The following is a 72089-nucleotide window of genomic DNA, read 5'->3' as shown; positions in this document are numbered from 1 at the left end:
TTTATATATCATTTTTTATTAAATATAAGTATATGTATATATATCTTTTCTTTTCTTTTTCATTTACTTAAATGGTAAGGAATTTCATTTTAAAAGAATATTTACTTGGGTGTTTTGGGAGTGATTAATTAGTGGATGAATAGATATTATTTTGACATTTAAAATTACATTAGTTATGTATATATATATAGTTTTGGGATATTTGGGCTATATTAGTTATTATTAAATAAAACTATTTTGGGGGATAAATGTTATTTTCTTATCTAGGAGTTTTATTTACTATTCTTACATATTTGAAGCAAAAATGTATTATATTTAGTATTTTCATATAAGTATAATATAATCTCTTTTCATTTATTTGCATTTTATGTTTCCTTTTTTGGATTAAAATGTATATATATATGCTTATATTATTTTCTTTATTCTTTTGGGCCATTTAGGGGTCCATGTTTCAAATGGGCTTTATTTGGGAGTAAATTTTGGTTTAAATATGTTCATTATTGTAATTATGACAAGTAGAGAATCCATTAAGGAAGAAAGGGAAAATTAAATCACAAAAGGAGTTTTTAATTTAATCATTTAAACTAATGGTTTTTTTAGAAATTCCTAATGTAAATAAATAGTGTTTTCTTGACATTTCAACTCATTTCTCAAATCAACACGTTTTAAAACCTTAGTCCGTTCCAACGACGGATTAAGCGAATCTTGTAATTAAAATCGCTTCCATTGTGAATAATGAAGTTTTTGAATCGTTTTCTTAAATGATTTATACAAAATAAATGGACTTGTATGTTTAACCATGTTTTCTTACTAAAGGTTTTTACCTTAACGTTTTCAAACACTTGAGTCGTTCCAACGGCGATTCGGGGTTTTGAAACGTACCAAAATCGTTCCAACGACGATTAAGGTACGAACCATGTAAATAAATTCATTTTGGGGGGAATAAGTTAGTATAGAATTAACACGCAACACGACATGTAAATCACGTTGTAAATAAATCACTTCTTTCTCCCCCCTCTCTTTGTATGTATATCGAACTGATGTAAATGGGTGATTCTTTACTAAAGTGGCTTTTCCATAATATATGCTCAAAACGGTTTCCAAAACGAGAAAGAAAAGGTTTCAAATGAATTTTAAACTTAAAGAAGTATACGATTAGTCCGTTATCGCCTAACATGCTGAGTAGGAGGCCGGTGGTTCATAACCGGGCGATGTCGGGATGCCTAGTAGCCTTTCTCCGGAAAGGAGCTAGCCTTCTCGGCTCGTACCTAAGTTTCCCGAACCCACACCGGTCTCCCGCAAGGGATCGGTGTTCATTTTCCCATTCGTGGGTGGCGACTCTTCCATATCTCCGAGCTCCGGTCCTGCCGAGCAGCTTGATTCCACGATTGGTTGCTTTCGGCGCCAATCACCGCTTACGTCGCCATGAGGTGTCCACCCCCCGGTCCGCCCGGGAGATTAGGCCGCGGCACCTCGTCTAACAAGTGGCGACTCTGCTGGGGAAGCGAGAAATTTGATTCCGGAAGGCGTGTATTAAGCCCTTAACAGGGACGGATCGTATTATTTCTTTTCGTATGCATTCATGTGCATTATTGCAAACCTTTTGGGTAATTTCCGCGAAACCTCTAGCGAGAGTCCATTCGTCGCTCGAAAGAGGCTAGTGTAAGTTCCCCCTTATAGTAAGGCGCCAAAGGGTCCACATCCATTCGTTAGGGGCGAATTTGTGCGGTCCTGTGAGGTCCCGCGATCAGCCGTGTCAGCATATAGTAGCCTTAGAAGTTGCCATAGGATTACCCGTTACTATTTTTGGCGTGATAAATGAATCAGTTCGTGTTTTCAAATCGCCATGATACGTGTCTAAATCCTAAAGTATGTAAAGAAAATGAAATGATGCGTTAATATATACTCTTGAATCGACATACTAATTACCCTAAAACATCGAAACGATTTAAACTAAAGACGACTTAGTCATCTCGTATGAATGAACATGTGCGGCCCGCCTTGTCCCTTTCTGTGCCCCGACGAAGGCACATGTTCAGGAAATGCGTTACGACGTAAGCACGTATTAGTATGCGTCGGTTTGGTGTTAAGGATAGTTACATTTCGATACAAAAGACTATATTAACGGTAGCCGTTATTCACATTCTTTAAATAAATTGGGATAAAACGAGATCATAACGAAACGAAAACGAAGAACATTTCTGTTTCGAACGACCCTGTCGTAACGTGAAAAGTTTCGCACAAGTAGCCCGTCCCTTCCGAATAAAAGACGAGCTTTTACGTTATGCCCCGTGTCGTTCTTAAGAGAAATGGACGTGTCCGCAGAAGTGACTAAGAAAAGAAAAGCAAAAAATGAACTAAACGACCAAAATCATTCCGAATCTACGATATATGTTAATCCCGAGAGTAGTTAAAGAAAATAAACCTATGCCGTTGAATGCGTGCCTCGAACGAGTGTATACCCCGTTTAAAATCACGAAGCCGAATTAAGCCAAACCATATAATTGCGCCATATGGACGAGACTGCGGGCTTTGACTAACGACTCGATCATTTCGACCGTTACCAAAACTGCAAGAAATATGGCCCGATGTACGTGTTTGCTTAAGTCGTGCCTAAAGGAAAGAGAACGATGATATCCTCGCTTTGAATAAGCATACGATTCAACGAAACGTTGATTTTCTATAACCACACTAAGATTATATATCCCGTGGATTGGGAAGAACAACGAACTGTTGCTAGCCGAAAGGTTACCGTGCGCTCAAAATAAGACTCGCCGTCTTTTCACGTAGCTAAAATGAGTAAACGGATCCTCAACGCTAAGAACAAACGCGTTACGCGATGAGTCCGTTCCCTAAAATAAAATCCAAAAGTGATTCCATCACTAAATAAACACGTGGTTACGTCTCTCGATAGATCCAAAAGATCCCGTTGTAATCCAAAAATCGAGACACGAACCCGCGCGAACAAAAGGGAACGAGTCATTGACAATAACGAACGGTTGGACTAGAAGAATAACTCGTACCACGTCTAAAAACTGAGATGCGCTCAAAGGGAGTCAAAACCCGAATTAATGCGTCTCGCGAAAGGACAAAAGACGAGTTATTCCGAAAGGACAATCCAACTTGGTCGATTTCTTAGTCACTGAACATTGATACGTCAAAACGAACTGTATTGTCTGATGACTGATCTACTTTTTCGTAATAATCGACGGCATCACGCGTCCCCTGGACCGCAATGTGAGCCCCAAACCAAAATCCTAGGAAAGAGACTTGGACCATCGAGTGTGTGGAGGAATAAGGGTGGAAGAGAGATGTTGTGATACGTGTAATTAGACTAACGTTTGTTCTTCTTATCTTATATATCCGTAAATAAATAAACGCACACACAACGAATCATACATATAAAATCATGCATACATACTAATGGATACCGTTCGCGCAGACGTCATCATTAAGCGATTGTGGTACCGAGAGAGCAGTCGGCTAGTTAGGCAGTTTGACCAGTTACAAATTGACAGTTCTGAATCGGCAGTTGTGGCTTCGGAATCATCTTCGTCCGAGTATACTCAGTCTTCAGCCAGTATGTCTGCGACCGACGAAAAAGTGGCCGGATTGGAAAACTCTGTGAACAACATTAATGAGCAGTTAGCGGTGATAGCGGCCCAGTTAGCTAAGCTGGCCATGAGAGATGATAAAAATGGCAGTAAACACGCTGAGAATGAGGTGAACGATGGCCCTCGCTTTGGGAATGAGGAGGATTATCAGGATTATATCCGAAAACAGCTGGAAAAAGAGAAAGCTAAGGAAGAGGAATGGAAGCAACACATCACGCAGGAGGTGCAGGACTTGCGCGGAGGAAGTTCCGGAAGTCAGGACTTTTATAACTTGAAGAATTGTTTATCGGCAACGGCTTTGCCTTTGAAATTCCGGCTCCCTGACATGAAAAAGTTTGATGGAACTGGGGATCCCACTGCCCACATGAATCAGTATGTCGCTGTAATAAAGCACATGATCCTTACTGAGGATCAAGTCCTAGGGCTGTTTAACACTTATCTTGAGGGGGCTGCCCTCACATGGTTTCATGCATTACCAATGGTGACGAAGAGGGATTGGAAAGAGTTAGCGAAGTCATTCATCGCTCAGTATAGCTTCAACACCATGCTTGAGGTCACTTTGAAGGAACTTGAGAGCACTAAGCAGCAGACTGGGTTATGAAACAAAAGCCGCTTGAGCAGGATCAGATCCGAATGGTAGTGGGCAACACATTGCCATATATTAAGAATGAGTTGCGGTATATGCCTTTTACCGATTTCAATCAGATGTATAGCTGTGCCTTGACCGTTGAGGGGGATGGAGAGCCGAAGAAAGCATACACTAAATGGACGAAGTCTGGGTATAGTGCCGGAGGGCCAAGTGCGAGTGCAGAATCTGCAGCAGTGAAAGTGCTTGATCTTAATGCTATCGAAAAGAGGCGGTTCGCCAAATTTGATCAGACTTACGCAAAGGTTTTCGAACGTTTGCAGAAGAAAGGACTATTGAAAGCCCTTACCCCTTATAACAAAGCTCCACCTACTCCGCAGATACAGGCTAGAGGGTATTGTGAGTTCCACGGCAGTTATGGGCATACAATTGAGAATTGTGAGAGGCTGAAACACGAAATCCAGGATTTAATCGAGGAGAAAAAGATAGCTAATCCTTCGTCAGCAAACCCTTCCACTAGGCGTAATCCATTGCCTAATCATAGGGTGAGCATGATCGGAGTTGGTTTGACAGAATGCGTAGTGATGGAATCCTTCGAGGAGAAAGTAGAGGAGTTTCTGGATTCCGACGAAAGGAACAATGTAGGAAATGGTCTATATGTGTCCTTCCTTGGCGAGGAATAAGAGGATGAACCGATGGAAGAGGGATTGGATGGTGGAGCACCGTATGATGAAGATAGTGCCGAAGAGACCGGAGAAGGGTCGTCTCGAACTATTGTGCCTAATTTGGGCCTGTTTAGTGGAGGGGGAAATCCCGAGGTGCACTTGCATGAATATATGCGCGATATGTTTGTTGAATCCTTCGGAGTGGATGAGATTGCTCAGTGGTTCCACCATTCTCTGATAGGCGAGCCTTTGGGGTGGTTTCACTCATTACCCGACTCTTGCAAGTATGATTGGGATCAATTGTCAGATCTATTTCTAGAAAAGTATCAAAGGGCTGAGGACAGGGCCGCGGAGCACTTCGCAATGCAGATTGGAACTATCAAGCGTCCGTTGCCGAGGGTTAGCAAATATAATGGCAACAAGGACCCTATGGAGCACCTTCACTTCTACTTATCGGCCATGGCGCCCTTGGGTTTTAAAGAAGGAGAGATCACTAGCTTGTTTTGTAATTCGTTGATGGGTGAACCATTAATGTGGTACATGTCGTTGCCGATGTATGTTAAGACCGATTGGGCGGCAATGACGAAAAGATTTATCAAGGAGTACACAGTATGGATGCTGGCAGAGCAAACCCTGGATTCCCCGTCTTACCAAACACCTGATGCGGTGTTAGCGATGCCTAGGTATGGTGGATACCAGGATCCTGTTGAGCATGCGAGGTTATTCCGCAATCATATGTATGACGCTGGATTCCCGCAGTGTGAATTACATGAACATTTTCCGGAAACCTTAATGGGAGAAGCCTTGTTGTGGCATCAAGGCCTATCGGAGGAGGAAATGGGTCATTGGGTACCACTTAGGAGTGCCTTTGTGGCAAGATACGAGATGTATGTTCCATGGACGGGATCCCTGGAAGATTTGGATAGGATCAGGCAATTCCCCGAGGAACCATTTGTGGACTATGCTAGGAGGTGGAGGCACCGTTATGAGCAGTGTAACGAAACAATGAGCAATAAGGTGCAGCTTATGTGCATATAACGAGGTGCTATTCCGTTGGCAGCAAGAAGGATGAGCAGAGTGTCCCTCCGAGATTACGACGATTTGATAGGCTGGGCGTTGTATGGATCAGCAGATCCCTTTTATTTGAATCCAAACGTTCCTCACGTCATGGATTTAATGATTGTGGACATTTGGGAGAGTTCTTCAGACGAGGAAGATGCCAATCAGAGGATTCCTATTAACATTTGGGACGAATCGGACGATGAACCGGAAATTGCCGTAATGACAAGATCAGGTCGGGTGGCCGAGGGAAAGGCACCTATGGTAGAGACTGAGATAGGGGAAAGGTCGGCTCCTAAGCCCGACGACCAAGTTCTCGAGCAGTTGAAGAAGACGCAAGCTAAATCCACGGTGTGGGAAGTTTTATGCCATTCCAAGTACCATCGTGAAAACCTGATGAAAGAGCTGCAGAATTTGGTTATTTCCACCGATACTGAGCCGGCAGCGCTAGTATGGGCAATTATGGCTCGAAAGAAAACTGAAATCACATTTACCGACGAGGATCTCCCAGAAGAGGGGAAGGCTCACAATAAGCCTCTGTACATCCGGGCAGAAATCAACGGGAAGAAGACTAGCTGTGTGATGGTCGATGATGGATCGGCTATTAATGTTTGTCCGTTGAAACTCTTGTCGAAGTTGGGAGTTGAGAGGGGAGACTTGACAGCCTCTAAAACTGTGATTAGAGCATATGATGACAGCCGTAGGCATATTGAAGGAGTCTTCAAGGCCAAGTTGAAAGTGGGGCCGCATGAAGAAGAAACTGAGTTCACAGTGCTGGATATCCCGGTAACCTTTGCCGTATTATTGGGACGCCCATGGTTCCATAAGTTGGGAGGTGTGCCCTCCACGCTCCATCAAATGATCAAATTCCCCTTCGGGGAAGAGATAGTGACAATCAGAGCTGAGAAGTTGAGCTCGGTGGCAGCATTGGGAATCGAGCCACAACTTTTCTCCGGGTTCCAAGTTTTCGGGATTTACGAGTCAAGCATGACCACCGATGTGGTGAAGATGATGAAGGGAGGTTTCATCCCAGGAATGGGCTTAGGAGCACACCATCAGGGGTTGCCAGAATTTACGGACTTTAAGAGTCAGAAAACCCGGAGGGGTTTGGGATATGAACAGGGAGGTCCGTCCAATGCAAGTAGTGAAGGAAAGGTGGGCCTGAGGAAGTACTTCGTGAATGAGGGGTATGGAAAAGTTTATTCAGGAACCCCCGAGTCATGGACTAGCACAGAAGGGAAGATCCTGCCGGGGTTCGAAATCTTTGATGATGTTGCCGACTGGGGCAAAGGAAAGGCGAGCTGCTTTGTCGAGGAGATTATGGTGCTAGACTTGAATGCCGAGGAGCAAGTCATCACCATTGAAGCAACTGCGGGAGCGGTGGACGAGCCTAGTACCTCCAAAGTTCATGAGAAGCCCGAGAACCTCGATGATGAAAATTGTATTACTGCTTTGTTTGAATCAGACGATGTAATCGCCAATACTATCAATGAAATGAATTCTGATTTTGCTTACTTGCTTGATGTTGATCGTGATTATTTCTTGCATTCTCATTCATATAACATGCCTACATTTGAAATCAATACAATAGAAATGTCAACTTTCAATCTTGGCACGGGTGAAAATCCTAAACTTATACAAATTGCTCAAGAATTAACTATTGAAGAGAGGAAAGAATTCGAGAGAATAATTAAAAAATACGAACTAGTGTTTGCTTGGACATACGAAGACATGCCAGGAATTGATCAATCAATCGTAACTCACTGCATTCCAACATATCCCGAGGCGAGGCCCGTAAAACAGAAGCTCCGACGCATGAGACCGGAATGGGCAGATAAGATCAGAGAGGAAGTGAAGAAGCAGTTAGAAGCAGGGTTCATCGAAGTAATCGACTATCCCCCTTGGGTCGCAAATGTGGTGCCCATCGCAAAGAAGGACGGCAAAGTAAGAATGTGCGTCGATTATCGAGACCTTAACAAAGCGTGCCCAAAAGATGAATTTGCATTGCCTCATATTGACGTGTTGATCGATAGTGCAGCATCGAGCGTCTTACACATGAATGTAGACGGTTTCATGGGCTACATGCAAGTCCAGATGGCCGAGAAGCATAAAGCAAAAACCTCGTTCACAACTGAGTGGGGAACATATTACTACAGGGTGATGCCGTTTGGTTTGAAAAATGCCGGGGCAACTTACCAGCGAATGGCTACAGCACTGTTCCATGATATGATACACAAGGAGGTAGAAGTTTATGTGGATGACATGATGGTCAAATCGGAGACAAGAGAGGGGCATTTCACCGCACTTAAAAAGTTTTTGGCCCGAATTGCGGAATTCAAGCTGAGGTTGAACCCGAAGAAGTGCTTCTTTGGCGTCTCATCGGGGAAAATCTTAGGCTATATAATCGGAAATAAGGGAATTGAAGTAGATCCTGACAAAGTGAAAGCCATACGGGAAATGCCGGCACCGAAGAACGAGAAGGAAGTGAGAGGGTTTCTGGGGCAGATTCAGTATATCAGTCGGTTCATAGCAAGACTCACCGCAATCTGCGAGCCCATCTTTAAGTTGCTACAGAAAGATCAACCCACGATTTGGAATGATAAGTGTCAACAAGCCTTAGAGAAGGTCCGGGACAACTTGTCTAACCCACCAATGCTGAGACCGCCTAAACTGGGAAAACCGCTGCTCCTCTATGTGGCAATTGAGGAGCGATCCATTGGGGCAATGCTGGCCCAAGAGGGAGACACCGGTGTTGAGCACGCGGTGTATTATCTGAGTAAGAAGTTCCTGGAGTACGAGCTCAGGTACAACATGATCGAAAAGATGTGTGTGGCAGTAGTATGGCTAACAAAGAAACTACGGCACTATTTTCAATCATATAAAGTGATTATTATTTCTCGGATGGACCCCGTAAAGTATCTGTACCGAACTCCGTCTTTGACAGGGAAACTAGCCCGATGGTTACTACTTTTATCCGAGTTTGACATTGAATATGTAACGAAGAAGGTTATCAAAGGGAGGGCCGTGGCAGAGTTTCTGGCCAACCAACCTCTGAATATAGAAGAGGAAGAGATAAGCTATGATTTCCCCGATGAACACTTGAACGCAATAGAAGTTATACCGTGGAAAATGTTCTTTGATGGAGCAGTTAATTCGAATGGAGCCAGAGTTGGAGTACTACTTATTTCACCAGAGGGAGAAAGAATCCCGATGGCCAAGAAGTTGTCATTCCCTCTTACCAATAATATGGCCGAATATGAAGCGTGCATTTATGGCTTAGAGTCATTAGCAGCACTGGGAGCATCATATGTCAAAATTTGGGGTGACTCAAAGTTGATCATCGAACAGGCACAAGGAAACTGGGAAGTAAGGGAAGAACGGCTACGTCCATATCTAGATCAGCTAGAAGGGTTGGCACAAAGATTCAAGGAATGTCGTTTCTATCATATTCCTCGAGCACAGAACCAGGCAGCGGATGCTTTGGCCACTTTGGTGTCAGTTTGGGACAACCCCCGGAACCTTGCCTCGAAACCGTTGGTATTGAGGAGATCTCACAAACCATGCTACGAGGACGTAATGCTGTTAGGGGCAGATGAAAAACCGTGGTATTTCGATATCGTGAACTTCATGAAGCATGGAACATATCCGGCAGAGTCAGAATCGAGGGATCAAGCTGTGATTAGAAGGTTAGCTCGGCAGTTCGTCATCCACAATGACTTACTTTACAAAAGGCACATCGATGGGTTACAACTAAGGTGCTTGGATGCGGGAGAAGCCCGCGAGGTAATGGAATCGGTACACTCGGGAATTTGTGGGGCCCATATGGGAGGAGCGGTGTTAGCCAAGAAAATCATCAGACAAGGCTTCTATTGGCTCACCATGGAAAGAGATTGTAGCGAGTATGCGAAGAAATGCCACGATTGTCAAATCCACGGCGATTGTAGTCATCTTCCAGCCATGGAATTACATGTGTTAGCACCTATTTGGCCATTCGCGACTTGGGGCATTGACATCATTGGTGAGGTAAGGCCTAATGCTTCAAACGGGCACAAGTTTATTGCAGTCGCCATCGATTACTTCACCAAATGGGTAGAGGCAGAGTCGTTTAGCAAATTGGGATCCAAGCAGATGAGAAAGTTCATTGAGAAACACTTGGTCACCAGGTTCGGAGTGCCTCATCACATGATCACGGATAATGGGGTCCAGTTTCAGGGGGAAGTAAGAAGTCTCTTCCGAGAATATGGCATTGAACATCACAGATCTTATCCGTACCGTCCATAAGCTAATGGGACAGTAGAAATAGCTAATAAGAATCTTAAGAGGATTCTCGTAAAAACGGTGGAATCACATCGGAATTGGCATGAGCAGCTCCCACTCGTATTATGGGCTTATCGCACGACAGTCAGAACCTCGACTGGGGCAACGCCGTTCTCCTTGGTATACGGAACAGAAGCAGTCCTGCCGATTGAGATCGAAAAGCGATCGTTGAGAATCGCAGTGGAAGCAGAAATCCCCGAGACGGAATGGGTGAAGAAGCGATGTGAGCGGTTGGCATTGGTGGACGAGAAAAGGATGGAAGCCCTTTACTATGTACAATTATATCAAAGAAGGATGGCTCGAGCTTTCAATAAAAAGGTCAAGACCAGTCCTATCAAAGAAGGAGATTTGGTGCTGAAACAGATTCGTGTGACGCACACCGACCCTAGGGGCAAGTTTAAACCTAGCTGGGAAGGGCCATTCGTCGTGAAGAAGATACTAAGCAAAGGCGGTAAAGTTAACTACCATGGACGGCATGGAATTCTCCGAACCTACCAACCTGGATAGGCTTAAGAAATACTTTTCGTAAAAAAAAAAGAGAAAAAGAAAGAAAAATTCTCGATAGGTTGAAAACCCGTAAAGGGCGACCTATGCAACAATAAGGGAAATCCCAATGGGTGAAAACCCGAAAGGGCATTCATTTAAAAATTCCGGGATAGTAAAAGGAGAGGAGAAAAATCGCCGGGATCCGAAAACCGAAAGGCGGGTCCTGGTAACAATAGTTATAACTTGAGCAGTTACAAAAACAATGTATAAGAGGCTAAGTATTTCTGTTGTTTGTAAATAAATAAAGGCATGAATATATTTGACGAGAACGATTGGAATCATCATAATCTACTGAATGTATGGTAATATGAATCATGAGTTATACATTTCCTATCTTACTGTTCAAAAAAAAAAAAAACCTACCTACTATCCACCCCACTCCCTATACATCAGCTATACATCGGGGTAACTCTAATGAAAACCACGAAGCAATACATAATGAGCCTAATATGGAGGGAAGTCCCAGTAGGCCTCAAACTCCCTCAAGTGAGATGCCCGCTCCGCAGATAGTGTCTCCTCGGTAGCTCGGAGTCTCTCATCGGCAACTCGTGCTCTCTCCTCGGCAACTCGTGCTCTCTCCTCGGCAGCTAGGCGTCCAATCGTCTCATCACGTGCTCTCTCCTCAATGGCAAGGCAACCCTCGGTCTCCCTCCGCATCACCCCCGACTAGTGGTCGTTCCGCTCTTGGTACACCTGGCCAACCCTGGCGTGAGCCTCTCGCCCTAACTCACTCTGTCTCCGCTCATGGGCATGAAGATCGCTCTAAAAAAAAGAAAAACAAATGGAAAAATAAATAAGAAGCAGCATAGGCAAGAACAGAAATCATACATACATGCATGCATTCCACTACACTAAAATAAAATAAAGGTACATACCAGGTGATCGGCGCAACGCAAGCTGAGGCGGTCTCGGAGGTAACCGGACAGTCCCACATAATCTATACAGGTCTCTCTCGTAGTCAGAGAAGCGTCTGAAGGATCAAATGGGACCCTCGAGGTAAAGATAGAAGGAGCCACCTCGACCCCCGCGTAAGCTGCCCCGGACTCATCGTAACAAACCGTGGCAAAATCTCGCCCGTAGTCCGGTACGGGCACGCCTAGGGAAGACCTCTCCGGTCGGGCGGCACTGGAGGACTCACCGACATAGTAGGGTGGCTCGTCTACGGATGTCTGAGCTCGAGTACTGTCAAAGAAGTCCGACAAATGAGCACTCCTCCAGGACCCCTCCTGCAAATAAAAACACAATAAATACCGCTAACCATCTCATGAATAAAAGGTAAAAAGCGGAATCACTTACCGGGACCTCCTCCTGACCAAAGACTGCCGCGACAGCCTCCCTCAAAAATACGTCTGCCACCGGATCCACCTCCATCGCTACCGCCGGGGCATCCCTCGCGCTCAACAGAGTCGATAGGTAGGGATCACGGCCCCCGGCATGAACCCACACCTCTCTACCGACAAACCGACGGGTCAAGTCCTGACGGATGACCGATATGGGCATGGTCCGCACCGCGAATATGGAAACGGGAATCTCGCCCGGTGTCCAGTGTGCGTCACTAACCCCGGTGATGCCTCGGTCCCCCAAATAGCATGCCCGCACGTAGGGGCCGGTGAGCACGCACTGCTGCTCCTGGATCACAGATACATACATGTAATCGGGACCGAAGTCGAGGTCGTCCCACCTGAACTTAATCTAAAAAAAAAAAAAAAACACAAAGAGAAAGTCAGAACGGTTCAAACAAGAATCTAGCACGACTAGACGACATCTACCTGTCCCAGGGTCCGTGAGTCAATCCAATCTAGGAGCCGCGCCACCGTCCGTCTCCTCTCAACGCCTAGGTCAAAATCTCTCCATCGGGTCATGAGAGGGAGCCTCGGTACTCGTGGCCGAGGCCGAGACTGACTGGGAAGAATCCGCCTCTCATACGCCCAAACCTGCGGTAAAAACAAAGATTATAAGTGTGAAAAGCGCGAAGAAGATAAAATGGGCGAGTCAAGGGCGCGTCACGTACCAGCAGGGCAAAGGTGTAACCACCGAAGTCCTTGCGCTTCCGGCAAGTCAGATCCAAAAATTTATATAGAAAGGCTAGACCTGCCCCCGCCCAATCATAGGAAGCCGCCGTATCCAAATCACTGAGTGCCTGAATAAGACCCGCGTGTACCTTTCCGCCCTTGGTACGAAAAATCGTCTCGCTCAGAGTATACACTAAGAAACTACGAACTGCCAAGTCAGTATCGTCCGTCTCGCAAAAATCCCGGCTCAAAAGGCTCGCAGTAGAAATAAACTTCGCCGGAGTAGATCTGGCGCCTGGACAAACTCCCGGCCCAATCAAAGCAGCAAGCCTAGCGAGGTCAACCCGCGGTCGCATCAGGTCAAAATGAAAGGGAACTGGAGTGCTGCTCCCCCGCAGCCCCGTCAACAAAGAGAAATCTCTGGGCGAGATGGTCATCTCCCCAAAGGAAAGATGGAAGGTGTGGGTCGAGTCAACCCACCGCTCGTATAAGGCACGTAGGCCAAAACGATCACACACCCCGTTGGTGCGGGGCAGCGCTGAAATAAAGGGCTCGAAGCCCAACTCCCGCACACAGGCTCTCGTCGTGGCGCCTAGCCTAGCATACCACGAATGAATCTCGGCCGTAGTCCCGAAAATCTCGATGAACTAGAAAGAACAAGACAGGAAAATTTAAATACGATTCCTAAAGCGTAGGATTGATGAAAACGCGTTAAGACTAGGTATTCTTTCATTATCTAACCTAGAGACATCTGGTCAATTAGGGCCAACTTTCTATAAAAGTCTCTCCTTTAGGGTCGCTCATGTAAGGTTTAGTTAATTCTTTAATCCACTCCCGTCCGTATTGACAAGGAGCATAGGTTAAGTTTACTATTCACGTGCATTAGTTAAGTTTTCACTATTCACATTTTTTTTACTATTCACGTGCGCTATTCACGTTTTTACTATTCACGTGCATTAGTTAAGTTTTTACTATTCACGTGCACTATTCACGTTTTTACTATTCACGTGCATTAGTTAAGTTTTACTATTCACGTGCATTAGTTAAGTTGTCACTATTCACGTTTTTACTATTCACGTTTTTACTATTCACGTTATTTTTACTGTTAGCATGCAAGAATTTGTAGGGTTACTACTCACATGCATATAACGCGCGTTCGTACACAGAAACAAACAAGTGTTACTTGTAAGTAAAGAAATTCATGTTTTCTAGCTAAAGTCCTCTAAGGCAATCTAAAAGTTAGCATGCAAATCATGTTCGGATAGGAATACTAAAGCCTAGCATTTGAATCAAACAAAAGTGAGAAATCACTTACCTCGTTGCAGCGTGTCCGGCTCAGATGCGTCTCAGGGTCGTGGAAAGGGTCCACTCTATCCAGGTTCACGTAAACCTCATCCATGCCTCTCGTGGCATCGCATTCATCCAAATCCATCCCGAGGATAATCCAAATCAAAGTCTAGAGAGAGAAAGAAGAGAGAGAAGGTGTGGGGTTGAAATGAAACCCCACCACCTTATATAGGAAGAGGGAATGGCATTCCCGTAAATACCGAAAAGGTACGATTTGACATAAAGGTAAAAAGTAAATAATTATTTACCAGATGCACAGACCTCCGATTTGCAGTCCGTTTCAGCCTGCATTTCTCCCAGACAGCAACCAATACTGTCAAGATATGAACTCCAGACAACAGCCAATTTTTACAGAACAGTGACACCAGTCAAAATACAGACAACAGTCAACAAAAAAATAATCATTAGTCTATATCATTCCAGACCAAAACACGTTCCCATTAAACCTCCGAGACACTAGCTCCAGACGATGGTGTTTTAAAAGAATTCAGAATCGTTAGAAAGAACTTTTCTGCCCTTGAGCCATCTTACCTACGGTTCACAACCGAGGTAGCTGTTTAGCCATCTTACCTACGGTTCGCGACCGATGTAGCTCTTTAGCCATCTTACCTACGGTTCACGACCGAGGTAGCTTTTTAGCCATCTTACCTACGGTTCACAACCGAGGTAGCTCTTTAGCCATCTTACCTACGGTTCACGACCGAGGTAGCTTTTTAGCCATCTTACCTACGGTTCACGACCGAGGTAACTTTTTAGCCATCTTACCTACGGTTCACGATCGATGTAGCTTTTTAGCCATCTTACCTACGGTTCACGACCGATGTAGCTTTTTAGCCATCTTACCTACGGTTCACGACCGAGGTAGCTTTTTAGCCATCTTACCTACGGTTCACGACCGAGGTAGCTTTTTAGCCATCTTACCTACGGTCCACGACCGAGGTTGCTTTTGAGCCATTCTTACCCATAGTCAATGTACGCTAGATTCCGAGAGAAAAACATCCACCGACGGCCGATTCAGAGGCAAGGCTGGAAAGAATCGACAAACAACACCGGAGCGCGTAGTGCGAAGGTCAGGTATTCTCCCTCCTACTCTTTACGTGTCTTTTACTTTTTATATGTTTTACATTGCATGTGTGGGTTAGCAAAAAACGTTTTCAAAACACACACATCACTGTCAAAATAGCAAAGTAGGGGCAATTGTAGACACCGAGTCGGAGGACCTGTGACGAAAACCTGAAAACAAGACGGTTGAAGCGATTGATTCCGGAAGTTTTGAAAAACAAAAAATATATAAAGAATGATAAGTACATAATAAGGAAGAAAGAGTTATGGAGGGTCGCTGTTGCCAATGGGGTGGCTCGCGAATGCTTAGCGGCATGGTGCGAGCGCTTAGCGGCATACGACGCGCGGTCGATGACAGTCGGACGCCCGCTCGTCGGCGCGGGGCGCGCGCTCGACGTCCGTCGGATGCACGCATCCAACCACAAGTGGCACGCGCTCGACGTCCGAGCGATGCACGGGCCCGGTGGCGCGGAGCGCGCTCTCGTCGGCCATGGGGCGTGTGCGCCCGGCAGCGCGGAACGCGCGTTCGACGGCCGCGACGCGTGGGCGCCCGACGGAACGCACGCTCGACGACCGCAGGTCGTGCGCGCCCGACGGCGCGAGACGCGCCCCGGCGGCCGTTGGGCGAGCACCCACCGACGTCGGGCGAACGCCCAACGGCGGTTGGGCGCGCGCGCCCAACCTTGCGTTGGGCGCTCGCCCAACAAATGTTGGGCGGCCGCCCAACATGCCTTGGGCGGCCACCCAACCCCCTTAGGCGACGCCCGATTCTTTTCGGGCGTCGCCCATTCCGCCGGGGATCCGTTTGCCTATAAAAGGCACGGATCCCCATGCATTTGAGAGGAGGTGGATTCTTTGGAGCTTTCTCACTCTAAACATTTTTAGAGAGAGAAAGTCAAATTTTTGGAGAAAATATTTTTTTTTCCAAAAAAATCCAAATTTTCCCAAAGTTAAATTTTTACTAAAAAACACAAAAAACCGGAAAATCACGACTCGTGGAATCAATCGGCTTCGACTGTCAGATACCGAATTTAAGGTATTATCCGAGGACTAGACTCTTTTATTTTATTTAATTTATTTCCTTCTTCTATTTATTTTATGTTATAGTTTTTATTTATTTAGTTATTCATTTATTTTATCACGTTTTATTTAATTTAGCGTATTTATTTAATTTTTGTCTCGTGTTGAATAAAATTTGGTTTTGTTTTAAAATAAAAAACCTCGTTTTGATATCCCAATACGAACCGTGATCCGATAAAAAGGTAGTTCGGGTATTAAAGACGTTGTAATTATAAGTTTTTAATTTAAAGAAATCTCCAAATAATGTTTTAAAATAAAAACGTCGTTTTAGGAACTTCCGTTATTGACTATGACCCATTTTGGGTAGTTCGGAAATCCAAAACGATTGAATTAAACTTAATTTAAAGCTTTTGAATAAATCTGGAAACAATTGGAGTGCTGCTGTAATTTGCCATTTCTGTCACTAATTGCTGTTTACTGACGGATTTTCCGTCGGTAAATCTGCTGGAATGTAAAAAATATTGTTTTGGTCCCTGTTTCTTAACTTTTAAGCTTTTGGTCCTTTGTATATATATGTATATTTATGTAATATATATTTTCATACTATTTTTAGACATTTGGTATATATAATTATTTGGGATGTTTATATATCATTTTTTATTAAATATAAGTATATGTATATATATTTTTTCTTTTCTTTTTCCTTTACTTAAATGGTAAGGAATTTCATTTTAAAAGAATATTTACTTGGGTGTTTTGGGAGTGATTAATTAGTGGATGAATAGATATTATTTTGACATTTAAAATTACATTAGTTATGTATATATATAGTTTTGGGATATTTGGGCTATATTAGTTATTATTAAATAAAACTATTTTGGGGGATAAATGTTATTTTCTTATCTAGGAGTTTTATTTACTATTCTTACATATTTGAAGCAAAAATGTATTATATTTAGTATTTTCATATAAGTATAATATAATCTCTTTTCATTTATTTGCATTTTATGTTTCCTTTTTTGGATTAAAATGTATATATATGTGTTTATATTATTTTCTTTATTCTTTTGGGCCATTTAGGGGTCCATGTTTCAAATGGGCTTTATTTGGGAGTAAATTTTGGTTTAAATATGTTCATTATTGTAATTATGACAAGTAGAGAATCCATTAAGGAAGAAAGGGAAAATTAAATCACAAAAAGAGTTTTTAATTTAATCATTTAAACTAATGGTTTTTTAGAAATTCCTAATGTAAATAAATAGTGTTTTCTTGACATTTCAACTCATTTCTCAAATCAACACGTTTTAAAACCTTAGTCCGTTCCAACGACGGATTAAGCGAATCTTGTAATTAAAATCACTTCCATTGTGAATAATGAAGTTTTTGAATCGTTTTCTTAAATGATTTATACAAAATAAATGGACTTGTATGTTTAACCATGTTTTCTTACTAAAGGTTTTTACCTTAACGTTTTCAAACACTTGAGTCGTTCCAACGGCGATTCGGGTGAACTTCATCAAGCGGGGTTTTGAAACGTACCAAAATCGTTCCAACGACGATTAAGGTACGAACCATGTAAATAAATTCATTTTGGAGGGAATAAGTTAGTATAGAATTAACACGCAACACGACATGTAAATCACGTTGTAAATAAAATCACTTCTTTCTCCCCCCTCTCTTTGTATGTATATCGAACTGATGTAAATGGGTGATTCTTTACTAAAGTGGCTTTCCATAATATATGCTCAAAACGGTTTCCAAAACGAGAAAGAAAAGGTTTCAAATGAATTTTAAACTTAAAGAAGTATACGATTAGTCCGTTATCGCCTAACATGCTGAGTAGGAGGCCGGTGGTTCATAACCGGGTGATGTCGGGGTGCCTAGTAGCCTTTCTCCGGAAAGGAGCTAGCCTTCTCGGCTCGTACCTAAGTTTCCCGAACCCACACCGGTCTCCCGCAAGGGATCGGTGTTCATTTTCCCATTCGTGGGTGGCGACTCTTCCATATCTCCGAGCTCCAGTCCTGCCGAGCAACTTGATTCCACGATTGGTTGCTTTCGGTGCCAATCACCGCTTATGTCGCCATGAGGTGTCCACCCCCCGGTCCGCCCGGGAGATTAGGCCGCGGCACCTAGTCTAACAGCTATCCTTGGAAACTGGGAGGCGAACTAAAAGACTGAAAAAAGTAAAACATCTAATCATTTGTCACTAGGTACCTATTCCACATGCTCTCCTTTTCTCGATAAAATCGAACGGATAGGAGAGTAATAAATTCAAATTTGAAGCGTGACCGTTTGTCGCCCAGGGGTCTCCTCGGAGGTACGCGCCTTTTGCCAACCACTTGTCCAGGTGGCGTCCATTGGACCGCTCTCATAAAGACGGGTTGGCAACAGGCCGTTTCATTTCCTCTCCCTACTTAAGGAGACCAACCAAATTACGGCCCCTTGTTCGACTTGCTTTCTTTTTTCACGCATATTTCTTTTACTGTTCACCACATGCTCTGTGCTCTTTATTGTTTGGGAACCCTATTTAGACTTGAGCACAGGATGAGAACTCGAGGATTTGGCAAGCAGGTAAAAAATCGAAGGATCAACAAAGAAAGAAAAAGCTAAGGGCAAAATGACGGGAACAAGCACAGTTGCTTTCGTTCCTGACGAAAAATTGGTGAAAAAGCTGTCTCAGTTCAAAGATGCGGCCGTGCAAACATACTATAAGGAACTTGCGCAACTAGAATTCGGGCCTGTGAGAACAGTTTGCTGGGACACCTTGAAAAGGCTCAAACATGCCGAGCGTGTGTGAAGGCTCATGGAAGCAGGCCATTTCGGCTGTTTTTTTGAAATGATGGAGCCGGCCTACAAAGAGCTCACGTTGGAATTCCTGGCTACGTTCAAGCACAATCCAGATATCACAGACCCAGAGGAAGAAGGAAATTTTATTTTCAGGCTAATGACTCACACCCAGCGGCCTTCATTGAACATGTTTAACAGTTTATTGGGTGCCACAGATGACGATGACCTGGAGTCGGAAAGTTACAAGGAGGCGTTCACTCAAACCCCTGATGTGTTTGACCCAACTGCTTTCTGGCAATCTATTTTGAACCATCCGAGGTATGACGGTAGTGTTTCTAAAGCGTTGAATATTAATGACTATGTCGTCCGTTACCTACATAAGCTAGTCTCTGGAACAATTTTTGCCCGCGAAAACCAGGCCACTATTCCCCATGCCGACCTTACGGCTCTGTGGAGCATGACAACCGGGCCCAGAATGAGTTTAGGCTATTGGTTTGGGGAGTACATTAACAACTTTGGAAAGAAGAATTCCTCAGTCATTTGCTGTGGGAGCATCGTTTCTCGAATTGCAGAAGCCATTGGGGTTTTTAAGCTAGAAGACCGCACCCGGCTCACTGTTGTGAACCACCCTGACCAGATTGATTTAAGGAGTTTACAGAGCATGTTGTTTGGGAAACTGGTGAATGGGAAGTGGGTCTGGATGGCAAACTTTGTTGAAGCAAGGAGAGTCAAAAGCCGAAAGAGAAAGAGTGAACCTACTGTCTCTATCTCCTCTGAGTCCGAGCAAGTTGAGCACGAAAAAGACCTTGCCTTTTACATGAAATGTGCAAAGCTCACCAATGATGATATTGTTTGCAAGTTCAATGCCCTGTTTGCGCAAAATGTAGCTAACCGAGACCAGATCCATGCCCTTGAGCATAAAACTGCTATTCTGCAAGGAGAGGTGGATATGCTGAAGCATCTCTGTGTAGAAGAGCATAGGCGGGAAAGTCCTTCGGGTACTTCGATCAAAAGTCCGGTAAGAGCGAAATTTGCTGCCCCTGAAACACATGTCGCTACCTCCTCGAAAGGGGATGGTGCTGCTCCAGCTAAAGATCGAGAGGTTGATTCCTCTCTTTCCCCACTTGTCTAAACCTTCAAACTTGTCGCTATCCAAGCATTCGGTAACACTTATAACCCTTCTTTGCATTTATTTTTACACTCCCATGCTATCATGTTATGGTTCTTTTCTCCCGTTTTTAGTGTAACATTAGGGACAATGTTGATTTTTATTTGGGGGTGGGGTGCGGATAACTGCAATATTTTTGAGCATAACATGATAAAAAGATGAAACATGATGTTGTTGTCGTATGATATGTTTAATAAAATACCCTCTAATAAATCTCGGCGTCCGCTTTAAGCAAATTGTATCCGGTATTTGTTTTCTTGTAATCATCTCCCTTTCTGATCTAATTCCTAACTGATTGTGCTTTTATGATTGCAATTTGAGGTGATAGCTGTGTGTTATTATTTGAGCTCCCTAATCGTGAAGTTCTAAAAACTTTTAAGTTTTAACTCAATCTTCACTTAAGGAATCTCCTGCTCCAATGCAAAAACCCTAAAATGTGAGAACTTGAGCCTACATTAGCATGAAAATGCATTGATTCTTCATGAGAGCGCTAGTGCATATTGTCCTTAGGTAGGTATTGCTTTGGTTGCCTAGTCAAAATGGTAAAATTGTGGAAAAACATAGGAGGAAAAAGGCATTTAAATCCCAAATTCACTCCACAAAAATCCTACCTGTGCTTTGCACACACATTTTTAGGATATCCAACTTGAGCCTTAGCCTATTCTTTCTTAAACACTACGTAAAGGAACCAATTCCCTTCATTGAAATCCCAAAATACCTTGAATTTGTCTCATGCCTCAGAACAAGCTGCTCTTGTTAAAGGAAAATACAATTTTAAGAAATTCTGAGTGTATAAAAATAAAATTGTTGAAATGGTGACATCTGAGGAATGATGATTGAGTGAAGTCTTGTTGTATGCTCAGAACATATGTTCATATCTTGAGCCTGAAATGAAATGTTTGAATTGGTTGTCTCTTGTGTATTTGAAGAATAGTTTGGCCAATGTTGTAAAACAAACTGTGCAGAGTAATAAAGTGAAACAAGATCACTAAATGTTTAGGACGTAGTTAAGTTGAATCTCTTGGCATGTGGACATAATTCTTACACTCAAATAGCCATTCATTTCCATACCCTAGCCTTAGCTTAACGTTACAACCTATGTGTAAGACCTTTAGACTATGTTCAGGAAACTTTTGATCCATCGAGATAGGGCCAATAAGCAATGTCATAACCTAACGATGATTGTACTAAGCTGAGGAGTGATGATCCCTTCCCTTATGGCAACAAAGGCCATTTGAGAGTGAGTGAATCCTCCTGAACTTAGTGAGGCACTTGGAGCAAAGCAGGTGGTTTAAATGATGATTGAGGTTCAATTTGAAGCCTTGAGGAACTTCACAAGAAAGGAATATAAATTTTAACTCTAGCAAAAACCTCATTAGTAATCACGATTTGCTCAAAAAAGTTTTCTGTCTTAATTCTTTCTGTTTGAATCATTTCCCTATAAATCTGTTTCTCCTGTTCCTATTTGTTCTTTAAATATTCCTTCATTATTCATACCTAAAACTATTCCCTTGTGATGTTGTTGCTATCTTTCTGTTTACTTGAGGACAAGCAAGGATTCTATTTGGGGGTATTTGTTAGGCATGAATATGACTGCAATTAAACAGCGTGTTAATAAAAATTTGTGAGTATTTTAGGCAAAATATTCCTAAATAAAATGACTTATAAGTGTTTTATGCAGATTTGTATTGATTAAGCCAAAAGGGCTACTACACAGCCTGTTTTGCAACAAACCTTGAGGAGTAGAGCAACCTTTGATCCAGCGGATCTCCGCTGCGTACCTGATGACGGATAGCGACTGGACAAGTGGCAGGAGCGGTGGCAGTAACAGTAGACGTAGGAAAGGCAGAAAAGCAACAAGATGACAAGATGGATCACCCCTTGAGTGTTCAAGGGTCAAAATACAATTAATCATTTCCTAGTAACGTAGCGGTAGAAAAAACAATCTTTTTATAATATTTTGTGGTACGGCTCGTTTTTCTTCCTTTATATAGATGTAGTGGAGGGAAGGAAAAACGTACCTTTTGACTTTGGATAATCATTTTGAACTAGAATTTTGGCTTCTTTGAGAGAGGCGAAGCTCTCTAAGGAAGATGATGTTGAAACACCTTTCCACATAATTTTGATTTGACAAAATTGTTTAAGTATAATTAAAAACATATTCTAAACACACTAAGTTTAAATGCTTTGATTTATTCTACTAATGTGTTTGTTCAATGTTGAGTTAAATTGTTTATAAGACACAAAGATTAAAAGGCCCAAAGCCCAATACGGAAGTCAAAGCCCAAGTCAAACAGTTTAAGGCAACTCGGCCCGCGTATGTCAAAACGCTGTCGTTATGTACAAAACGCAACTCAGCGGAAGAAGGATCTAGAAGACCTTCGTGGAACAACTTCGGGACGAAGCTGCTGAGTTGATTCGACAAAGAGTACAAGATAGCAGCTGGCTAAGAACAACTTCCAGACAAAGTGTTTCCACTTTGGGTAAAGTTCAGACGACACAGAATGCTGTCTAGTTGACCTTACCATAAATGAAAAGACATTCTGCCGAGCTGACCAAAAGCTGACCGAGAACAGAAGATACTCAAATCTGATTGGCCGAGAGCTCTGAGCAAGACATGATGACAACGACAGGAAGCCGTTTCCCTCCAACGGTTATTTCGAAATTCAAAATGACCGATGCCTCAGACGTCTCTATAAATAGAGCCCTTCAGTTGCTTCATTCTACACAGAACTTAATCAAGCCATTACGCTGACCAAATCTCTACGCAAAGTTCTGCAAGAAAAAGCAAAGCAATCTTACACTAAATTTCATATCTTTTGTGTAAAAGTCTAGAGTGATTATTCAATCATCTAAGGTGTCTTAGCAATCGTTGTTTAGGACAAACACTTATCATTTCTAGAGATTAGAAAGGAGAGGCTGAGTACTCGGTTATAGTACTCAGCGAGAGATTAGGATTGAGTAGAGGTATAGAGGAAGGTACTCTTGTTATACTCAGTTGCTAAGATTGTAAAAGGTTTGATGCTCTACCGTTAAAGAGCTCAGTAGAGAATTCGAAATCTCGGAACGTGTTCCGGGGACAGGACGTAGGCTTGGAGGCCGAACCTGGATAAATCTGCTGAGTAACATATTTCTAACCTTAAACTCCTTTATATATTTATTGCTTGCTTAAACAAAAACTGACCAAGTAAAGAGGTCAAGCTGAGTTGTGCGCATTGAATATCTGAGCTCAGGAATAGACTCTAAGTGCTATCTCCTAACTCAAGTAAAGAAACTGACCTAGTCACTAGTTGACTAAGCCAGTATCTTGCTATTCACTCAGTGCTGCTGTTAAAACCTTTTTCTCACGAAAAAGAAGTCTGCCCTAACTTAAAATTTTTAAATAGTTCCTAACCCCCCATTGGAACTATACTTGTAACGTTATAAGGGACCAACAAGTGGTATCAGAGCTTAAAAGCTCACTGTAAAAGGTTTAACCACCTTGAGCTGATCCCCACTATGGGCGAAAACAGTACTCGATTTCTCCCAGGAAACCAAACAACTCAGATCTTACCTGAGGGGCTGTCCATTACTCGGCCTCCCCTATTCTTCGGGTCTAACTATACCTTCTGGAAGAATAGGATGAAAAATTTCATTTAGGCTACAAATATGAGTGCCTGGCTATCCATAGTCCAAGGTCCATTTGTACCTGTCGAAGTTGTGGCTGGCCTAACAGTTGTTAAAGCTGAGGCTAAATGGACAGAGGATGATCTCAAGAAGCTACAAAATCATGCTTCGGCTATAAATATGCTTCACTGTGCGCTCGATGCTGTAGAATATAATAAAATCTCAGGTTGTGAGTCGGCGCAAGAGATCTGGAAGAAGCTGGAGGTCACCTACGAAGGAACCAATAAAGTAAAGGAGTCTAAGGTGAACCAGCAGATGAGACTGTACGAGCTGTTCGAAATGAACAATGATGAGGGAATATCTGACATGAATGCAAGGTTTACCAACATCATCAATAAGCTCAAGAGACTTGGGAAGATCTTCACTGAGGAAGAACAAGTCAAAAAGATACTCAGGAGTCTTCCTAAAGACTGGCAAGCAAAGAAGACCGCTGTTGAGGAAGCTCAGGACTTAACCACCTACAAATATGACGAACTCATCGGCTCGCTGCTGACCCATGAGATATCAATGAAAAACTTCGAGGTGAAGGAAAAGTCTGAAGACAAGAAGCAGAAGTCTCTTGTCATGAAAGCTGACTCCACTGATGGGAGCTCAACAGATGATGAAGAGATGGCTATGTTCACAAGGAAGATGAAAAAGCTATTCAGGAAGAATGACAAATATTCTAAGAAGCCTTACAGAAAGTTTGATAAGTATAAAGCTGAGTCCAGTGACAGCAAATACAAGAAGGACAACTCAAAGCCTATTACATGCTTTGAATGTCATCAAACTGGCCATATCAAGTCAAGCTGCCCCACGCTGAGGAAAGATAAGAAGAACGGCAAAAAGGCAATGGTGGCAACATGGAGCGACAGTGATGAGTCTTCATCAACAGAAGCTGAGGCTACCGAGTCAGCAAAGATATGCTTCATGGCTGACGAACTTGCTGAGCCGTGCGTCTCTGAGCATGCTGACCCCTCCATTGCATCTGACGATGAGGAGCAATCAAATGAGGTAATATCACTTTCCCAGCTCAGAAACGAAATGGGTAATGCCCTGAGTGACCTCTATACACTTGTCAAAAAGTGTAATAAGAAAATTAGAGCACTCAACATGCGCTGTGACGAGGTTGAAGAGGTCAAGCTAAGTGACCTCAGATTCCTTCTTCAGGACAACTCAACTTTGCATGATAACATGGAGATCATACATAAGTCTGTCTCTGAAGTCCAATCAGATTCAAAGAAACTGAGAAAGGACGTCACAAATATCCAGAACCAACTAAAGGTTCAAAACAAAAGGAATATTCCTCTGAATGCTCAGTACCGAAGTACTGGTCAGCAGAGATGGAATCCCCAGCGGAATGTCCAGTGTGACTTCTGTGGGAAGAAAGGACACACCACAAAGGTGTGCTGGCACGCTCAGCACTGGGGTGCTGACCAGTCAGTGAAAAATCCTAAACGGAAGGTCAGCTGTGACTTCTGTGGAAAGAATGGCCATACTGTCCAAGTATGCCGCCATAAAATAAAATATGATGCTTTACCTGTTGAACCTAACAAGCAAGGACCCAAAAAGAATTGGGTACCTAAAAGTAACTAGTTACAATGCAGGTAAACCTGAGGAGTGCTGAGAAGTCAAAGATGTGGTATATTGACAGCGCATGCTCGAGGCACATGACTGGTGATGAAACTCAGTTCATCACGTTTGAGCGTAAACGAGGAGGAAGCGTAAGTTTTGGAGACAACAAAAAGGGTAAGATAGTAGGATCAGGAACTATCAGAGGTAATCCTACTATTGAGTCAGTCTCCCTAGTCAGCGGACTCAAATATAACTTAGTCAGCGTAGCTCAGCTATGTGACAATGGGAGAAAAGTTATATTTGATGCTACTGGATGTAAAATATACGAGGGAAAAAAAAATGAGTTAATTTTAACTACCCCTCGGATTGACAATGTCTTTATGCTAGACTTAGAGAAAAAGTTTTCAAAAACTGTATGCTTAGTTTCAAAGGAAGAAAATTCCTGGCTATGGCACAGGAGACTTGGTCATGTAAGCATGGACCTCCTGGCCAAATTAGCAAGAAAGCAATTGGTTGAGGGACTGCCTGAACTTAGATTTGAAAAAGATCAATTATGCCACGCTTGCCAAGCTGGAAAACAAACCAAACAATCTTTTCATAGCAAAAACATTGTCTCAACTAAGCGTCCGTTAGAATTACTACACTTGGATCTCTTCGGTCCAGTCCAGCCGCTGAGTCTGGGTGGAAGAAGATTTTCATTAGTCATTGTAGATGACTTCTCTCGGTACACTTGGGTCATCTTGCTGAGTAGCAAGGATGAGACCTTTGAGACATTTTCAAATTTGGTTAGAAAACTTGAAAATGACAAAGACCTAAAATTGGCTCACATCCGAAGTGATAATGGTTGAGAATTCAAAAACCAACAGTTTGTTGAATTCTGTGAAGCCAGCGGCATTGACCATAATTTTTCCGCTCCTAGAACGCCTCAACAAAATGGGGTTGTTGAAAGGAAGAACAGAACCTTGGTTGAAATAGCCAGGACAATGCTGAGTGAGCATAGGCTTCCAAAGTATTTTTGGGGAGAGGCTGTTAACACAGCGTGCTATATTCTTAATAGGGCTCTTGTTAGACCTATACTAAAGAAAACCCCCTACGAACTTTGGAAAGGACGAAAGCCCAACATTGGATACTTTCGTGCCTTTGGCTGTAAATGTTTTATTTTAAACACTAAAGATAGCCTAGCTAAATTTGACTCAAAAGCTGATGAAGCTATCTTTTTAGGCTACTCAACAAACAGCAAAGCATACAAAGTTTTCAATAAACGAACTCAAGTTTTAGAAGAGTCAGTACATGTTGAGTTCGATGAAACTAACCCTGCAGGAAGATATCTGCCGCTGACCGAGGATGATCCACACTCAACACCCGCTGATCAAGATACAGCCGCTGAGTCATTCCCTCAAGGGCTGACCAAAGGTAAAAGTGAACCAAATATTGTTTTCACTGACCAGTCTTCACCTGCAGAGATTGTTGAAACACAGACAGCACAAGACATCAATCTACCCAAAGAGATAAGGATTCCAAGAGGGCACTCAGAGAGTGCAATCCTTGATGCCGCTGAGAATACCCTGATGACAAGAAACCAACTCAGGAGGTACCTCAGCAATGTAGCCTTCGTCTCAGTTCAGGAACCTAAGAACTTCGCTGATGCTGAGGAAGATGAATTCTAGATGAGCGCAATGCAAGAGGAACTTGACCAATTCAGAAGAAACGATGTATGGGAGCTAGTGCCACATCCAAGGAGTCAGAAGACCATTGGAACAAGATGGATCTTTCGCAACAAGCTGGATGAGCAAGGAAACATGGTCAGAAACAAAGCAAGACTTATAGCTCAGGGCTACAGTCAGCAAGAAGGTATTGACTACGGTGAGACCTTTGCCCCAGTGGCAAGGCTAGAGGCTATTAGGATTTTATGTGCATATGCATCTTACATGAACTTTAAACTATTTCAAATGGATGTTAAGAGTGCATTCCTTAATGGAGTTATAAACGGGGAAGTTTATGTTAATCAACCTCCAGGGTTTGAGGACCCTAAATTCCCAAACCATGTTTATAAACTCAAAAAGGCTCTGTACGGCCTCAAGCAAGCACCACGTGCTTGGTATGAGAGGCTGACCAGTTTCCTGCTGACTAGAAACTATGTCAGGGGCAAAGCTGATACAACCTTATTCATTAAGAGAAAGGGTAAAGATACCCTGCTGGCTCAAATATACGTTGATGATATTATTTTCGGTGCTACTAATGAGTCAATGTGCAAGGAATTTAGCAAGCAAATGCAGACTGAGTTTGAAATGTCTATGATGGGAGAACTCAACTTCTTCCTTGGACTTCAAATCAAACAAGGAAAGAATGGCATCTTCATCAGTCAAGCTAAATATGCCAAGGAGATATTGAAGAAATATGATCTTGAAAATTGCAAGCCAATATCCACTCCTATAGGCACTGACACTGTCCTCTGCGCTGACGAGAATGGTAAGTCGGTAGACAGCAAATTGTATCGAGGTATGATAGGCTCTCTACTTTACTTAACAGCAAGTAGACCGGACATTCAGTTCTCAGTATGCTACTGTGCTAGATATCAATCTAACCCTAAGGAATCTCATTACATAGCTGTAAAAAGAATCCTTAGATATTTGCAAAGCTCAGTGAACGCAGGTTTATGGTATCCCAACACTTATGGCTTTACACTCGTTGGATACACTGACGCTGACTATGGTCGAGACAAGCTAGAACGGAAAAGCACCTCTGGAGGATGTCATTTCTTAGGAAGCTGTCTTGTATCCTGGTTCAGCAAGAAGCAGGCATCAGTAGCCTTGTCTACCACTGAAGCTGAGTACATTGCTGTTGGTCACTGTGTTGCTCAAGTCCTATGGATTAAACAACAGCTTGAAGACTATGGTGTTCAAACAAAGACAATTGAGGTCAAATGCGACAACAAAAGTGCAATTGATCTATCAAAGAACCCAATTCAACACAGCAGGATGAAGCATGTCAGCATAAGACATCACTTCATTAGAGACCATGTACTCAAGGGTGAGATAAAGCTGACCTATGTCCCAACGGATGAGCAGCTTGCAGATATCTTCACAAAGCCACTGGCTCGTGAACAGTTCAGCATACTGAGAGAAGCCATTGGTATGTTTAATCCTCTTCAGTAAATTCCTGTTCTAAAATGCAAATGCATGCTGAGTGATTGTTATGCTGAGTACTTAACGCAAAATACATATCAATACTGAGTAAATATGCACACCGAGTAGTAATCTAAAATGCTTAGTATTCTAAACGCTGAGTGTTAGATCCGTTGCATTAAATGCAAAAGCACGCGAATAGCCACCTAGGATGACGTATGCGCCGAATGTGTCATAAAAGCCAGGATCTTTGTCGGTTGACAATCCCAAGGCAAAACTGACACATGGATTCGATAAGATCCACTCTTCACCGCTATAAATAATGGGTAAATCCCCATTTTTTATTTTCTTTACACTTACCGAATTCTTTGGCAAAGCATTCTCTCTCTAGAAACTCTCAAAGCTTCCCAATCTTGTTCTGAAACTATGACTAAAGTTTCCGTTAACATCTCTGGTACCGGTCACCCTAAGACCAGCTCCGATGAACCCTCCAGGCAAACTACTTTGCCTGAAACCACCAAGGTCACTACGCCGAGCAAAGGCAAAGCTGGCCAAGCTACCTCCTCTAAGGGAAAGCCGACCAAGGCCAGAACCTATACCAAGGTATTTGAAGACATTAGCGAATGGAAAGTAGACTTCTCACGATGGGTTTCTGAGGCCTTCGTGACATCCGAGCAACCCTTCTGCGAATGGATATCGAAGAATGGCTGGACAGAACTGTTCTCCATTAGAGATCACACCTATCCTGACCTAGTAAGGGAGTTCTACCACAATCTCCGAGTTGCTGATGATAACCAGGACTATCTGGTAACTGTGGTAAAGGAAAAGACCATTTTCATAAACCCTACCTATCTTGCTAACTTGCTGAAGTTAAAGAATGAGGGAACAAAACTGAGGCGGTCTGGAGATCATGAAGGAACTGGGTACGATACCACCTTCTGTAAACCCTCTGGCCACTCTGGAGAAGTCTCAAGTACCTCAATGGGTCAGCACCAAAAGATGGCTCACTATTTGCTGACCTACTTCATTTATCCCAAGATCAACTGCACCACCTCAGCAATGAATTTTGAGCAATGCTTCATATGGCATATGCTGACATACAAGCCGATCAACATGCCAGTATTCTTGATTGTTGTGTTCCTAAGGAGCACTGGAACTCTCAGGCTGGGATCGCTCATCACCAGAATCCTCTTAGATCATCAAATTGATCTATCTGAGGAAACTAAGGCTAGAGGATCTGAGATAACCGCTGCTTCGCTGAGGGCTTTGAAGTTCAATCAGCCACTAAAGAAAGGAAAAGCTGCTGCTGAACAACAAGCTGAGGAAAGAGCTCCAAAGCAAAGCAAAAGGACAAAGGCTCCAGCTGCCCGCAAGAGGAAAGCTGTTGGGACTCCTTCAAAGAAGGCTGAGCCTCAGGCCAAGAAGCCTAAGTCAGCTGCTGAACCAGGTCAGGAGAGACCTAAGTCAGCTGAGAAAAGGAGAAGGCAAGATGAGCCTGAAATTGAGGAAAGAACAGATGCTGATGAGCAACCTCAAAAGAAGCAGAAGTCTTCTACACTGACTCCTATTGATGCTATCCCTACTGACGTCGTTGTTCCTGGTGATTCTCACTACACACAGTGTCTAGGAACTGAAGCTGAGCATCAAGAAGATGATGTGCATCTGGATGATCAGTTCATTGCACAAGTTGAGGAAGAGTTAGATGGCGATAGTGAAGAAGATGAAGAACAAGAAGAAGCAAGCGGTCAGGATGACGCTGAGGAGACAACTAGTGAGGTTGGAGCTGAGCCAACCAATACTGAGTTGGCTGCTGGAAATGAACAAGAACCTGACCAACCCAACGTTGATCAAGAACAAGAACAAGCTGACCAGCTTAATGCTGATCAAGAAGAAACTTCCTCCTCAGGAGAGTCTATTCAAGCTGATACTCCTCCTCGAAGAAGAAGATTAGTTAAGGCAAGTCAGAAGTCTGACGTCGTCCCTCCTGTTCAGAAACCAACTGTCCATGACTTTGTTATCCAGAAGCCGACCCAAGACCCTTCTAAACTCAAGCTAAAATTTTTCAGAAAACAACCATCTTCTACTCCATCGGCTTCCCTTGAAAAGCAAGCCTCTATTTCTTCACCAAAGGAACACGCTGACTTGAATGCTTCCGCTAACTCTACAAGCCAAGTGGATCCAATTCATGTCAATGCTATTACTACAAGCATTGTGCTGACTCAGGACATTCCTGCTCCAGTCAGCACTGACAGCATTCGGATTACTTCTTCTCCAATCAACACCTCTGCCGATCAATCAGTTCTACCCGAGACTCAAGTGCAGATTGAAAACACACTTCCAGTCACTGACCATGTTATACCCTTGACTCCTCTTCCAACCGGTCATACTGAGGAAGCTAGGCAAGTTCATGAAGGCTCTCTCAGCTACTTACATGCCACCGAGTCTGGAAAAAGAATCATCGACTCGGTGCAAACATTAATCAAAGACCTTCATCAAACCACTCCCCATGCTGCTGGGTCTTCTACTGTTGAGACAACTCAGCTCTCCCAAGTAACTCAGCTTCTCAATGAAGTTAAGGGATTCAAGGATTTTCTGAGTGTCATAGTCTCCATTCAAGCACAGCAACCTAAGCAGGATTCTATCACAAAGCTGGCTGAGCTCCAGCTGACAATTGTTCAACACCTCAACACTCTTCAAGGTCAAGTTCAGACCTTGTCAGCTGCGAACACGCGATATGCTACTTCGGATGAAGTTAAAATGCTCTTTGCTCAGCTTCACACCGAGCAAATCAAGACTAACGAGAAAATGGTCTCCTATTCTCAATGCTCAGTGGAGCAAAATAGAGAGGCTGTTCGATTGTTGAACTTGAACAAACAAGAGATGGACACTGACGCCATGAAACAAAATGAGATACTGTCTGTCACCAGACAAACCTTCAACCATGTACGTCACAGCAATATTCAGCGTCAATACTACGACACATCCTTACTGAAGACATTTCATCAAGTCGTTGCTAGTCTGTCCGAAGCACTTACTTGGATAGGTAAATCTCAAGCTTTCATAGTAAGCATGATCAGCGCTGCTGAACTTAATATACCCGCCGAGGTCTCAGATGATGGAGTTGCTATTTTTGACGGTGTCAATGAAAGCGCCGATAGACTTAAGGCGCTGTCCACGGAACTGACCAGAGCCGTCTTAACCGACGCCTTTAGGATTCCTCCTCCCGATGCTGACAAAACGGGGGAGAAAGAACAAGCTAGAACACAGCATGAGCATAGTCAGTCCAAGCAAAAGAAAAAGAAATAGGAATTAGGCTAGCTCAATTATGCTAAGTTTGTAGTCTCTATGTTTATGCTTTTCTTTTGTTGTATACGCTAACTACTTCTAGTAATATCAATACTTGCATCTTTTTATCCAAAACCTGAGTTATGAGTTATTATCTATGATGCTGAGTATTAAGTCATTATGTATCTTCAATTACATCAGCTATGGTTAATGCTTATAAAACTTATTGATTGAACCTAATGCTGATAACATGTTTGACATTGACTTGTATGTTTATATAACATTGTCTTATAAAACTCATTGAACAACAAATTACTCAGCGCCCTCTGAATGTTAAAACTTCCGCTTAAACACTGAGTAAAATAGAATATGTTCCATAAGCTGACCTATATCTGAAAACTGACCTTAGACTTACTCGATTAAACCTTCAAATGTTTAGAGTAAAACTAAGTCAGTAGCTCAACCCTGACGGGGGAGTTTGCTAAGTTATATTAGGTCAACTATCATGGGGGAGCTCAATACTGAGTTCTTCGCTGAATAGTTTTGCCAACATCAAAATGGGGGAGTTTGTTGAAACACCTTTCCACATAATTTTGATTTGACAAAATTGTTTAAGTATAATTAAAAACATATTCTAAACACACTAAGTTTAAATGCTTTGATTTATTCTACTAATGTGTTTGTTCAATGTTGAGTTAAATTGTTTATAAGACACAAAGATTAAAAGGCCCAAAGCCCAATACGGAAGTCAAAGCCCAAGTCAAACAGTTTAAGGCAACTCGGCCCGCGTATGTCAAAACGCTGTCGTTATGTACAAAACGCAACTCAGCGAAAGAAGGATCTAGAAGACCTTCGTGGAACAACTTCGGGACGAAGCTGCTGAGTTGATTCGACAAAGAGTACAAGACAGCAGCTGGCTAAGAACAACTTCCAGACAAAGTGTTTCCACTTTGGGTAAAGTTCAGACGACACAGAATGCTGTCTAGTTGACCTTACCATAAATGAAAAGACATTCTGCCGAGCTGACCAAAAGCTGACCGAGAACAGAAGATACTCAAATCTGATTGGCCGAGAGCTCTGAGCAAGACAGGATGACAACGACAGGAAGCCGTTTCCCTCCAATGGTTATTTCGAAATTCGAAATGACCGATGCCTCAGACGTCTCTATAAATAGAGCCCTTCAGTTGCTTCATTCTACACAGAACTTAATCAAGCCATTACGCTGACCAAATCTCTACGCAAAGTTCTGCAAGAAAAAGCAAAGCAATCTTACACTAAATTTCATATCTTTTGTGTAAAAGTCTAGAGTGATTATTCAATCATCTAAGGTGTCTTAGCAATCGTTGTTTAGGACAAACACTTATCATTTCTAGAGATTAGAAAGGAGAGGCTGAGTACTCGGTTATAGTACTCAGCGAGAGATTAGGATTGAGTAGAGGTATAGAGGAAGGTACTCTTGTTATACTCAGTTGCTAAGATTGTGAAAGGTTTGATGTTCTACCGTTAAAGAGCTCAGTAGAGAATTCGAAATCTCAGAACGTGTTCCGGGGACAGGACGTAGGCTTGGAGGCCGAACCTGGATAAATCTGCTGAGTAACATATTTCTAACCTTAAACTCCTTTATATATTTATTGCTTGCTTAAACAAAAACTGACCAAGTAAAGAGGTCAAGCTGAGTTGTGCGCATTGAATATCTGAGCTCAGGAATAGACTCTAAGTGCTATCTCCTGACTCAAGTAAAGAAACTGACCTAGTCACTAGTTGACTAAGCCAGTATCTTGCTATTCACTCAGCGCCGCTGTTAAAACCTTTTTCTCACGAAAAAGAAGTCTGCCCTAACTTAAAATTTTTAAATAGTTCCTAACCCCCCTTGGAACTATACTTGTAACGTTATAAGGGACCAACAGATGACTCCATCAATGGAGAACTGTGGAATTAACTCAGGCTGTTCACTCTACACTATGAGTGAGTAGTAATTTTGAATGGGTTTGGCCAGTTAGGGCCGGTTACGTAAGTCGTTTAGTATCTTATTTATGAATGAATGTTGATATATTATGATGTGCTTGATAAATCTTTAACTCCATTGCTAAATGCATGTATGTTAGTGTTAGATGCATGATAGGAAACTGCTTTCATCTTCACGGAACTATTTGTCAAGCATTCAACCCCGAAACAGAGATGTCAGGAGGTTGTATCAAGGGTTTTCTTCATTGAAATGCTGTTTCGATCGTAATACAAGAAAGAACCAACTTTAGAGACGCTTAAGGTTGTAGTACGTCTTAGAATCTTAAGAACACACGAGAGTTGACTTAAGTGAGCATTAAAGCAGAGACCTTGACTTCACTTTACGTCATTCATGAATTAATAGGATGTTTAGAGACTGAAAGTAACCTGTTCCGCTGAGCTTAACCTGTTCTGTCTTTTTATCATCATTAAATACTCCTTCTAATCAACTAAATCATTGACTTTGCTACTGTTTAAACAACATCTCTCAATTTAAAGAATTCACACACCACGAACACCCTGTTCTACAAAATATTTCTTATAAACTTTAGTCCTCAATCCCTGTGGATACGATACTTGACTTATCACTTTATTACTTGTATCTAGTACACTTGCTAGAGTCCATTCAGGAGACAACGCATACAAATGAACCATCTTATTCTCCATTGGCATCTCAAATTGCAAAACAGGTGTCTCATTCAAATCTTTATGATATATAACTAATTCTTTATGCCTCTAATGAGCAAGTTCCCTATTAAAACGTGTGACAAAATCCATCAAGATGTTTTCTTTAATATAATACGTTTAACGAATGCATGTTCACTTTCAACCCTCTAGCTGCTTGACATCCTTGCTGAAAAATGCTTATTAACCTAAGCATGAATCCACTTTCCACGCGATTGGTACATTTTTCTCAACCATTGATTATCTATTTGATTACTTCTTTCCAATTCTGCACACCATCTCTTATCAAATTCTTCTTCACACATTGAATTCCATACGCAAGACTTAAAGAACTCCTAGTCATAAAAGCAATATTTGTTTTTTCAGGAAATGTCTTTAAAATATACCATATACAGTAAAACCTCTATATAGGAATGCACTTGGGACCAAGCTATTTGTATAACAATTGGGAGGTTATTATTAAATAGAGTTTGATTATAGAAGTTATTACCAAGTTGGGACTGAGTTTTTTTATAACAAAATAGAGGTTATTCCTATATAGAGTATTCCTATATAGAGGTTTTATTGTACAATCCTTATGAAATGTGACAAAACTTCAGCAATTTCCTTTGTCTTTCTTGATCTTGGTCGGTGATAATGACATGCGGAGACCATTAGGCATTGCTGCAAGACAAGTGCTCATCAACCATACAAATGAATTAAAAGTCTAATCACTCAAATGCACATATGAAACTCATTGTTTTCCATTTTTAATTATTCATTACTTTTTTTTTTTTTGTAAAGATTGAAAGCCACCAGTGCACTTCATTCAATAGAGCTTCAGCCTTATCAATTATATTGATATAGATAAAGGACAAAACGTTGGGCAATTGGGTTTTTTCATATGCAATTCAACTCCTATCTTCAATAAAGATAGAAATAGAGAAACAGAAAATACCTTGAACATGGATGTTGCTGGAGTTCGCTAATTTATGTTTATGTTGTACTTATCAAGCAAAACTGATCTTTTCATAGGTTAACATGTGTTTATTATAGTTAATTACATAAGTAGAAAAGTGTGGATTTTATAGCTAAGTCGAATAAGAAGATGTTCAATTCTATAGAGTTTGGCGCAAATTTTTCCGTTCAAAGAGTTTGTCGTTAATTTATCTCTCTCACGAAAAAAGGTTGTTTATTTTTAGGAATTAATTAAGGATTACTACGTTAAAAAAAAAATATATTTATTAACTAATATTGAATTAACTAATTTCATAACTATAACATTATAGTGTCACCAAATCTAGTGGTGAAAGTCCAAATAGAATTTGGATATTAAGATCTAATTGAACGGGACTATGTTATTGCATCGGCTCTTATAAGGGTCCCTATCAATCCCCCGCCCTTTCTTAATAAATTTTTGGGATAAGTACAAAAAAAAAAAATGCCCTGTGGTATACGCGTTTTGCGAACTCGAACCTGTGGTATTTTTTTTTTTGCAAACAGAGGTCTATGTTACAAACCGTTAGCAAACAGAGGCTAAATTGACTAACGGTGTTAAAATTCAAAAAGAAAAGAGTTAATTTGGTCCTTATATTTATTTATTTTATAAATTAACCCCCCTAATTATCTAATTATCACAAATAAACCCCAAAATCAAAAATAAAAATAAAAAATACCTTCTTCTTCTTCCATTAATTTCTTCTTCTTCTTCTTCCATTAATTTCTTCTTCTTCTTCTTCTCCTCCTTCCTCTCTCTCTTCTCTTCTCCTTCCTCTCTTTCTTCTATTTTTTTAAGTTCCGAAATCTGGAAATTCTAGATTTCTGGAAATTTCCAGAAATCTGGAATTTCCATGAAGGAAATCTGGAATTTTTAGATTTTCGATTTCGAATCTGGAATCGAAAAAAAAAGAAAAAATAGAAGAAGAGAAGAGAGAGAGGAAGAAGAAGAAGAAGAGGAAGAAGAAGAAGAACCATGGAAGGAGAGAGAAGGAAGAGAGAGAGAAAAATATTTTATTCTCCTTATTAATGGAAGAAGAAGAAGAAAAGAAGAAGAAATTAATGGAAGAAGAAGAAGAAGAAGAAGAAGAAGAAGAATGATTTTTATTTTTGATTTTGGGGTTTATTTGTGATAATTAGATAATTAGGGGTGTTAATTTATAAAATAAATAAATATAAGGACCAAATTAACTCTTTTCTCTTTGAATTTTAACACCGTTAGTCAATTTAGCCTCTATTTGCTAACGGTTTGTAACGCAGACCTCTGTTTGCAAAAAAAAAAAAAAATACCACAGGTTCGAGTTCGCAAAATGCGTATACCACATGTATTTTTTTTATACTTATCCCTAAATTTTTAGTCTAATCTCAGGGAATTGAAAAATCTCAACCATCTTGACTCAAATTATATAACACATCATAAGATGTCATTTGTAAACCACTGTAACTACATTTTTTTTTAATTAATCCCAAAAAATAGCATACCAATATCATAGAAATCGAGGATAAAATGCATGGAAATACTCTCTGGTATCGTTTGGTTCTCGGAATAGAATGACTATTCAGAAGGAATAGATATTGCTTAGGAATAACTATTTCTATGTTTGGTTGGTGTAATAATATAGAATGAAATATATAATTTTGGGTTAATTACAAAAAACTACCTTGTGGTTTGGCCGATTTGCGATGTGGTACCTGTGGTATTTTTTGTTACAAACAGGTACTCGTGGTTGTCACCGTTAGCAAAATCAAGGAAACGGCAGTTTGACTGTTAAATTGTAGGGGTATTTTTGGAAACAATTTTTTTTTGACTTTTTTTTGACTTTTTTGTTGACTTTACTCTCTCTCCTCCTCTCCTTTTTTTTCTTCATCAGTATAGATTTTCTCTCTCTCTCTTCTTTTCTTCTTCTCTCCTCAATATCCATTTCACCATCCACTTCTCCTTCATCTTCCTTCATCTTCTCTTCTTCCCCATTTCTTTTTCTTTTTCTTCTTCTTCTTCCCCATTTCTTCTTCTTCCTTTCTTCCCTTTTTCCCCATTTCTTTTTCTTTTTCTTTTTCTTCTTCTTCCTCATTTCTTCTTCTTCCTTTCTTCTCTTCTTCCCCTTCTTCTTCTTTTTTTTTTGTTTTTAATTTCTGGTAAATTCCAGAATTCTGGAATTTCAGGAATTCTGGAATTTCCAGAATTCTGGAAATTCTGGAATTCTAGAAAATTCCAGAATTCTGGAATTTCAGAATTCTGGAATTTACCAGAAATTAAAAAAAAAAAAGAGGAGAAGAAGAAGAAGAGAGGAGGAAGAAGAAGAAAAGAAAAGAAAGGAAAAGAAGAAAAGAAAGAAGAAGAAAAGAAAAGAAAGGAGAAGAAGAAGAAGAAAGGAGAAGATGGAGAAGACGAAGAACATCGATGGAGAAGAGAGAAGGGGTGAGAGAGAGAGAAAGAAAAAATTAAAAAAAAAAATTAAAAAATCAAATTTCCGAAATTACCCCTGTGCCACGTCAGCTTTTTAACAGAATTCTGACCGTCTCCTTGATTTTGCTAACGGTGACAACCACGAGTACCTGTTTGTAACAAAAAAATACCACAGGTACCACATCGCAAATCGGCCAAACCACAGGGTAGTTTTTTATAATTAACCCTATAATTTTTTATTCAAAAGACAATATTGCCATCAAATATAATTTCTTATTTCTTTTAAAAATTTAATTATTACTATAAATTATTCAAATTTTTAATATATATTATTTTAAAATATATAAAAAACAGAAAAATGGAAAACATGAAAGACAGAAAAAAAACACGAAAAATAGAAAAAACAATAAAAACATGAAAAACAGTAAAAACACGAAAAAATGGATAAAGAGGTGGAAAACAGTAAAAACACAACTAAAAACATTAAAATTGCAAAAACAACAGAAATAAAACGAAATAAAAGTGAAAAATGGTGAAAACGTGAAAAACATATAAACGGGTTAACAATAAAAAAAAACACGCAAAACATGAAAAGGTACAAAAAAATGTAGAGACATGTGGAAAGCTGTGAAAACGCAAAAATAGTAGAAAAATGTAGAAAAAATCCATGAAAACAAGAAAATATAAAAAACACAAAAAAAAACGTGAAAAAATGTGGAAAACACGAAAACGTAAAAAAACATTAAAAACTGTGAAAATTTGTCAAAAACACGAAAAAGTGTCGTCACACCCGACCCTAGACGACCTCAATCGGCATCGGGCGTGAAATAGAAAGATCATAATCAATACTTAGGAGTCTCCAATTTATCCAAATATCATAATATCATATTTATTTATGTATTTTGGCATTCCTCTTCAATATATATTCTAAAGGGATAAGTACAAAAAAAATGTCTGTGGTATACCGGTTTTGCGAACTCGAACCTGTGGTATTTTTTTTTTTTGCAAACAGAGGTATGTGTTACATGTCGTTAGCAAACAGAGGCTAAATTGACTAACAGTGTTAAAATTCAAAGAGAAAAGAGTTAATTTGATACTTATACTTATTTATTTTATAAATTAACCCCCTAATTCTCTAATTATCACAAATAAACCCCAAAATCAAAAATAAAAATAAAAAAATACCATCTTTTCCATCTCTTTTTCATTTTTTATTTTCCTTCTTCTTTCTCTCTCTTCTCTCTCTCTCCTCTCTTCTTCTTCTTCTTCTCTTCTTATTCTTCTTTTTCTCACCTGAAACAAAACATAATTATATCCTTATCCTTCTTTAATAATTTCTCCAGCAATGGAGCTCAGAAATCACAACCAATAATTCATTTTCCGATCAAAACTTCCCGATATCGACATCCCGAATCATCTTCCTTTACATTCCTATTGTTTCCAAAACATTTCTCAATTCAAAGACAATCCCTGCTTAATCAACGGAGCCACCGACGATATCTACACTTACGCCGACGTTGAACTCACTTCCCGTAAAGTCGCCGCTGGATTACACAAATTAGGCGTTAAACAAGGTGAAGTTATAATGCTCCTCCTCCAAAAATCTCCGGAATTTGTCTTTGCGTTTCTCGGAGCATCGTATATCGGAGCTATGTGTACAACCGCGAATCCGTTCTACACTCCGGCGGAGATAAAAAAAAAACAAGCGGTAGCGTCGAAGGCGAAAGTTATAATTGTGTCTGGAAAATCTAGAATTTCAGACGTCCAGAATTTCTAGAAATTTCCAGAATTCTGGAAATTTCCAGAAATTCTGGAAAATTTCTGGAATTTCTGAAATTTTCCAGAATTCTGGAATCAAAATTTTGAAAAAAAAAATAGAAGAAAAGAAGAAGAAGAGGAGAGGAGGAAGAAGAAGAGAAGAAGAAGAGAAAAAGAAGAAGAGGAAAGGAGGAAGAAGAAGAAGAAGAAGAAGAGGGGAGAGAGAGAGGAGAGAGAAAGAAGAAGGAAAATAAAAAAATGAAAAAGAGATGGAAAAGATGGTATTTTTATTTTGGGGTTTATTTGTGATAATTAGAGAATTAGGGGGGTTAATTTATAAAATAAATAAGTATAAGGACCAAATTAACTATTTTCTCTTTGAATTTTAACACCGTTAGTCAATTTAGCCTCTGTTTGTTAACGACATGTAACACATACCTCTGTTTGTAAAAAAAAATACCACAGGTTCGAGTTCGCAAAACCGGTATACCACATGCATTTTTTTGTACTTATCCCTATTCTAAAATAATTCATATTCCTACTACATTAGTCATTCGAGGACCTCAACATATATTTACCAACTCCATTATATTACAATTGAAATACCAAAGTTCTAACCATAATTCTAACAATAAGCAGCCAACTTCCAAACCTCACCTAAACGGTCGGTAACCTTCTCTATATCCTGTACTTTCTCACCTAAAAACATTAAAACATTTAAAAACGTGAGACAAAAATCTCAGTAAGAAACTATCAGCCATAAAAACCAACTTTACGTAACATAGCTACATATATTATGAGGTTGCTATTGGTGATGTTGATGTTGATGTTTATGAAATGACTCTTATAAGAGTGATGGTGATGTTGATGCTAATGATTGAATATTATAATATAAATAATGATTGGAGTGAAAAATTATAGATATAAGTATTATTATTATGATGAAGTAAGATTATATGCTAATGCAAATCACTGATTCAGATTATTTAAAGGTTAAGGAAAATATAATAGGGAAAAGTACAAAAATAAACATTGTGGTTACACCTATTTTCGATCGCAACCCTGTGGTTTAAAAATTTACAAAATGGTACATTGGGGTTCATTCCGTTAGCAAACACATACCAAATTGACTAACGGTGTTAAAAGTCAAAGAGAAAAGAGTTAATTTGGTCCTTATATTTATTTATTTTATAAATTAACATCCCTTATTATCTAATTATCATAAATAACCCTCAAAATTAAAAATAAAAATCAATTATACCATCTTCTCCCTCTTTTTAATTTCTTATTTTTTCTCTCTTCTCTCTCATCTTTTTTAATTTTTCTCTCTCTAAAATCAATTTCGGGTATAATTGAAGAGAGAGAAACTATCAACGAAAGCAATTAAAACGATTACAAAGAAAGTTCCAACTGTGATTCTTGCACCCTTTGGATCTAACAAATGAAGCTTTTGGGAGAACAAATGATGGTAACCCAATTGTGATTAGGCTTTCACTTAATGAAAAATTTGAATTACTAAAGCTCCAATCTAAGATCTTATGGCTTTGAACAAGTCTACCTGTTGATGCTGTGAATCCAACATACATCTCTTCCTCAAGTACATCGGAGAGATCAATTGATACATTTAACAAAGGCTGGCGAGGCCTTTTCATACCCGCTGGAGCCATAGTTACATTAATCACCAAATCTTCATAATCAATCCAAACCTGGTAATTTGCGCCGCTATTCAACTTCAATTTCATGATTGAATTCCCGGAATTAGCATTATCAGGCCAATACCCAGCTTCTTCTGCAAAGCTAGATGTGAGGAAATTCAAATCGATACCCACATGATTATCACTTATATAGTTCCTGATTTTGGAAAACATCGAACTCGATCCCAAACACATGGTTGCTAGAACTTCCACATGATTTCGTGATAGTTTCTCTCTTTTTAATTATACTCCAAATTGATTTTAAAGAGAGAAAAATTAAGAAAGATGAGAGAGAAAAGAGAAAAAAATAAGAAATTAAAAAGATGGAGAAGATGGTATAATTGATTTTTATTTTTAATTTTGGAGTTTATTTATGATAATTAGATAATAAGAGGGTTAATTTATAAAATAAATAAATATAAGGACCAAATTAACTCTTTTTCCTTTGACTTTTAATACCGTTAGTCAATTTGGTATGTGTTTGCTAACGGAATGAACCTCAAGGTACCATTTTGTAAATTTTTAAACCACAGGGTTGCGATCGAAAACAGGTGTAACCACAAGGTTTATTTTTGTACTTTTCCCAATATAATATTCTAGAAATTTAGACACGGACGTGACAAGTGTAATACGGGAAAAGCACGAAAACACAAAAATTGAAAAAAATACAAAAATCACGAAAAGAAAAAAAATGTTAAAAACGGAAAAACATGAAAAAACGCGAAAACTTGAAAGAAAGCAAAAAATACGAAAACGTTAAAAACATAAAAATGTGAAAAATATTTTTAATGTTAAAAACAAGAAAATGTGAAAAAACGTGTTTATAACGTTTTTTCTTATTTTCGTGTTTTTGGCTTTTTATACTTTTTTTGTGTTTTTCTTGTTTTCGCATTTTCTGACGTTTTCATGTTATTCACGTTTTTGTGTTTTTTTGTCTTTTTGCGTATTTGTGTTTTCACGTTTTTTTTTGTTTTTTCCCCATTTTCGCATTTTTGTGTTTTTTCGTGTTTTTCACATTTTGTTACTTTTTCGAGTTATTCACGTTTTTTTTTGCGTTTTCTCACGTTTTCATTTTTTTGTTTGCGTTTTTCGCATTTTCATGTTTACCGCGTTTTTCACGTTTTGTCATATTTTTATGTTTTAGCATTTTTTGCGTCTCGTATTTTTCGTATTTTTTCACGTTTTGTATTTTTCGTGTTTTCTCACTTTTTTGTGTTATTCCTATTTTGTGTTTTTTCGTGTGTTTGCATTTATTCGAATTTTCTTGTTTTTCGCGTTTGTTCACGTTTTTCTTTTTTCTGTTTTGCATATTTTCGTGTTTTGTTACGTTTTTCGTGTTTCATATTTTTCGTATGTTTATATTTTTTTAAAACATAAATTATAGATTTGTCAAAAATTTATAAGATTTGAGAAATTAGCTAGAGAAAATATTAGAAATTTGATGAAAAATAATTTTATAAATTACAAAAATATTGTATAAGAATTAACTATTCAGGAACTAAAATGGAAAATGACTATTCACAAAAACAAGGAATTTCTTACTAAAAAAACAAATAAACAAGAAATTCATTGAAATTTGTTATTCCAACCAAAATATGGGAAGTCTCTTTAGTAATAGATATTCTATTCTGCGTCTATTCTGTTAACCAAACAATTGAAATGAGAGAGGCTTTTCCATCTCTCTACACTTTCCGCCACCGTCACCGTCTCGCTTCCTTCTTTTGTTCAGATTTCCTTAGAGGAGGTATGTTTTAGTCTTTGTTTTTTTAGCTTCAGTTTTATCTTTTCTTCCTAGTTTAAAGTCTATATACTTTCTCGAATCTCTTTTCCGTCAGATCTACACCTGTTAGCTATATTGTTAGTTATATTTTTATGGTTTATTCTTTTTTCGGTCTTAGGAAGAGCGGAAAAGGTTTATCTTGTCCGTAGATCTATAGATCTGCGTGGTTGAAAAAAAAAAAAGAAAGGACTCAGATCCGAATATCCGGAAGAGGCTAGATGATGAAGAATGGATTACAGCTGTTTCCGATGGGATTCGACTTCTGATGAGTATATGATTTTTATTTTGTTGTATTTGTACCTTTTATGGTTTTTTACTGCTCTTTTATTGCTCTTTGTAGTCTTTTTACTACTCTTTGTAGTCTATTTTCTTCCCTTTGTAGTTTTTATACTGGCTGTAGTTTATATGGGTGAGAAGTTTTATATGGGTGAGAAGTTTTATCCTGCTGAATTTATAATTTTGCTGAATTTATAATTTATGATTCAATGGAATGAAATATGGCCTTTAAAAAAAAACAATTGAGATGAGCGAATACTGTTAAATTCGAGAAAATTTATAGCAATCCCTATTTCGACATAATATTAGCTAAGAAAAACGAGTTTTCGATTTAGATTATGATTCATTTGACTCCTTTTTAACAGCACAATGTAGCTCTCAATTCATATAATCTCAAAGCAGAGAGCATTTGCTTCATCAATCTTCATTTTTTTCTCCTTCATGCAGCCTCCATCTGGTCTAGGTATTTATATCTTGTTTTCATTTCACTGTCGATTTTTTATTTTTTTTCCCCTAATTCTTGTTTTTGTATCTTCATTTAAAGTTAAGAATTCAGTTGCGAGCTATTCATAGCTAGTTTCGGCTGAATAATCAACTGTTTGCTACGAATTCAGTTTCGAGCTATTCCTACTAGTGAAATTCTGTTCCCGCATTCGGAATTTTTGAATGTGGCATCAATTTTTCTGGCAACCAAACAAGTATTTTCTTAGATTCATGTCCTATTTTATCCTAATTTTTAATTTCCTTTGCCCTTTTCACTCTCCCAGGCGCTGAAAATGCTACACAACAATGCGAATTGTTCCTTCGTCCTTCCAATTGGTGAGTCCTGTTGTTGAATAATATATTTAAATCTGTATGGCATGATTTTTGAAGTCTTATTTAATCAGAGCCAATTAGAGTAATTTGCTTGAGGGCTAAGTTAGTTGACTGAATCTTAGAGACTCGGTCCTTGTTTTCTTTTTAATTGATAATGCATAGCACATGCTTCAGTGTTACACAAGGGCAATTGCTTCATAGGACACACTACATTTTGACAATTTTGCTACAGAAAAAGGAGTATATTGATGGTAGAATGTCCTTGCTGATTGAGATTTCAGTAGCTAACGTACACTCTTCTTTGCCCAGCATATATAAATATATTATATATGCATATAGTAACTAGTTGACCTACTATCAGGACCAATTATAAAAGGATGAGCTCCAAGGTTACATAATTGTAGACCAACTTCTTCATACATTCTTAAACATTTTAAGAAACATACTTTGAGTTTTAGATCAAAACCGTGAAAACTCCAACTCCCCCCACCTCTTAGTAAGATATAATCTGATCCAACACAACTACAAAGCATGCCTGAGGGTCTGGTAACCTTCCTGCTTGTGAAGTTCGCAAAATTTCTTGAAGAAGAAGGGAAGCTATTGCGGGGAGTTCCGGCAGAAGCTGAGCAAATCAAAGATGAACTAGAGTTCATGGTAACTTTTCTAAGAGTTGCAGAAGCAATGGAGGAGGAGGATCTTCAGCTCAAAATGTTTGCAAAGAAAGTGAGAGACATCGTCTATGACATGGAAGATGCACTAGATGATTTCAAGTTGTCTCTTACTCATGATCATGGGCGTATGTTTTATTCTACTCTTCGAAAAGTAGCTCACCTTTTTATGAGGTTAAAAGTTCAGCATCAAATTGGTGTACAAATGCGAAGCATGAAGGAAAGAGTAACTGATATATCAAAGATGCATCGCAAATACTTGATGAGTAATAATATGATGGAACGAGGCTCGAGTTCTTCTGGTACTAGACAACCATCGAGACGATGGTATTCCTTTCTCATTGAAGAAGCAGATCCTACTGGCATTGATGGCCCCAAAAGACAGCTTATTGAGTGGCTCTTTGACAGCAAATCTGAACGCGAAGTGATATCAGTAGTTGGAATGGGTGGCCTGGGCAAGACTACTCTAGTGAAAAAAGTATATGATGATACAGAAGTGCAGAAACACTTTGAGTTCTGTGCCTGGATTACTCTCTCACAGTCTCTGGTGATGGAAGAATTCCTAAAAGATATTATTCAACAGCTATCCTACGCACTTCGAATATCTGACCCTCAAGGTCTGGATTTGGACCTGATGAACATCACAAATCTGAGGATGGTAATCAATGAATTCCTTAGGGAAAGGAAGTATCTTATCGTCTTAGATAATTTACTTGATGCTGAAGCTTGGAGTGATTTTGGAAGTGCATTGCCGGACAATAGCTGTGGCAGCCGAATATTGCTCACAACACGCAATCAGGTTGTAGCCTCTGCATTGTCTCGTGATAAAGTGTTCCCATTGGATCGCTTATCCGAAGAAGACTCTTCAACTTTGTTTTGCAAGAAAATATTTCGGAACAATACTTGTCCTCGACACTTGGAGAATGTGATGAAAGATATCCTAGTTAGATGCCATGGATTGCCTCTAGCAATTGTGGCAGCGAGTGGTATTCTAGCAGCCGAGGACAGCGGTAGACTAGACAGATGGGAGATGGTTAGACAAAGTCTTCCTACTACTCTAGCAGATGATGCTAATCTAAAAAGTGTGTTGTCACTCAGTTACAATGATTTATCCTATGATCTCAAATTATGTTTGTTATATTTCAGCATATTTCCTAGAGGTAATCCAATTGAGTGTATGAGACTTGTTCGTTTGTGGGCAGCAGAAGGGTTCGTGAAAGCAAAAGAAGGAATGACACTAGAGGAAATCGCTGAAACCTACCTCAGTGAACTCATAAAAAGAAGCTTGGTCCAAGTTGTAGAGACAACTACAGATGGCCGAGTCAAATCCTGCCGCATGCATGAAATTCTGCTGGACATTATAATTCCAAAATCAATAGACCAAGGGTTCGTGGAAATAGCCAAGGAGCAGAACATTAACTGGCCTAGAAAAGTTCGCCGCCTTTCAATACAGAGTGTCATGCCCAACATAGAACAGGGACAAGGACAAGGACTGCGTTCCTTACTCGTATTTGGCAAAATAGAGTCTTCACCTGAATCTTTTTCACTGAAGTTGCCCACTAGGCGTATAAGGCTGCTTAATGTTTTAGATCTGGGAGGCACACCTTTAAAGAAATTTCCTAAGGAAATTGTGAACTTCATCCTTTTGAAATATCTTAGTATGAGGAACACCAAGGTGAGTTCCATCCCAAGCTCTATTGGCAGGCTTCAGAATCTAGAGACCTTTGATCTGAAACATACTCAAGTCACTGAATTACCTTCTGAGATTTTGAAGCTTCAAAAACTCCGCCACTTATTGGTTTATCGGTATGAAATGAAATATGATGATCAAATTCACACCAAGTATGGTTGTAAGCTACCAGCTCAAATAGGGGGTCTGCTTTCTGTAGAAAAGCTTTGCTTCTTAGAGGCAACTCAAGGCAATGATCTTTTCAAGGAATTGGGAAAATTAAAACAGCTGCGAAGGTTAGGCATTGTAAATTTGAGGAAAGAAGATGGGGAGGCTTTGTGTTCTTCCATTGAGATGCTGAGGAACCTTAATGCTTTATCTGTTACTTCATTTGAAAGAAGTCAGATCATTGACATGGAGAACTTATCTTCTACTCCTCGATTCCTTGCACGCCTGTACCTTACCGGACGGTTAGAGAAGTTACCAGATTGGATATCCACACTTGATAGTTTGGTAAAGTTGGTATTAAAATGGAGTAGATTAAACGATGATCCATTGCCATATCTTCAACAATTGGCTAGTCTGGTCCATCTTGAGTTTGTTGATGTTTATAATGGAGACAAATTGTGCTTTCAGGCTCCAGGGTTTCAAAAGCTAAAGTTTTTGGGTCTGAACAAATTAGAGAAAGTGGACACAATAACGATTGAGCAAGGAGCCATGCCTGATCTTGAAAAGCTGATTGTTCAGAGCTGCAAATCATTGCAGAGATTGCCATTAGGAATTGAACACTTGAGCAAGCTGAAAGAAGTGGAGTTTTTCAACATGCCTCTGAAATTCATCATGACACTGCATCCTAATGGAGAAGAGCAAGACTATTTGAAGGTTGAACGTGTACCAGATGTTTACTTCACCTACTGGAATAATGGAAAGTGGGATATGTACTCTTTGTCTGAGATTTTCAAAGAGGGCAGCAACTCTGCTACATCTGGCGCTAGTAAGATTGAGCGCCCTCGCCATATATGGAAATAATTGATGTTCAAACATGGTAAGATGATTTTGTATATTCTATAAAGGAGATTATGCTTTTTTTAGCCTATTTGTTCCAAAGATACAGGTTTACCCTATTATTTTCTCTTATTTTCTGTGAATCCTTATAGGAAGTGAACGAGTGTCAAATTTGAATCTCTTGTTCCACTTTTATGGTTAGGGTTGTCCATGTTAGCTTATAAGTATTTCTTGTTTCAGTCTCCTAATATTTCCTGCTTATGCAGATTTCTGGCTAAATTAAAGACCTTGCTTGATGGATATAAATCTGCTGGAAAGTAAAGCAAAGGCATGCTAGTGGTGAACAACAAGATGATGCAGCTTTTTTTCTCCTACCATTTGGAAGGCTCCAGTATTTTAGAGCCTAGGTAGCTCTCGTTCTCCTTTTTTTTTTTTTTTTTTTTTTTTTACGAATCTAAATCCAATCTTAATTCTTAACTAGATCAAAAATAACCAAATAAATTTGAACTTTTGAGGCAATTTGCAGAGAATAAAACAGTTAGCAACTATATTATTGTAGGATAATATACAAGGTCCTATGGTTATTAGAGAAGAATAGATTTAGACTCCACGTACAAAATAATGTAAACTTAAACGTAACATTTACGAGACAGTATAATCTCAAGCCTCATTAATGAAAATGACTTTTTTATTTGTGCAATTTCATGTTCTGGATATATTCCGATCTCTAATGCTGTAACAACCTATTAAGTGTTGAAATTCCACATGTTTTGTTAATAAAACAAATTCATCTTCTTCCATTAATGAGGTTTTGCGTTACTGAGATTTGAAATTATATAGTGTGGTAAATATTAGGATTAAAATTGTACTAATTCTATTGGCTTTGATTCGATTTTTGAAATAAGGTATATTTTGATTCGATTAATCAATAGTTCAGTTCGGTTAAACGAACCGAATAAAAGAAAAAGAATAAATATTATTTGTATTTTCGTAACAAACACTCAATGTTGTTTTTTTTTAATAAATAAGAGTATTTATTATATTCTATTTAATAAATTTAAACTATAATAAATAGTGGTATAATAGGAAAGTGGTAGTCATTTTGATGATGACATTAATTCATCATGGATAATCATGGTGTTCTCAAAGAAATCAGACTAATAAATAAAAATATGGTAGATGACGATAAACGAACGGGAATTGCAATTTAAAGGATGAGACCATTTAGCGACGCTTTAGCGACAGCAGTCTTACACGGGAATTGCAATTTAAAGGATCGGACCTTTTAGCAACACTTTTGCCACAAGCGGTCTCGCCATGCTTTTTGTAAGTATTGTAATTTTATACTCCTAGGGGCTTAATAAGGAGTATAATTTTTTTTAAGAACACTTTTTATCCAATAAAAAATTATCTTTGAGAACACTTTAGGGTTCTAAACCCATTTGGGAATTTTTCATAGTCTCTTCAATTCAAGTTTAACTTGATGTTTGACGAGTTAGAAGTTAAAATCAACACTTATTCTTTCTCAGTCACATTTGTAGTTAAAAGACGAGTTACGTCTAAAATGTTTTGAATTTCCACCTTAGGATTTTAATCAGCCTACATCTAACAGTGAATGTACAAATTCATATGGTCATTGACCCTACTATTCATGAAAAATGATGAATTTTTACCTATATATTCATACGATGAAGGGAGTAATTAATTTAAGTGTAATATAACATTACATTATTATTAACCACATCAAATTACTAACCAAAATAATGATTATTCTACTCAAAGCGTGAAACGTACATTAACGATAAGCAGAATACAATATTAGTATAAAAAAAAGAATGAAAAGATCAATATATATAAATATCAAACATTGATCTAAGTTTCGATTCCATTTGAAGTGGAAGAAAGATGGGAAAGAAGGTGTTTATCATTCTCAAATTTAGCCATGTCATCCTCCGTCATATTAACCCAAGCCTCGATGCCTTGACCTTGTTTCGTGTCGAGGAAAGTAACAACATTGTCGATAAACACACTCGATGTTGTTACCCATTCAGGCATTCCCCATCCAAAATCAACTTCATATATCGGAAAATGACACCAACTACTGAATGAATACCTTGCCATCCCTCCTTTTAAACATTCCATAAATGCTTCCATTGAAAAATGCAACTCCCCCTTCTTAAGTTCCTCTAGAGTCTCCGCATTCACACCTCTAATCGAATCTTTTATCCTCCTCCCAATTTCGTAACAACATTCACCTTCTCTATCATCATCGGTATCAATCACAGCTGCTGCAATCCACACGAGATTCCCAAAAGACTGCTCGGGAATCGGGGGATTGAGTCGTTGCCTCACATTCACCGAATTAAGGACCATAGACTTAGTATTATTAGTAGCAGCCATGATCCGGCTCGCTATAAAAGCAGATAAAGCCTGCACTCGCGACAACTTTTCACCATTCGTGCTGTATTTATCTCTTAGAGCTGATATTGTTAAAGCATCAAAGACGAATGGCTTAGTGACGACCTTTTCCTTGAATACCCATTGCGAGAGATCAAACCCGGATATGATTTTCGGTGGAAATATAGAGTCCGAAACAAAAGGAGGAGCCTCAACATCATTCCCTCTTGCAACTGCAGCCCAACAGTTTAGGAATGTTAACTCCGAAGAAGCATCTCCAAGCATATGCGGCATAGCGAATGAAAGGGCTAATCCGCCACATTTGAAGTATGTAATTTGAAACAATGATCCATATTGATACACGCCTTTCTCGGGTTGTAAAGGAATGAACTTTTTGCTGTAATTATGGTATTGGTTTCGGTTTTGGAGAATGTCGGAGAGTTGACAATTAGCTTTTGTTTCAATAAAGAGAGCGCCTTGGTCGTTGCAATTTGCATAGGAGTAGTTTTTGATGCGTCCGGCAAGAGGGTAGAATATGGTTAAAGATTTTGATAGAGATTGTTTTAAAAGTTGGGATCTTTGTAAGTTGGGAATGTTGGATTTTGGGTAGAAGAGAATGATGGGTATGGAAACCGGGTATTGGTTTTGATCAATCGATGAGAATTGGAGTTTACGGAGATGTTGAGGTGTCGGAGAAGATGGCTTGATTAATTCCTTGGAAATGAACTCAACTTCAATCCCCATTTTCAACGAACAGACAATAAAAACGTTTGATTTACGTATTGTTAGCTGTTTGCTCGAGTAATTAAAGTGGTTTGTTTAGGCATAATGATATAGTTTTAGATATATATACTGAAACTGAAATGGAATGATTTGAATTTGATCCGGTGGTCAACAAGGGACACCTTGAAATGTTTAAGGTTTGCAAAATAAAATATTGCCAGTATTTACCTGTCAAATATAGTATAGGAAAATTAATTAATATCATATTCGATCGTACTACAACGTGCTGAGAATATATGAAAATTATTAATATTATACATGCAGATGGCTCTAGCAGAGCCCCCAAGGACCTCCTATATAATAATTTAATAGTATTCATATGAAGAAGCTAATAATATAGTCTGCTACAATGGTAGTACAATATAAAGGTGTCTTAACAATAATGAAAATAAATATAAATTTAGTAGTATGGTTATTGGAAGAGAACAAATTTAATCGCGCTCATGCAATCTCAAGCCTCGTTAATGGAATATAACCTCATTAAGGGAACATGCGTTTTGTTACGCCTATATTTTAATTGGGACGATTTTGTGATTAATTTTTCTGGTCTAATTAATTGGACCGAATTGATAAATTATTAAATTTTTGGCCTAATTATTTAATTTAGTTAAATTAATTAGCTTGTGTTAATTAATTGACATTTGGTTAATTATATTAATTGTGTTTTTCTTTTAAAGAAATTATACTAATTGTTTTTATTAGTTAATTTGATTAAAATTGGATTGTTACTCGAGATTAAGTTGGAAGTTGGATGATGTGGTTGAATCCTGAAAATCCACTTGTCAATCTGTAACCGCAAAAAAGTAAGGTTAAAGGAGAACCGTTTGTACGATAAACCCGCTTGATGTCTAAATCAATTCGTGGAGAAGACTCGCTACAGAAAAAGTGGGCTTTAACAACACTTTTCTACCAACACGTTCATAAAGTGTCCCATGGACTCAACTAAAAAAAAACTCAACCGTATTATTTGATTTCTTTTACCCTTTCCTTTTTTTGTCTTTTCTAACAAGATTTAGGTGCCATTCGGTAATTTTCGTAGCTCTCTTCATCATCTTACTTCTGGTTCTGGAGTTTATTCTCTCTTCGCCTATCTTTATATCTCACTTTGTTTTTATTTTTTTGGAGATGGTTGTCGAGGAGATTGTTTAGTGGAAAACTCATAACCCACCCATCCCGATGTGATTCGAACCCATGACCTCAACAGTCATAGGTAAGCCTTCAACCAATAGGCTAAAAGCTTGAGGGTGCTTCTTTTCTTCATGGAACCTAGATCAAATTAAGTTTAAATCTCTCTATATATACTTTTTTTTTTTTTTTGTTTTCTTCTTTTTCAACTGTGGTTTTGAATTTGTTTATTTTATTCCCTTTCTAGGGTTCTACTTTTTCTTCTACTACTACTGTAGATCGATTTCTCCACTTCTAAGGTTGACTAGTTACGTTTTTTGGGGCTTTAAGTTACAGATTTCTTAATGAATTGTTTCCAGTCATGTATTTTCTAGATTTGTATTTTTCTGTTAGGCAAAGCTAATTCGGGGTGGACAAAAAAAAACGATCAAACCGGTAACCGAATCGAAAATCAGTAATCCGAACCGGAAAAAGCGGTTAATCGAACCGGTGGTTTTCTTAATGGTTAAAAAAATTGATAGGTACCGGTTTCGGTTTTGGTTTTGGGTTAGAGTTTCAAAAACCGCGGTTAACGGTTAACCGAACCATTTAATAAATATAAATATTAAAAACATTAATATAATATATAAAATATATAAAATATATTATATAACATACATTATATTATAAGATTAAAAAAAAGTCTTTAACATAGATTATAACATATATTAATATAAATATATAACATAGATATACTGGTTTACTTAAAAAAAATGCTCTCCTTTAAACATAAGTATTTTGACGAAATATTATTTACATTTCTTTATATTTTAAATGTAAACTTGATGGATTTTTTATAGTTCGGTACTTATGTTTGAATTCTGAACTTTTATATAAATTCGTTTTGTTTGAATTTTTGAAATTATGTGTATTTTAATATTGTTTAAAAATTTAGGTTTGGGTAAAAATTATGGTTAACCGTTGATTTTTGGTTAACTAGTGAGAATTGGTTAAAAACCGTTAACCGTAAAACCTAACCGAAATTAATGGTTAACCGGTTGTATGGTTAACTGATTGATATGGACCGGTTTCAGTTTGGATGGTTAAAAAACCGTTGATAACGGTTCGGTTAATTTTTTTTCCTAATAGACAGGTTAACCAAACCGTGCCCACCCCTAAAGATAATGTTAAATCGTAACTCTTGATCAATTATTCAAACTAAAAAGTACATTAAACTATTAAGTAATTCAAACTCCATTTAACATGTATAAAACAATTATCATGTTCCTCTAAAATAAAATATATCTATATATATTATAAAACATTAATGATTGAGCTAAGGTGTCAATTTCTCTTATTTTACTGATAAAAAATATAATATATTAAGTTTAATTATATTATTATATTTATCTATAAAAATATTATTTAAAAAAATATAAAAATAAAATAATAAATTCAATTTAGCTAACACTGTATCATTAATTTTAATTATTAAATTACAAGAAATTTTAATATTCATATGCTCAAGATGAATACTTACATTATATGGATTACATGGATCAAAAACTAATTTTAATCAACACTGGCCGTTAGAGCGAATAGTACTACTATATGAAACCAGTTAGTCAACTTGAGCATATTTTTATTTTTGTGTTTCTTAAACTTTTTTTTTTAGGTAAAATGTTACAAAAGTTAACAAATCAGGAGAATAAAAAAGAAAGTAGTATATTTAAAACATTATTGTGAGTATCATTAAATAAAATGAAATGGAGTATGTAAATGATAATGAGATAACGTGTTAATATTCTTTTATCAAAATTTGAAAATACAAATAAATAAATAGGTAAAGAATTGTGAAATTGAATTCTAGGCAAATCACATAACCAAAAACCCATTGTAACTACTCTAATCCATGCAATCCAACCCATTTTAAAAAAACTAGCCCAACCCATCCAACACATCTCACTCATTTTATACTACTCTTATATGGGTTGGGTTGAAAACCAACTATAAACCATATAACCCATTTTTTTAAATCCCTATATTTGGGTATTTAGGATTGTGGAAAGTGCACTTGAAGAGCAATTTCCTCATCACGTGGGCAAATTATTAGAAGCATCCGGTTTTCCATATCAAATAGAGAACCTCCCATACAAATTTTGACACGTGTAACATGAACCCACACATATTATAAGAGGTCCTACTATTTTAATTATTACGTTGGGTCACAACAAGGTTGTAAAAGACGCTACGCACTAGTCGGGCGGAGAGGGCCCTTACTGATTAATCGGCGATTAATCGGTGATTAATCAGGATTAATCGGATTTGTATTTTTTATATTTATTTATTTTTTATTAAATAAAGTATTATATAAATACCATTAATATATGAATTATACTATGTAAAAATAATAATATAAAATATTTAGGATAGAAAAACATACATATTTTAATATTATTTATATTAATGTCCTTAAAAAAATAACAAATAGATCAATAAAATAATATTTATAACAAAATATGTCAAAATAAAATAAAATTAATATTCTTAAAAATAAATTTAATAGTTTAAGGTTTTTTTTTATTTTTTGTTATTTAATACTTTTTTTAAAATTAAAAAAGTTGACATAAAATTTAAGGACCAATTTTTTCAAAAAAAGCCGCATGGGAGTCGCCTAGGACCGCCTGGGACCGTCTAGACCCGCCTAGGACCGCCTAGGCGGCCAAAAATCGGTTAACCGATTTATGTCGCCCGATTAGTGAAAATTGAGACGGTGTTCTAAAAATCTCCGCCTAGACGGCCGTCTTGGCCGATTTTTAGAACACTGGGTCACAATACACATGTCCAAATATGAATTGGAGGTCCTCCCAATGACATGGAAGACCCGGTGCGTAATATAAAAACTCCATCACATGAGCATTCTTGAACGTGGATTCACGATCTAAACTATTTACCTATCTCGAGCAACTACAATATAAATTTCAAAAAACCAAAAAGTGCATCCGAAATTTGAAACATCGCAATTTTCGCCGGTTCTTTACCGAATTCCACCATTGAGGAATAAAAATAGTCTGAAACCTTCTAATACTCACAACTTCATTCTAAATAGAAGTATGCCTAACCTGTGTATTCCAAAACGCAATGTTTCAACCTTCTCCTTCACTCACACTTTTAGTTGTAGGCATTTCTGTCACAATTATCGAAGATCAACAATAAAAAATATCACTGGGATCAGCAATTATTCGCACAAACTTCTAAGATGGTCACATACCTTGTCATGTCATTAATACACGCAAAAGGTTCACAACCAATCACCTACAAGGATGGCGACTTTTCACATCAACCTTTAGATCATCATCAGATCCTTTGTTTCTCTTTTATACATCGTTAGCTTTTCCGTATATAAGATAGTGCGATTAGCTAGATAGAAAATGCATTCTTTATTTGTGTATAAATATATACAAACTGAACTTTGATTAATTAGAAAATAGATATATAATTTCTCAATTCCTTTTTATTTCAAATCTTATGATTTATAGCGCTTATAACATGAAATGAACTAACATATTTAATAATTCGGTAAAATCTATCTATAAAATCTGCAAAAGGAAATGTCATTTCTTTTACGTATACATGTATTTTTATCTGTCACGAGCTAAAAAGAATTATAGATGGACTAGGTGTATTTAAAAAAATATTAAGTAGGAGATCGGTGGGATCTTCGGATACTTTGGAAGTGCTTAATGTTTATGTTTTAGAAGGTATTAATATTCTAACTTTCTCGGATCAAAACTCAAGCAGTGTTTCTTTCTCGACACGATCTCTTTCCCAAATGTTATTTTTCAATAGGCTATGAATTCAAACGACGACTTCATCCTTGAACATTTTATTTTGACTTTTTAAATTAAATAAAAAAATTTAATTAATTAAACTTTTAAGTATTATTATCAAATAAATTAAAACATATAAACAATTAATTTATTAAATTTTAATTGCTTATTAAGGAACCTTTTGGTTTAACTGTTACTGTTATTGTTTGTTGTTTGCTACTTACTATTGGAATTTAATTACACGTGCTCCCTATCTTTATCCACGTTCGATTGTCATTCAAAAAAGTCAAAAGTTAGAGATTAAAATTATATAAAAAAAAAAAAAAAAAAAAGTAATTTTTATTTCCAATGTTTTTCTTCGTCTTTCATGCTTTTATTTCTCTTTATTGTGTTTGTTAGGTGTTTCTTCTACTCCTAATGAAATTTTGGTATCTCTTGATGCTTCACATATTAATTTTCTTGTCATGTTTTCTTAAAAATTTCTTTCTCTTTCTTTGTCATTTGTTCCTCCTTCCCTCTCCTTTCTATGTGTCATCTCACTCTCCCTCAATTTTTTGTAATTTTCTGTCATATTATTTTGATTTTCTCTCTCTTTGTTTTGTCTCTAATATACTCCTTAATTAGCTTCATTGCATGGTTGATTAATTGGTATTTCTAATGAGCTTCCTTTCTGATATTTCTAGTTATTTAATGCCAAAATAGACAAAGATTAAGCTACATGATTGATTGAATTGAATTGAAAATTTTATTTATAAATTGGAGGACAAAATGAAGAACATATTTGTCCACATCCCCATATCGATTCAAATCCCCATCAGAATCCCCATTTCACATCACTCAATTTCTAAGTAGTATCTTTTTTCAATATAATTTACAATTTTACTGAATTGGCACTTGGGATATAGTTCATTATATTTTTTTAACTTGAACCAAAATCATTTTATTATTAATATAAATTATAATTAAATTATTTTATAGAATATGTAATTATCATAATATAATAATAATTATTCAAAAATTAATATTATTTATATATATATATATATATATATATATATATATATATATAAAATATTTTTAAGAATTCCCATATAAAATTTTCATAGGCATATAGCGGGGATGGGGATAAAGATCCCAGTAGGGTGGGAGAGAGGTCTACATCCTACCTCTCAGGGATTTTTTTTCCCATCTCCAAAGGTAAATGTGAATTCTCCATTATTATTTTTTTTTAATTTATATAAGAATAAACCTACTCACTTCTAAGATTATGACAAACTACAACTCTCAATAAGAGTTTATAATAGAATTTACATATTACCTACTAATAAATTTTGAATTTTGAATGAGTAAGAAATATAACTCCAAACTTGACAAATAAAGATATCAATTCTTTACGGGCCAATTTGGCATTCCTTTTCCAGAGTTTAAAAGCAACTTTCTAAGCTTTCCTAACTAAAAACAATGTTCGGTAAATGTAAAATTATTTTTCTTAACAGTTGGAAAAGCTACGATTTGTATTTTTTTAGAGAAAGTAGTTTTCACAACTTGGCGAAAAAATGTAAATTTTATTTTACAAAAACAACTTTAACTTTCAACATAATATATATATATATATATATATATATATATATATATATATATATATATTATTTACTTTTATAACTTTTATCATGTGATATCAGACGAATATAAACTCAACACATGGCACTTACGAAACCCGAACTAACACCCGAGAAAAGAGAACATGTGGCATCACCATAACTAAACTGGTTAATACGATTCCATATTGGAGAACTCAACTTGGGAAGTCTCAAAAGATACAATCAAGGATCCACATGTTACAGCAATCATATATGATCCCGTGAATCACCGGGTCTAGTGGGTTTGAGGGATATGAAGGTCTGATATTTGGCTACACATTCACCTATCAATAGGTGAGATGTGGCATATCATGCTCCTATACTCACAACCGTCTTTTATAGCTCAATCACAATATAAATAGAGTAACCACAACTCAAGGTATATTACTTCATTCATTCATTAAGCTTACATATTAGCTTTGATTTACTATTGTGTTTATCCTCAAGTCTTACCTTAAATTGACTTAAACATCGAAGCGGGTGTTAGACGAGGTGCCGCGGCCTAATCTCCCGGGCGGACCGGGGGGTGGACACCTCATGGCGACGTAAGCGGTGATTGGCGCCGAAAGCAACCAATCGTGGAATCAAGCTGCTCGGCAGGACCGGAGCTCGGAGATATGGAAAAGTCGCCACCCACGAATGGGAAAATAAACACCGATCCCTTGCGGGAGACCGGTGTGGGTTCGGGAAACTTAGGTACGAGCCGAGAAGGCTAGCTCCTTTCCGGAGAAAGGCTACTAGGCACCCCGACATCGCCCGGTTATGAACCACCGGCCTCCTACTCAGCATGTTAGGCGATAACGAACTAATCGTATATTTCTTTAAGTTTAAAATTCATTTGAAACCTTTTCTTTCTCGTTTTGAAAACCGTTTTGAGCATACATTATTGAAAAGCCATTTTAGTAAAGAATCACCCATTTACATCAGTTCAATATACATAGGAAAGAGAGGGGGAGAAGGAAGAATTGATTTATTTGTAACGTGATTTATGCTTCGTGTCACATACTAATTCTATACTAATTCACTTCCCCAAAACGAGTTTATTTACATGGTTCGTACCTTAATCGTTGTTGGAACGATTTAGGTACGTTTCAAAACCCCGTTTAATGATGTTCACTCGAATCGCCGTTGGAACGACTCGGGCGTTGAAAATGTTGGGATAAAAGCCTTTGATAAGAAAACGTGGTTAAACATACAAGTCAATTTTATTTTGTACAAATCCTTTAAGAAAACGATTCAAAACTTCATTATTTACAATGAAAACGATTTTAATTACAAGGTTCGTTTAATCCGTCGTTGGAACGGACTAAGGTTTTAAAACGTGATGTTTTGGAAATGATCTAAAGATGTCAAGAAAATATTATTTGCACTTTGAGAACCTCTAGAAAAGCTTTTAGTTTAAATAATCAAATTGAAAACTCTTTTTGGTGATTTATTTCCCCCTTTTGACTCAATGGACTCTTTACTTGTCATAATTACAACAATAAACATATTAAATCAAAATTCACTCCAAATAAAGCCTATTTGAAATATGGACCCATAAATGTCCAAAGAATAAAGAAAATAATATAGACATATTATATACATTTTAGCCAAAAAACCCATGAAATATTTATAGAGAAAATAAGGATAAGTGAAAAGATACTATGTAATAAACATATAAGAAATGATAATAAAAATACTAAATATAATACATTTTTACTTTAAACATAATACATTTTTACTTTAAACATGTGAAAATAATAGATAAAGCTCCTAAATAAGAAAATAACATTTATCCCCAAAATAGTTTCACCTAATAATAACTAGTATAACCCGAATAGCCAAAAAACTATATATATATATATATACATAATGTAGTTTAAATATCAAAATAAAACCCATTATCCACAAAATATCTACTAATTAATTACTTCCAAAATACCCAAGTAAATAACATTCTAAAATAAAATCCATTATCATTTAAATGAAGGAAAAAGAAAATATATATATACGTATACTTATATTAGATTAAATCAAAAAATGATATATAAATATCCTAAATAACTATATGTACCAACTATCCAAAAATAGTTTGAAAACATTTATTACATAAATATACATATATGTACAAAGGATTAAAAGCTTAAAAGTTGAGAAAGAGGGACCAAAACAGCATTTTTTACATTCCAGCAGATTTACCGACGGAAAATCCGTCGGTAATCAGCAATTAGTGACAGAAAACGCAAATTACAGCAGCACTCCAATTATTTCCAGATTTATTCAAAAGCTTTAAATTAAGTCTAATTCAATCGTTTTGGATTTCCGAACTACCAAAAATGGATCATAGTCAATAACGGAAGTTCCTAAAACGACGTTTTTATTTTAAAACGTTATTTGGAAATTTCTTTTTTAAGAAACTTATAATTACAACGTCTTTTAATACTCGAACTACCTTTTTATCGGATCACGGTTCGTATTGGGATATCAAAACGAGGTTTTTATTTTAAAACAAAACCAAATTTTATTCAACACGAGACGAAAATTAAATAAATACGCAAAATTAAATAAAACGTGGTAAATAAATAAATAGCTAAATAAATAAAATTATAACATAAAAATAAATAAAGGAAAAGAAATAAATTAAATAAAATAAAACGAGTCTAGTCCTCGGATAATACCTTAAGTTCGGTATTGACGATTGAAATCGGTTGATTCCACGAATCGTGCTTTCCCGGTATTTTTTGTGTTTTTAGTAAAATCTTAACTTTTAGGAAATTCGGAATTTTTAGGAAAAAAAATGTTTTTTCCCAAAAAAAAGTCACTTCTCTCTCTAAAATGTTAGAGTGAGAAATTCCTCTCCCAAAAATCCTCCCCCCAAATGCATGGGGATCCGTGCCTTTTATAGGCATTGGATCCCCGGACGGAATGGGCGACGCCCGAGCAAGATCGGGCGTCGCCCAAAGGGTTTTTGGGCGGCCGCCCAAGCCATGTTGGGCGGCCGCCCAACCTCTGTTGGGCTACCGCCCAACAATTGTTGGGCGATCGCCCAACAGAGTTAGGCGAGCGCCCAACAATCGTTGGGCGCGCGCCCCACCGACGTTGGGCGCTCGCCCGACGATTGTTGGGCGTTCGCCCAACGTCGTTGGGTGCTCGCCCGACGCCTGCCGGGGCGCGTCTCGCGCCGTCGGGCGCACACGCCCCGTGGCTGTCGAGCGCGCGCTCCGCGCCGCCGGACTCGTGCGTCCAACGGACGTCGAGCGCGCGCTACTCGCAGTCGGACGCGTGCGTCCAGCGAACATCGAGCGCGCGCCCCGTGCTGCCGGGCGGGCATCCGACCATCGTTGGACGCGCGTCAGCTGCCGCTAGGCGCTCGCACCGCGCCGCTGAGCACTCGCGAGCCGCCCAATCGACGACCGCGAACCATCGCAACTTCTCCTTCCTTATTATATATTATTTTTTTTGTTTTTAAAACTTCCGGAATCAACCGTTTCAACCTTCTTGTTTACAGGTTTTCGTCACAGGTCCTCCGACTCGATGTCTACAGTTGCCCCTACTTTCCTATTTTGACAGCGATGTGTGTGTTTTGAAAACGTTTTTTGCTAACGCAACACATGCAATGTAAAACATATAAAAGTAAAAGACACGTAAAGAGTAGGAGGAAGAATACCTGACCTTCGCGCTGCGCGTTCCGGTGTCGTTCTCCGATTCTTTCCAGCCTCGCCTCTGAATCGGCCGTCGGTGGATGTTCTTCTCTCGGAATCTAGCGTACGTTGACTGTGGGTAGAACGGCTCAAAAGCAACTTGGTCTACGACCGCGGGAATGATGGCTCAAAAGCGACCCTAGTCTACGACAATGGGTAAAATGGCTCAATAGCAACCCCGGCCTACGACCGTGGGTGGAAATGGCTCAAAAGCGACCCTAGTCTACAACTGTGGGTAAAATGGCTCAAAAGCTACCCCGGTTCACGACCGGGGTAAAATGGCTCAAAAGCGACCCTGGTCCACGACCGCGGGTAAAATGGCTCAAAAGCGACCCCGGTTCACGACCGGGGTAAGAATGGCTCAAAAGCAACCCTGGTCCACGACCGCGGGTAAAATGGCTCAAAAGCGACCCTAGTCTACGACAATGGGTAAGATGGCTCAACAGCAACCCCGGTCTACGACCGTGGGTGAAAATGGCTCAAAAGCAACCCTGATCCACGACCGCGGGTAAAATGGCTCAAAAGCAGAGGTTCTCAATTAACACACTGTTGTCTGTATTTCTTTACTGGAGCTAGTGTCTTGGATGTTTGAATGGTTTGGTAGGAATGTCTTTTTGGTTCGGAATGATTCACATTGTCGATTATTTTTCTGTTGACTGTCGTTTGTATTTTGACTGGTGCCACTGTTCTGTAAAAATTGGTTGTCGTCGGGAGTTCATATCTTGACAGTATTGGTCGCTGTCTGGGAGAAACGCAGGCTGAAACGGACTGCAAATCGGAGGTCTGTGCGCCTGGTAATTAATTATTTACTTTTTACCTTTATGTCACATCGTACTTTTTTCACTATTTACGGGAATGTCATTCCTATTTCCTATATAAGGTGGTGGGGTTCCATTTCAACCCCACACCTTCTCTTTCTTCTCTCTCTCTCTAGATTTTGATTTGGATTTTTCTCGGGATGGATTTGGATGAATGCGATGGCACGAAAGGCATGGAGGAGGTTTACGTGAACCTTGCTAGAGTGGACCCTTTCCATGACCCTACGACGCATCTGAGCCGGACACGCTGCAACGAGGTAAGTACTTTCTCACTTTTTCGTTATTTGGTTCAAATTCTAGGCTTTAGTATCCTTATCCGAACATGATTTGCATGCTAACCTTTAGATTGCCTTAGAGGACTCTAGTTAGAAAACGTGAATTTCTTTACTTACAAGTAACACTTGTTTGCTTTTGAGTAAGAATGTGCGCTATATGCATTGTGAATAGTAAAACTACGACTTTATGCATGCTAACAGTAAAAATAACATGAATAGTGAACGTGAATAGTAAAAAACGTGAATAGTGCACGTGGATAGCGAAAACGTGAATAGTAAAAGCGTGAATGGTGCATGTGAATAGTAAAAACTTAACTAATGCCCGTGAATAGTAAAAACGTGAATAGTGCATGTGAATAGTAAAAACTTAACTAATGCCCGTGAATAATGCACGTGAATAGTAAAAACTTAACTAATGCATGTGAATAGTAAAAACCTTAACTAATGCACGTGAATAGTAAAAACCTTAACTAATGCACGTGAATAGTAAAAACCTAACTAATGCATGTGAATAGTAAAAACTTAACTAATGCACGCGAATAGTAAAAACTTGACTAATGCTCCTTGTCAGTGCGGACGAGAGTGGATTAAAGAATAAAGAATTAACTAAATCCTACATAAATGACCCTAAGGAGAGATTTTACAGAAAATTGGTCCAAATTGACCAGACGTCTCTAGGTTAGATTCTGACCGAAAGAATAACTAGTCTTAACGTGTTTTCATCAAATGCAAGCTTAGGAACCATATTTAAACTTTCCTGTATTGTTCTTTCTAGTTCCTCGAGATTTCCGGGACCACGGCCGAGATCCACGTGTGGTATTCTATGTTAGGCGCCGCGGCGAGAGCCCGTGTGCGTGAGTTGGGCTTTGAGCCCTTTATTTCAGCGCTGCCCCGCACCAATGGGGTGTGCGATCGCTTTGGCCTGCGGGCCCTATGCGAGAGGTGGGTTGATTCGACCCATACCTTCCACCTTTCTTTCGGGGAGATGACCATCTCGCCCCGAGATTTCTCTTTGCTGACAGGGCTGCGGGGGAATAGCACTCCAGTTCCCTTCTGCTTTGATATGATACGTCCGCGGGTCGACCGCGCTAGGCTAGCCGCTTTGATTGGGCCATGAGTTTACCCAGGTGCCAAATCCTCTCCAGCGAAGTTCATTTCTACCGCGAGCCTCTTGAATCGCCGAGATTTTTGTGAGACGGATGACGCTGACTTGGCTGTCCGTAGCTTCCTAGTGTACACTTTGAGTGAGACGATTTTTCGCACCAAGAGCGGGAAGGTACATGCTGGTCTTATTCAGGCTTTTAGCGATTTGGATACGGCGGCGTCTTATGTTTGGGCGGGGGCGGGCCTAGCCTTCCTATATAAGTTTTTGGATTTGACTTGCCGGAAGCGCAAGGACTTCGGTGGTTACACATTCGCTCTTCTGGTATGTGTGTACCCTGGACTCGTCCTTTCTATCTTCTTCATGCTTTCCGTTCGTAACCTTTGTTTTTTACAAGCAGGTTTGGGCGTACGAGAGGCGGATTCTTCCTAGCCAGTCTCGGCATCGGTCACGAGTACCGAGGCTCCCTCTCATGACTCGGTGGAGAGAGTTCGATTTAGGCGCAGAGAAGAGACGGACGGTGGTGCGGCTCCTAGACTGGATTGACTCGCGGACCTTGGGACAGGTAGATATCTTCTAGTCGTGCTAGATTCTTGTTTGATTGGATCTGACTTTTTTTTTGTGTTTTTAGATCAAGTTTAGGTGGGACGACCTTGACTTCGGTCCCGACTATGCGTACGTGACTTTGATCCAGGAGCAGCAGTGCGTGCTCACCGGCCCTTGCGTGCGGGCCTGGTACTCAGGCGATCGGGGCATCACCGGGATTAGAGCGTCACACTGGTCCCCGGGCGAGATCCCCGTTTCCATGTTCGCGGTGCGGACCATGCCCTTGTCGGTTATCCGTCAGGACTTGACCCGTCGGTTCGTGGGTAGAGAGGTGTGGGTTCACGCCGGGGGCCGTGATCTTTACCTATCGACTTTGTTGAGCGCAAGGGATGCCCCAGCGGTGGCGATGGATGTGGATCCCGTGGCAGACGTGTTTTCGCGGGAGGCTGTCGCGGCAGTCTTCGGTCAGGAGGAGGTCCCGGTGAGTGGTTCAGCCTATTTACCTTTATTCACGAGATAGCTAGCGGTATTTATTGTGTTTTCATTTGCAGGAGGGGTCCTAGAGGAGTGCTCATTTGTCAGACTTCTTCGATAGCGCTCGGGCTCAGACATCTGCGAGCGAGCCCCCCTACTATGTCGGCGAGTCCTCCAGCGCTGCCCGGCCGGAGAGATCCTCTTTGGGTGTGCCCGTTCCGGACTACGAGAGAGATTTCGCGACCCTTTGCTATAATGAGTCCGGGGTAGCCTACGCGGGTGTCGAGATGGCTCCTCCCGTCTTCATATCGAGGGTACCATTTGACCCTTCCGATGCTTCTCAGACTACGAGAGAGACTTGTACTGACTACGTGGGGCTGTCCGGTTACCTCAAAGACCGCCTCAGCTTGCGCTGTGCCGACCACCTGGTATATATCCTTGCCTTATTTTAGTGTAGTGGAATGCACGCATGTATGTATGATTTCTGTTCTTGCCTATGCTGCTTCTTTTTTTTTCACATCTGTTTTTCTTCTTTTTTTGTTCCTTTTTTTAGAGCGATCTTCACGCCCATGAGCGGAGACGGAGTGAGTCGGTGCGGGAGGCCGATGCCAGGGTTGGCCAGGTGTACCAAGAGCGGAACGACCACTGGTCGGAGGTGATGCGGAGGGAGACTGAGGGTCGCCTTGCTGTCGAGGAGAGAGCACGAGTCGCCGAGGAGAGACTCCGAGTTGCCGAGGAGGCCTTATCTGCAGAGCGGGCGTCACGCTTGAGGGATTTTGAGGACTACTGGGATATCCCTCCTTATTAGGCTTTATGGCTTTGTAGTAGTTTTTTATTAGGATTACCCCGATGTATATCTGATGTATAGGGAGCGGGGTGGATAGCATGTAGGCTTTTTATTGTGAAAAGTAAGGTAGGAAATGTATAACTCATGATTCATATTACCATGCATTCAGTAGATTATGATGATTCCAATCATTCTCGTCAAATATATTCATGCCTTTATTTATTTACAAACAACAGAAATACTTAGCCTCTTATACATTATTTTTGTAATTGCTCAAGTTATAACTACTGTTACCAGGACCCGCCTTTCGGTTTTCGGATCCCGGCGATTTTTCTCCTCTCCTTTTACTATCCCGGAATTTTCAAATGAGTGCCCTTTCGGGTTTTCACCCACTGGGATGTCCCTTATTGTTACATAGGCTGCCCTTTACGGGTTTTCAACCTATCGGGAATTTTTTTTTTTTTTTTTTTTTTACGAAAAGTATTTCTTAAGCCTATCCAGGTTGGTAGGTTCGGAGAATTCCATGCCGTCCATAGTAGTTAACTTCACCGCTCCTTTGCTTAGTATCTTCTTCACGAAGAATGACCCTTCCCAGTTAGGCTTAAACTTGCCCCTAGGGTCGGTGTGCGTCACACGGATCTGTTTCAGCACCATGTCCCCCTCTTTGATAGGGCTGGCCTTGACTTTTTTGTTGAAGGCTCGGGCCATGCTTCTCTGATATAGCTGCACATAGTAAAGGGCTTCCATCCTTTTCTCGTCAACCAAAGCCAACTGCTCATATCGCTTCTTCACCCATTCCGTCTCGGGAATCTCTGCTTCCACTGTGATTCTCAACGATCACTTTTCAACCTCAATCGGCAGGACTGCTTCTGCTCCGTACATTAAGGAGAACGACGTTGCCCCAGTTGACGTCCTAACCGTCGTGCAATAAGCCCATAAAGCGAGCGGAAGCTGTTCGTGCCAGTTCCGATGCGATTCTACTGTCTTTATGAGAATTCTTTTAAGGTTCTTATTAGCTGCTTCTACTGCCCCATTAGCTTGTGGTCGATAAGGAGAAGACCTGTGATGTTCAATGCCATATTCTCGGAAGAGACTTCTTACTTCCCCCTGAAACTGGACCCCGTTATCCGTAATTATGTGATGAGGTACTCCAAACCTGGTGATCAAGTGTTTCTCAATGAACTTCCTCATCTGCTTGGATCCCAATTTGCTAAACGACTCTGCCTCTACCCACTTGGTGAAGTAATCGATGGCGACTGCAATAAACTTGTGCCCATTCGAAGCATTAGGCCTTACCTCACCAATGATATCAATGCCCCAGGCCGCAAATGGCCAAATAGGTGCTAACACATGTAATTCCATGGCTGGAAGGTGACTACAATCTCCGTGGATTTGACAATCGTGGCATTTCTTTGCATATTCGTTACAATCTCTTTCCATGGTGAGCCAATAGAAGCCTTGTTTGACAATTTTCTTGGCTAACACTGCTCCTCCCATATGGGCCCCGTAAATTCCCGAGTGTACTGATTCCATTGCTTTGCGGGCTTCTTCCGCATCCAAGCACCTCAGTTGTAACCCATCGGTGTGCCTTTTATAAAGCAAATCGTTGTGGATGACGAAATGATGAGCTAACCTTCTAATCACAGCTTGATCTCTAAGTTCTGACTCTGCCGGGTATGTTCCACTCTTCATGAAGTTTACGATATCGAAATACCACGGCTTTTCATCTGCCCCTAATAGCATTACGTCTTCGTAGCATGGTTTGTGAGATCTCCTTAATACCAACGGCTTTGAGGCAAGGTTCCAAGGGTTGTCCCAAACTGACACCAATGTGGCCAACGCGTCTGCCGCCTGGTTCTGTGCTCGAGGGATATGATGAAAACGACATTCCTGGAATCTTTGTGCCAACCCATCTAGCTGGTCTAGGTATGGACGTAGCCTTTCTTCCTTCACTTCCCAGTTTCCTTGTGCCTGTTCGATGATCAGCTTCGAGTCGCCCCAAATTTCAACATATGATGCCCCCAGTGCTGCTAGTGATTCCAACCCATAGATGCACGCTTCATATTCGGCCATATTATTAGTGAGAGGGAAGGATAGCTTCTTTGCCATCGGGATCCTTTCTCCCTCTGGTGAGATAAGTAATACCCCTACTCCGGCTCCATTCGAATTAACTGCTCCATCAAAGAACATTTTCCATGGTATAACTTCTATTGCGTTCAAGTGCTCATCGGGGAAATCATAGTTTATCTCTTCTTCTTCTGCGCTCAGGGGTTGGTTGGCCAGAAATTCTGCTACGGCCCTCCCCTTGATAACCTTCTTCGTTACGTATTCAATATCAAACTCGGACAAAAGCAACAACCATCGGGCTAGCTTCCCTGTTAGAGACGGAGTTCGGTACAGATACTTCACGGGGTCCATCCGGGAAATAATGATCACTTTGTAAGATTGAAAATAGTGCCGTAGTTTCTTTGTTAGCCATACTACTGCTACGCACATCTTTTCGATCATGTTATACTTAAGCTCGTACTCCAGGAACTTCTTACTCAGATAATATACCGCGTGCTCCACGCCCGTGTCCCCTTCCTGGGCCAGCATTGCCCCAATGGATCGCTCCTCGATTGCCACATAGAGGAGCAGCAGTTTTTCCAGTTTAGGCGGTCTCAGAATTGGCGGATTAGACAAGTAATCCCGGACCTTCTCTAAGGCCTGCTGACACTTATCATTCCAAATCGTGGGTTGATCTTTCCTTAACAACTTAAAGATTGGCTCGCAGATTGCGGTGAGTCTCGCTATGAACCGACTGATATACTGAACCTGCCCCAGAAACCCTCTCACTTCTTTCTCATTCTTCGGTGCTGGCATTTCTCTTATGGCCTTCACTTTGTCGGGATCTACTTCAATTCCCTTATTTCCGATTATATAGCCCAAGATTTTCCCCGATGAAACGCCGAAGAAGCACTTCTTCGGGTTTAACCTTAGTTTGAATTCCGCAATTCGGGCCAAAAACTTCTCAAGTGCAACAAAATGCCCTTCTCTTGTCTCCGACTTGATCATCATGTCATCCACATAAACTTCTACCTCCTTGTGTATCATATCATGGAACGGCGTTGTAGCCATTCGCTGGTAAGTTGCCCCAGCATTTTTCAAACCAAACGGCATCACCCTATAACAGTATGTTCCCCACTCAGTTGTGAACGAGGTTTTTGCTTTGTGCTTTTCGGCCATCTGAACTTGCATGTAGCCCATGAAACCATTTACATTCGTGTGTAAGACACTTGATGCTGCGCTGTCGATCAACACATCAATATGAGGCAATGTGAACTCATCTTTCGGGCATGCTTTGTTAAGATCTCTATAATCGACGCACATTCTCACTTTGCCGTCCTTCTTCGCGATGGGCACTACATTTGCGACCCAAGGGGGATAGTCGATTACTTCGATGAACCCTGCTTCTAACTGCTTCTTCACTTCTTCTCTGATCTTATCTGCCCATTCCGATCTCATGCGTCGGAGTTTCTGTTTCACGGGCTTAGCATCGGGGTATGTCGGAATACGGTGAGTTACGATTGATCGATCGATTCCTGGCATGTCTTCGTACATCCAAGCAAACACTATTTCGTATTTTTTAATTATTCTCTCAAATTCTTTCCTCTCTTCAATAGTTAATTCTTGAGCAATTTGTATAAGTTTAGGATTTTCATCCGTGCCAAGATTGAAAGTTGACATTTCTATTGCATTGATTTCAAATGTAGGCATGTTATATGAATGAGAATGCATGGAATGATCACAATCAACATCAAGCAAGTAAGCAAAATCAGAATTCATTTCACTGATAGTGTTGGCGAGTACATCATCTGATTCAAATAAAGCAGTAATACAATTTTCATCATCGAGGTCCTCGGGTTTCTCATGAGCTTTGGAGGTACTAGGCTCATTCACCGCTCCTGCAGTTGCTTCAATAGTGATGACTTGCTCCTCGGCATTCAAGTCTAACATCATAATCTCCTCGACAAAGCAGCTCACTTTTCCACTGCCCCAGTCAGTCACATCATTGAAGATCTCAAACCCCGGCAGAATCTTCCCTTCGGTGCTAGTCCACGACTCAGGGGTCCCTGAATAAACCTTTCCATGCCCTTCATTCACGAAATACTTCCTTAGGCCCACTTTTCCTTCACTACTTGCATTGGACGGACCTCCCTGTTCATATCCTAAACCCCTCCGGGTTTTCTGACTCTTGAAGTCCAGAAATTCTGGCAGCCCTTGATGGTGTGCTCCCAAACCCATACCAGGGATGAAGCCTCCCTTCATCATTTTCACCACATCGGTGGTCATGCTAGACTCGTAGATCCCAGAAACTTAGAATCCGGAGAACAGTTGAGGCTCAATTCCCAATGCTGCCACCGAGCTCAATTTCTCTGCTCTGATCGTCACTATCTCCTCCTCGAAGGGAAACTTGATCATTTGATGGAGCGTGGAGGGCACACCTCCCAACTTGTGGAACCAAGGGCGTCCCAACAATACAGCAAAGGTTACCGGGATATCCAGCACCGTGAATTCAGTTTCTTCCTCATGCGGCCCCACTTTCAACTTGGCCTTAAAGACTCCTTCAATATGCCTACGGCTAGCATCATAAGCCCTAATCACAGTTTCCGAGGCCGTCAAGTCTCCTCTTTCCACTCCCAACTTAGACAAGAGTTTCAACGGGCAGACATTAATAGCCGATCCATCATCGACCATCACACAGCTAGTGTTCTTCCCATTGATTTCCGCTCGGATGTACAAAGGCTTATTGTGAGCCTTCCCCTCTTCTGGGAGATCCTCGTCGGTAAACGTGATTTCAGTTTTCTTTCGAGCCATGATTGCCCCTACTAGTGCTGCCGGTTCGGTATCGGTAGAAATAACCAAATTCTGCAGCTCTTTCATCAGGTTTTCACGGTGGTATTTGGAATGGCATAAAACTTCCCACACTGTGGACTTAGCTTGTGTCTTCTTCAACTGCTCAAGAACTTGGTCATCGGGCTTAGGAGCCGACCCTTCCCCTATCTTAGTCTCAACCATAGGTGCCTTTCCCTCGGCCACTCGACCTGATCTTATCATGACAGCAATTTCTGGCTCATCATCCGATTCATCCCAAATATTGATTGGAATCCTCCGATTAGCATCTTCCTCGTCCGAGGAACTTTCGTAAATATCCACAATCATTAAATCCATAACGTGAGGAACGTTCGGATTCAAATAAAAAGGATCCGTTGATCCATACAAAGCCCAACCTATCAGATCATTGTAATCTCGGAGGGACACTCTGCTCATCCTTCTAGCTGCCAACGGAATAGCTCCTCTCTGTATGCACATAAGCTGCACCTTATCACTCATTGTTTCGTGACACTGCTCATACCGGTGCCTCCACCTCCTAGCATAATCCACAAATGGTTCCTCGGGGAATTGCCTGATCCTATCTAGATCTTCCAGGGATCCCGTCCATGGAACATACATCTCATATCTTGCCACAAAGGCACTCCTGAGCGGTATCCAATGACCCATTTCCTCCTCTGATAGGCCTTGATGCAACAACAAGGCTTCTCCCATTAGGGTTTCCGGGAAATGTTCATGTAATTCACATTGCGGGAATCCGGCGTCGTACATATGGTTGCGGAATAACCTCGCATGCTTAATAGGATCCTGGTATCCACCATACCTAGGCATTTCCAACACTGCCTCGGGCATTTCATAAGAGGGGGAGTCCGGGGTTTGATCCGCCAACATCCATACCGTATACACTTTGATAAACCTCTTCGTTATTGCCGCCCAATCGGTCTTAACATACATCGGAAGTGACATATACCACATCAACGGCTCACCCATCAATGAATTACAGAACAAGCTGGTGATCTCTTCTTCCTTAAAACCCAAGGGCGCCATGGCCGACAAGTAGAAATGAAGGTGTTCCATCGGATCTTTGTTGCCATTATACTTACTGACCCTCGGTAGCGGACGCTTGATAGGTCCGATCTACATCGCAAAGCGCTCTGCAGTCCTGTCCTCAGCTCTTCGATACTTTTCTAGAAATAGATCTGACAATTGATCCCAATCATACTTGCAAGAGTCGGGTAATGAGTGAAACCACCCCAAATGCTCGCCTATCAGCGAATGGTGGAACCACTGAGCAATCTCATCCACCCCGAAGGATTCAACAAACATATCGCGCATATATTCACGCAAGTGCATCTCGGGATTTCCCCCTCCACTAAACAGACCCAAATTAGGCACAATAGTTCGAGACGACCCTTCTCTGATCTCTTCGGCACTATCTTCATCATACGGTGCTCCACCATCCAATCCCTCTCCCATCGGTTCATCCTCTTGTTCCTCGCCAAGGAAGGACACATATAGACCATTTCCTACATTGTTCTTTTCGTCGGAGTCCAACAACTCCTCCACGTTCTCCTCGAAGGATTCCATCACTACACATTCTGTCAGGCCAACTGCGATCATGCTCACCCTATGATTAGGCAATGGATTACGCCTAGTGGAAGGGTTCGCTGACGAAGGATCAGCTATCTTTTTCTCCTCGATTAAATCTTGGATTTCGTGTTTCAGCCTCTCACAATTCTCAATTGTATGCCCATAACTGCTGTGGAACTCGCAGTATCCCCTAGCTTGTACCTGCGGAGTAGGCGGTGCTTTGTTATAAGGAGTGAGGGCTTTCAACAATCCCTTCTTTTGCAATCGTTCGAAAACTTTGGCGTAAGTCTGATCAAACTTGGCGAACCGCCTCTTTTCGATAGCATTAAGATCAAGCACTTTCACTGCAGCGGACTCTGTACTCGCACTTGGCCCTCCGGCACTATATCCAGACTTCGTCCACTTGGTATAGGCTTTCTTTGGTTCTCTATCCCCTCAACTGTCAAAGCACAACTGTACATCTGATTAAAGTCGGTAAAAGGCATATACCGCAGCTCATTCTTGATATACGGCAATGTGTTGCCAACCACCATTCGGATCTGATCTTGCTCAAGCGGCTTCGGTTTCATGACCGCGGCCTTAGCCCTCCATCTTTTCACAAAATCGGAAAAAGATTTCCCAGCCTGTTGCTTAGTGCTC

The 72089-nt window shown here is 39.7% G+C and overlaps 2 protein-coding genes across 4 annotated transcripts; one reads left to right on the top strand and one right to left on the bottom strand.

Moving 5' to 3' along the window:
* The first annotated feature begins 43271 nt into the window (after positions 1–43271).
* LOC136201516 (disease resistance protein RPM1-like) lies at positions 43272–48878 on the top strand. Of its 3 annotated transcripts, XR_010673882.1 has the most exons (6): positions 43272–43854; positions 44159–44210; positions 44569–45957; positions 46081–47589; positions 47816–47956; positions 48729–48878. XR_010673882.1 is itself a non-coding variant. In XM_065992198.1 (5 exons), the coding sequence occupies exons 3-4, from the start codon at positions 44739–44741 to the stop codon at positions 47571–47573; spliced, it is 2712 nt and encodes a 903-aa protein (XP_065848270.1). In that variant the 5' UTR covers positions 43272–43854; positions 44159–44210; positions 44569–44738; the 3' UTR covers positions 47574–47589; positions 47816–48306. The 3 variants fall into 3 exon arrangements, 1 of the variants encoding a protein (XP_065848270.1); XM_065992198.1 differs by lacking the exon at positions 48729–48878 and having other exon boundaries at positions 47816–48306; XR_010673883.1 differs by lacking the exons at positions 44569–45957; positions 46081–47589; positions 48729–48878 and having other exon boundaries at positions 43273–43854; positions 47816–48305.
* A 361-nt stretch (positions 48879–49239) lies between these two features.
* Positions 49240–50816, bottom strand: LOC136201130 (stemmadenine O-acetyltransferase-like). The gene has a single exon (XM_065991716.1). The coding sequence runs from the start codon at positions 50688–50690 to the stop codon at positions 49422–49424; it is 1269 nt and encodes a 422-aa protein (XP_065847788.1). The 5' UTR covers positions 50691–50816; the 3' UTR covers positions 49240–49421.
* Positions 50817–72089: the final 21273 nt, after the last annotated feature.

The sequence above is a fragment of the Euphorbia lathyris genome, chromosome 7, assembly GCF_963576675.1.
Source record: "Euphorbia lathyris chromosome 7, ddEupLath1.1, whole genome shotgun sequence".
In the NCBI taxonomy this organism is placed as follows: Eukaryota; Viridiplantae; Streptophyta; class Magnoliopsida; order Malpighiales; family Euphorbiaceae; genus Euphorbia; species Euphorbia lathyris.
Note: the sequence above shows the minus strand (reverse complement) of the source record. Positions and strands in the feature narration are given on the sequence as shown.

Bases quoted from the DNA above. Each gene is read 5' to 3' on its own strand.
- LOC136201516 (XM_065992198.1), top strand. From the start codon at position 44,739: ATGCCTGAGGGTCTGGTAACCTTCCTGCTTGTGAAGTTCGCAAAATTT. The intron at 45,958-46,080 runs GTGTGTTGTCAC...TGTGGGCAGCAG, and splicing joins AGATGATGCTAATCTAAAAA to AAGGGTTCGTGAAAGCAAAA.
- LOC136201130 (XM_065991716.1), bottom strand. From the start codon at position 50,690: ATGGGGATTGAAGTTGAGTTCATTTCCAAGGAATTAATCAAGCCATCT.